Source organism: Phragmites australis, chromosome 21 (assembly GCF_958298935.1).
Source record: "Phragmites australis chromosome 21, lpPhrAust1.1, whole genome shotgun sequence".
NCBI classification, from domain to species: domain Eukaryota; kingdom Viridiplantae; phylum Streptophyta; class Magnoliopsida; order Poales; family Poaceae; genus Phragmites; species Phragmites australis.
In genome coordinates this window covers 10251294-10323382 of record NC_084941.1, presented here as the reverse complement: position 1 = coordinate 10323382, position 72089 = coordinate 10251294, and the positions used below count along the sequence as shown (strand labels likewise).

The following is a 72089-nucleotide window of genomic DNA, read 5'->3' as shown; positions in this document are numbered from 1 at the left end:
AATCTACCAACCAGCAGTGATAGCATAACATCACTGCCGGCTGGTTAGATGAGCCGGCAGTGATGCCCCTCTTCCCCACCTTCTCCAAGCTCGAGCTAACAGACAGTTCGATCAGAACTTTCACTCCCCCTCACAAACTCTCACATGGCAACACCCACTTCATTCCTTCTTTCCCTTTGATTCTCCCACCACTCAATCTCATTTTTTTGTCAAGAAGGTCTAGATGAGCTCTCTCTAGCTATCCAAACAAAATCTCTTCTTTCCTCTCCATTTGCTCATTTGCCTTTTCTTTATTTTTTGGGCAACTGAACTCTGAATTTTTCCCAAACAGCAAGCAAGCTTCTAGGAGCCTCTTGAGCTCAAGTAAGTTAAAAATCCCCAAGTTAAATCCTTTATTTAGCATTTTAACTCAAAATGTTACCTTTAAAACCAAAGTTGATCTTATCCCTTATTTTAATTTTTAATGAATTAGAAAATTTCGCCATGATATTGATGAGGACATCACTCCCTCGGATACATACAATGATCCTCCATTGAATTTTCAAGGTCCAATCACAAGGGCTCGCGCACGACAATTAAATTTAGAGGTGAGCTCGTTCCTAAGCAACTCTTTATATAATTTTGAGAATAGATTACTACCTAATGATTATGTGTTGCTTAGGAATCATGGAGAGGACAAGTAGACACATAGAGGAAGGCTTGGAGGCGTGGAGGAGCAGCTAGGACGTCCAACAACAGCAGGAGGTCCAGTCCAACTCGAGTCCGAATCAGCCTCGACCTCCAGGACCAGCGAGCAGTAAAACGGACGCCCAGGACGCATCTGGACTCCGTTTTCGACGATTCACATATGGTTGGAAAGATAATTTTATAAGGAAACCAATGGCGTTGGTTTGAGGTCCAAATTCCTTCTGAGTCAACGGGAAACGTCGAAACAATTCAGCATCCAGAATCTGTCCCAGTGCTGCGTCACCGTTTTTGGTCCGTTGGGCCATGTATCGTGTTGGAGTCCATTAGGGACGCGTCCAGGGGTCCTTGGCCAACCCTAATCCTTTATATACAGTAGCCACCGCCCTAATTAGGGTTGGGTTTTGCTTAGATTATTCTGTCAAGAACAGTTTCGCCGTTTCGTCGGTTTGTGAGACCCCAACTCGTGAGATTAATCATTCATCTACAATTTGGTTGCATTCTTCCTTGTTCTTGCTTGTGTTCTTCGATTCGCAGGCAAGGATTTTAGCCTTCTTGGCGAGGTCAACCGTGCAACGCCGGTTGATAACCAGAGGAGACGTGGTGCTGCGATTGCGGGGTTTCGGATCGTGTTGTTCGGAAGCCGGATCGACTTGTGTCTCGTTTCCACCAAATCGAGAGTTACCAGAACCTTTCGGAAGATCGGGAACCCTTGTTCATATTAAGTGGTATTCAGAGCTTCAGGTATACCGTCTGGTTCATATCTACCCTTAGTTTCGAGTGTTTTCGCCTTCGTTCCATAGTCCACTGCCATATCGTTTTTTTTCCTGTCCTACAACCCTTCCGCGCCTTTAGCTTTTGCATATTTCAGTTTCAGAGTTCGTCGTGTTGAGTTTGTGTCCTGGTCAAGGTCTTGTTGCTGGTTAGGTCGTGTTAGAGTCCAGTTCGTGTGTTTTTCCCCACCGTTTCCATCAAACTCTAGCCTCCGTCGCATATTTTCCCCACTTTCTTCCCGTTTTGTCCTCTAATTCGGAGTCGTTTCTTAAATCGGGCATAACTTTCGCGTACGAACTCCGTTTTCAGAAAAGTCACAGAGTTTTTCGCATCAAAACGGCGTTTCGGATCCGTTCGTCCCCGCCTTGTCGGGTTCGGCGAAATCAGAATTCCCGAATTCGCCTCCGAAGTTTGAGTTTTCAATTTCCAAATATTTTTCTCATTTTCTGGCTGAACTTCAGAAAATTCTACAGGCCACGTCTTTCACTTGTTTAAGCTCAAATTTTCTGTGGTTCCCTCTTGTGTGCTCCTAAGTGAAAAAAAATATCAAAAAAATAAAAAGAAAAAGTCGAATTTTCCCAAAAAAACAACGACAGCCCAAAAAAATAGAAAAAAGAGAGGGGCAAAAGAGGAACAATATCTAGAGGAGCACATAGAGAAGGGCAAAGTGAGTTGTGTTAGCGTGTGCTGTTTAGTTCTTTGTTTCTGTTGCTCTTGCTATCCATCATACTTGTTTCTCCACCTTGTTTATCACACATACTTGGTACTTGCAACACTTTAGGCCAGCAACGAGAACAAGTACTTGGGACTATAATTCAGCATTACTATCTGTTTCTGATTTGTGTTCCACATATACATATTTGTTCTCTTTGTGTGCCTTCCAAGCTCCACAGATTCTTCTGGACAGCACTGGTTTGCATCCCTGCAATCGCTCGCACGCCTTCCAGGTATCCTTTGCTTTGCTGGTAAGAACCCTGGTAAGAGCTTGGTAAGGTGTCTACCTTTGCTGATCTTGATTGAGAGGCACCACTCCACCTTTGTAGTATGATTATTAGGGATAACCTTCACTGTTTGTTGTTGTGTTTTTTTCCACAATGTCAGTTGAAGGAGATAAAACGCCAAAGGACTTCAAGGAGTGTGTCAGCCAAGAGCAGCTACAAGCTGTTGTAGACAATGCTCAGAAGGAGATGAAGGAGACAGTCATCAAGGCTGTCACTGAAGCGATAATTGAGATGAAACTCGCAAACGCGGTTGAGCGGGTGGACAAACGGTTATCTGAGCTCACCGACAGGGTAAATACGTTAGAAAACCGTCCTGTGCACAACGAAGATGTGAATGGAAGCAACACCGGTGATGAGTTGTATGATGACGATGTTAATGTTGATCCAGCGGCGACATTGCAAAACAGATTACGGCGTCGTCTTCGCACTAACACCACAGGTATGGGTGGCGTTCCACATCACCACCACCATCGAGGTATGTATAATCGAGCTCCTGAAGATCCTTATGCTAAGGTTAAATTTAATATACCTTCTTTTTCGGGACATTATGATGCTGAGGGATATCTTAATTGGGAGATGACAGTAGAGCAAAAATTTAGTGCCCACCAAGTACCTGAACAACATAGAGTTAGACAAGCCACTAGTGAGTTTAAAGATTTTGCTATTATTTGGTGGACTGGTTTAGCTGCAGATGGTGACACACCTCGTACATGGGAAGAGCTTAAGGTTGCTATGCGTGATAGATTTGTTCCCCCATCTTATCATAGAGACCTGCGTAAGAAATTGATGCGCTTAGAACAGGGAGATAAATCTGTGCAGGATTATTATGGTGAGCTTCAAAAGGGCTTGATGCGTTGTGGCATAGTAGAGGGAAACGAAGATTCTATTTGTCGATTTTATTCGGGTTTGAGACGTGAAATCCAGGATATTATTGATTATAAAGAATTTAACAATGTCAACCAGTTGTTTCAGTTTGCTATGCTTGCAGAGAAGGAGTTGCAGGGGCGTGAGCAGCAGGGCAAATACAAGGCCAGCACCACATACACGCCGCACACAGGACCATCCTTTGGGCTGTCCAAACCATCCACTTATAGGGCTCCCTCACCAGCGAGCAAGCAACAAGCAGCTACGGCACCAAATCCGGTCACTACACGACCTTCAGGCTCAGGTAAAAATTCTGTTTTGCAGGGACCTTCTAAGAGTGCTTCCTCTGTTGCATCAATGGGACGCACCTCTGGCATTCAGTGCCGTCGCTGCCATGGATTCGGTCATGTGCAGAAGGATTGCCCAAGTCAGCGGGCATATATTGCAACGGAAGATGGGTACATCAGCGCCTCTGACATTGAGGAAGAAGAAGAAGAAGAACCAGTTGTTGAGGAGAGCAACGAAATCTTGGGCAGTGATGACACAGCGACCTATAGGAGCATCATTGTGCAGCGGGCGCTCAGCACAAAGGTACAACAACCAGAGAAGCTGCAACGCCATAACTTGTTCCAGATTTTCTTCGTCATCCAAAATCGGCGAGCACGTGTCATCATCGATGGAGGTAGTTGTAATAATTTGGTGAGTTCAGATTTGGTCAAGAAGCTTGGCTTGACCACACGCCAACACCTCCATCCATATAACCTTCAGTGGTTTAATGATGCTGGAAAAGCTAAGGTAACACAAACTTGCAGAGTTTCTTTTTCCATTGGTTCCTATGCTGATTATGTTGACTGTGATGTGGTACCTATGGAAGCTTGCTCACTTTTATTGGGTCGACCTTGGGAATTTGATAATGATGCTATACACCATGGTAGAAGTAATACATATACTTTTATGCATAAAGGAAAGAAAATTACTTTGGTTCCTATGACCCCTGCTGAAATTGTACAAGCTGATAAAGAACGAGTTGCTAATTTGCGTGATACTAAATCTGAAAATCAGCAAGTTGCTAATTCTCTTTACCCACCTAAAAAGGATAAGTCTGCACCTAGTTCTAAGGTAGAGGGCATAAAATTGAAGGGTGGTGTTATGCTTGCACTAAAAAGTGACCTTGCTGAAATTTCTAATAATGATATTTGCTACACCTTGGTTTGCAAACGAGTTTTGTATTCGCTTGATGATGTTATTAGTTCGATACCTCCTGCTGCCACTAACCTTTTGCAGGAGTATGAGGATGTTTTCCCAACTGAGATACCCCCGGGACTGCCACCTATGAGAGGGATAGAGCATCAAATCGATTTGATCCCGGGAGCAACATTGCCAAATCGTGCTGCGTATCGAGCCAATCCCGAGGAGACTAAGGAAATTCAGCGGTAAGTCCAAGAGCTTTTGGACCGCGGGTATGTACGTGAGAGCCTTAGTTCTTGTGCTGTTCCTGTGATTTTGGTTCCTAAGAAAGATGGTACTTGGCGTATGTGTGTTGATTGTAGAGTCATCAATAACATTACTATTCGATATCGCCATCCTATTCCTAGACTTGATGATATGCTTGATGAGTTGTGTGGCTCTGTAATTTTTACAAAGATCGACTTGCGTAGTGGTTACCACCAAATTAGAATGAAACTTGGAGATGAATGGAAAACAGCTTTCAAAACTAAATTCGGATTATATGAGTGGTTAGTAATGCCTTTTGGTTTAACTAATGCACCTAGCACTTTCATGAGTTTGATGAATGAGGTTTTAAGAGCTTTTATTGGACGATTTGTGGTGGTTTAATTTGATGATATATTGATTTATAGCAAGTCTTTGGATGAACATATGGATCACTTACGTGCTGTTTTTAATGCTTTACGTGATGCACGTTTATTTGGTAACCTTGAGAAGTGCATCTTTTGCACGGATCGAGTCTCTTTTCTTGGCTATGTTATTACTCCACAGGGAATTGAGGTGGATGAGATGAAAATTGAAGCCATAAAGAGTTGGCCGGTGCCCCAAACCATCAAACAGGTGAGAAGTTTTCTTGGACTTGCAGGTTTTTATCGTCGTTTCGTGAAGGATTTCAGCGCCATTGCTGCCCCCTTACACGAGTTGACAAAGAAAGGTGTGGTGTTCCATTGGGGTAAGGCACAAGAGGAGTCCTTTGACACTTTGAAGGACAAGCTTACGCACGCGCCATTGCTGCAACTTCCAAATTTTGGTAAGACCTTTGAGCTAGAATGTGATGCTAGTGGAGTTGGCATTGGAGGTGTTTTGTTGCAAGAAGGTAAGCCCGTTGCATACTTTAGCGAAAAATTGCATGGCCCTGTTCTTAATTACTCTACGTATGATAAGGAATTGTATGCACTTGTACGTTCTTTAGAGACGTGGCGTCATTATTTGTGATCTAAAGAATTTGTTATACATTCAGATCATGAATCGCTTAAGTATCTTCGTTCTCAACATAATCTGAATCGTAGACATGCTAAGTGGGTTGAATTTATTGAATCTTTTCCTTATGTTATCAAACACAAGAAAGGGAAGGATAATATAATTGCTGATGCTTTGTCTAGACGATATGCTTTGTTGTCCCAACTTGATTATAGAATTTTTGGACTTGACTCAATAAAAGAACAATATGTGCTTGATCTTGATTTTAAAGATGTATTGCTGAACTGTAAAGAGGGACGTACGTGGAACAAGTTTGTGATCAATGATGGATTTGTGTTTAGAGCTAACCGTCTATGCATTCCAGTTGGTTCCGTTCGTCTTTTGTTGTTACAGGAAGCACATGGAGGAGGATTGATGGGACATTTTGGTGCTAAGAAGACGGAGGATATGTTGGCCACACATTTCTTTTGGCCAAAGATGAGGAGAGATGTTGAGCGGTTCGTGGCACGCTGTACCACATGTCAAAAGGCTAAGTCTCGCTTGAATCCACATGGTTTGTATATGCCTCTTCCTGTTCCTTCTATTCCTTGGGCAGATATTTCGATGGACTTTGTTTTGGGATTGCCTAGGACTAAGAGGGGGAGGGATAGCATTTTTGTTGTTGTGGATCGTTTTTTTAAGATGGCACATTTTATACCTTGTCATAAAAGTGATGATGCCGTTTATATTGCTGACCTCTTTTTCAAAGAGATTGTTCGCTTGCATGGTATGCCTTCTACTATTGTTTCAGATCGCGACGCTAAATTTTTGAGTCACTTTTGGCGCACTCTATGGAATAAGTTGGGTACAAAACTATTGTTTTCTACTACTTGCCACCCACAAACTGATGGCCAAACGGAGGTAGTGAACCGCACTTTGGGTACCATGTTGAGAGCTATTTTGAAGAAAAATTTGAAGATGTGGGAAGAATGTTTGCCCCACGTGGAGTTTGCTTATAATCGGGCAACATATTCTACCACCAAGGTAAGTCCTTTTCAGGTAGTGTATGGTTTTACCCCTCGCACTCCTATTGATCTTTTGCCTTTACCTACCACTGAAAGAACACATAGTGATGCTAGTGCACGTGCTGATTTTATTCATAAGTTGCATGAAACAACTAAAATAAATATCGAAAAGATGAATGAAAAGTATAGAATTGCTGGTAGTGAAGGTAGGAAAGAAGTCAAACTTGAACCGGGTGATTTAGTGTGGTTACATTTAAGAAAATAGATAGGTTTCCAGAGCTGCGTAAGTCTAAATTAATGCCAAAAGCTGCTGGTCCTTATAAGATAATTGAGAAAATAAATGATAATGCATATAAACTTGAGTTGCCACCAGAGTTCGGGGTTAGTCCTTCTTTTAACATTGCAGATTTGAAACCTTACTTGGGAGCCGATGATGAGCTTGAGTCGAGGATGATGAGGACATCACTCCCTCGGATACATACAATGATCCTCCATTGAATTTTCAAGGTCCAATCACAAGGGCTCGCGCACGACAATTAAATTTAGAGGTTAGCTCGTTCCTAAGCAACTCTTTATATAATTTTGAGAATAGATTACTACCTAATGATTATGTGTTGCTTAGGAATTATGGAGAGGACAAGGAGATACATAGAGGAAGGCTTGGAGGCGTGGAGGAGCAGCTAGGACGTCCAACAACAGCAGGAGGTCCAGTCCAACTCGAGTCCGAATCAGCCTCGACCTCCAGGACCAGCGAGCAGTAAAACGGATGCCCAGGACGCATCCGGACTCCGTTTTCGACGATTCACATATGGTTGGAAAGATAATTTCATAAGGAAACCAATGGAGTTAGTTTGAGGTCCAAATTCCTTCTGAGTCAACGGGAAACGTCGAAACAAGTCAGCGTCCAGAATCTGTCCCGGTGCTGCGTCACCGTTTTTGGTCCGTTGGGCCATGTATCGTGTTGGAGTCCATTATGGACGCATCCAGGGGTCCTTGGCCGACCCTAATCCTTTATATACAGTAGCCGCTGCCCTAATTAGGGTTGGGTTTTGCTTAGATTATTCTGTCAAGAACAGTTTCGCCGTTTCATCGGTTTGTGAGACCCCAACTCGTGAGATTAATCATTCATCTGCAATTTGGTTGCATTCTTCCTTGTTTTTGCTTGTGTTCTTCGATTCGCAGGCAAGGATTTTAGCCTTCTTGGCGAGGTCAACCGTGCAACGCCGGTTGATAACCAGAGGAGACGTGGTGCTGCGATTGCGGGGTTTCGGATCGTGTTGTTCGGAAGCCGGATCGACTTGTGTCTCGTTTCCACCAAATCGAGAGTTACCAGAACCTTTCGGAAGATCGGGAACCCTTGTTCATATTAGATATTTAGGTATGTAGCAAGATCCAATTGTATTTTTGATATTTTATTTAATTAGTAAGCTCCAACATAGAAACTTTATGTATGAGTGTATTTATTTTTCATGTTTTCTTAATGAGTCATAGATAAGGGGTTGAATAATAAAGAAAATTTCTATGGATGGTACCAACAAATATTCATCAGAAGCGGACGTGAAAGTATGCAAAAGACGCCTCCTCCAACCCAGGCCAATTGCTGGTGGGAGATGACAAGATAATTTATTTGTTGGTGATCATAAAATCTTCTAGATGTTATGAATTTGGATTTACAATAATGATATAATTGTAGATGGACAGAAGATGAATATACGATGCGAGCTGTGTAAGCACAGAGTACAAGAACAACGTGGATTATTTTCTGATACAAGCCACGTCGCACAAGTAAAATACACAGTCTTAATACATATGTTGTCCATACATCGATTGCGAGAATAAGAAGCAGTTTTCCACCACCCAGCAGATACACTCCCACTTGATACCAAGAGACTTTATGCATGGCTATACTCGTTAGACCGAGCACGGTGAAGCTGAGATCGTACAGGAAGGGCAATATATTGATAGAGAAGATGAAGACTTGTGCACCGATATGCCAGCTGACGAATACATCGATATACCACCTGCTGAAGATACGTTAGTCGATGATGATCTAGAGGAGATGTTGGCTGACGCCAACACCGACGGTAATGATCTGGAGTAGATATTGCGTGATAGGGAGGGGAACTTCACTAATGAAAGAGAGTTTCAAAAGTTCCAGCGTATGGTAGAGGACTCTAAAATATCGTTGTTCCCGAGCTGCAAGAAGGAGCACATAAAGTTGCATACCATTCTTTCACCGCTACAATTGAAGGCAAGCAATGGGTGGTCTGATACAAGCTTCACAGAGTTGTTACAGTTCTTGTAGAAATTGCTTCTAAAGGAAAATGTGCTGCCAAAAAATACATACTAGGCCAAGAAGGTTGTGTGCCCATTGGGATTGGAAGTGCAGAAAATACATGCATATCCAAACGATTGCATGCTGTATCACGGAGAGTATGCAAACTTGGAAGCATGTCTCGTCGATGGTGCATCAAAGTACAAGCGTGACCGTGATGATATCGATGGTGAAGGAAGAATAAAAGGCCTCCCAACAAGGTGATATGGTATTTTCCTATAGTCCCCCGTTTAGAGCATTTATTCGCGAACAAAATGCATACTGAACTGATGCAGTTACACGCCGAGGAGCGTAAGGATAATGGAATGCTGAGACACCCCACTGACTCTACGCAGTGGAGAAACATCGATATGAAATATAAGGAGCCGTTTGCAGAAGATGTGAGGAATATAATATTTGGGTTGAGTACGGAAGGAATGAATCCATTCGGCAACATGAGCAGTAATCATAGCACTTGGCATGTGACTCCATGTATCTACAACATACCTACTTAGTTGTGTATGAATCGGAAGTACATTATGATATCAGTGCTGATACAAGGGCCGAGGCAACCTAGCAACGATATTAATATCTACCTGAAACTATTAATGGAACATCTTTTAATATTGTGGAACGATGGTGTGCAGGTATGAGATGCATATAAACGAGAGAACTTCACCCTACACGCAATACTGTTCATAACAATTTAGGATTGGCCAGCTCTTGGCAACCTATCAGGGCAAACTGTCAAAGGCTACTGTGCATGCGTGCATTGTTTGGATGAAACGGAGAGCTTGTGGTTGAAGAATAGATAAAAAATAGTATACCTAGGTCATCGTAAATTTCTTCTCAAGGATCACCCATACCACAACAACATGAGAGTTTTTGATGGGAAAGTTGAGACTCGTATGTAACATGGTAAAGAGACTTAGGGTTATCCTTGGAAAGGGATATGGGAGTACACCGGTTCCGAAATCTAATCTTAGAGCTCCTATGTTTAAAAATAAATATATTTTTTATGACTTAGCTTATTAGCCAGATTTGGTGGTTCGACATGCAATCGATGTTATGCACATTGAGAAGAACGTGTGTGATAACTTGATTGATACGTTATAGACATACCTGGCAAAACAAAGAATACACTCCAAACATGGAAGGACCTAAAATGTTTAAAACTCAGACATGATCTACACCCCAAAGATATAAAAGAAGGTGACAAATATCTTAGTCTTGCTACCTACAGTTTGAGCAAGGCGGAGAAAATTGCAATGTTCAAGTGCTTGCATAGAATCAAAGTTTCATCCGGTTACTCCGTCAACATAAAGAGACTAGTAAACATAAAAGATTTGAAATTATCTGGCATGAATCTCATTATTGTCATGTGATGATGACACATATGATTACAATTGCAATTAGAGGTATTCTGCCGTCGAATGCCCGAAACCCAATCATAAAGTTGTGTTCATTCTTCAGCGCGATATCACAGAAGGCCATCGATCCGACCGAGCTAGAAAATCTGCATGAAGACATGGTCGAGACTCTATCCCAGCTTAAGGTGTTGTTCTCTCTATCATTTTTTTTTGTATCATGGTGTATCTCATTGTTCACATTGTGAAAGAGATGCGGATTCTTGGCCCCATGTTTATGCATCAGATGTACTCTTTCGAGAGGTTCATGAGAATTATGAAGAAATATGTTTGTAACCAAAATCGGATGGAAGGCTGCATGGCTGAGGGCTGGGGAACTGAGGAGGTCATTGATTTTTGCGTTGACTACATGAATCTCAAATCGATTGGTGTATATGTATCTCACCATGAGGGGAGGCTACAGGGGAAAGGGACGATAAGTGCAAACTCATTCCGCACTAACGACCCCGTTTTGTTCACGCAAGCACATTTTACATTTTTGCAACAATCAATTATAGTAATATGTCGAGGAACACCAGAAGATGCTATGCACCAGAAACCCAGAGAAGTCCGATGTTTGGATCGCGCGAGAGCACCGAGATCATTTTGGTGCCTGGTTACGTAGACAGGTGATGTATAAGTAGATAGAGTGTGCTCAATTGACTATGTTGGCTCACGGACTGTAACCTACAATCCTCACATTCCAAGGATAAATAGCTATACATTTTATACGAGAGCTCAGGATAATAAGAGCGCCAACTAAAATAGCGGTATCCGTATAAATACCTAGGACTGTAATGGAAGTAGGGAGACCTACTACGGATTTGTAGAGAAGATCTGGGAGCTCGACTATAGAGCTTTAAAGGTTCCTTTTTTCTAGTGCCAATAGGTCAGACTCCTAGGGGTGTGAAGATCGATAAGTACGTATGACTATAGTGGACCAAAATCTCATTGGATACAGAGAAGAACGATTCGTACTTGCGAATGATGTTATGCAAATCTTCTATGCAAAGGACCCGGACCCGGCTAACAAAGAGGAGCGCCACGTGGTTCCTCAAGGAAAAAGAATGATTGTCGGAGTGGAGAATATTATTGACGAGGAAGACTATAATCAATTCTATGCATGACCTCCTTTCGGAGAGGACATCGACCTAGGTCCCATGGTAGACACTGATGAACCTCCCTATGTATGGCGTTATCACAATGAAGGGTGAATCGTTAAGACAAAGTAGCTAAATTGTATTAATTACTATGTATAAATTTATTTTAGATACAATTATACCTCACTTTTCTTACGTTAGCTTCAATTTGTAGTTTATGGTGGAAGATGTCTTTATTATTGAGCATATTGATTTTTGATTTTAAATAATAAATTAGCAATAGCTCAAGCTAGCGCTATTGCTATGTATTACTATTTTTTATTTTTAATGAATTACCTATAGTTATGAGCATATTTATTTTCAATTTTGAATGATTTAAAATATTTATCAATGAAATTAAGATATATAGTAAGCTCCAATTATATTTTGTAATTAATTAGCAAGCCATAATATAGAAACTTAGGTTTGAAGATTTTTATTTTAATTTTTTATTGAATTAGAAAATTGAACCATGAAATTTAGGTATATACAAAACTTAATTTTGGTATATAGCAAGTTCAAATTTAAATAAATATGTATTAGGATTTTAGGTAAACAGAATGTTAATAGTATAAACTTAATCGAAATTGCTTGAGTAGCGTAGCGTTTTGTTCAATGTTACTTGATGTAGGTCGTGGGTTTGAGTCTCGGCACGCGTGTGAGAAGCTAAAACAAATTTTTTACACCCCCGCAACACCAGCAGTGAAAGAGGTTTCACTATCTGTCACGTCCCAAATTCCATAATCGCATAATTAAGCATAATTATGCTTCTTAAGCATTATGTTTAATTTTGTGTAATTTTGTTTTATAACTCTAGCGCAATTCGTTTCATGTCAATCGGATGAGAGAATCGAATTCGGGAGCGAAAAGAATGAATTTTACAGTCAATGCGGACTTTTTCCTTAGCATGTGAGACCCACCAGCTGGCCGGCTCCACACCTCACTCTCTCTCCCTCACTCGGCTGCCAACTCCACAGCAGCCCCACCTCACTCCCGTGCCTCTCCCGTGCAAGCCAAGGGAGCCCCTCCCTCTCTCACTCTCTCAAGCCCCTCTCCCTTTCTCCCTCAAATCCGTGCTCTAGGAGCCGAATCGAGGTATGCATGTGGTACCATTGCGATCACAAGCTCACAAGCATTCCATTCCTCCAATTTGTTTGCTCATTCCCGAAGGATTTGAGCCTATTTGGATGTCTTTTGGTGTTAGGGTTGAAAAGTGAAGAACGCCGGAATTCTTCGATTTCCCACCGTTTCCTTCATCACCCGGCGGCCACTAACCTTCACAAGTGTCGTGGGTAAGTCTCTTAGGCTCCCCATAGCAGGAATTCGTGATTCGATTGGTCGATTTTGCAAAAGAGTGAAATTCATGAGTTTTTGTGAGTTTAACCCTAAATTGAGGAATTGGATGAATTTAAGTTAGGAATGGAGTTTCTAGGTTGTTAAATGAGTTCTAGAACCCTTGAACTAGCTCAAACATGTTCCCTTTTGGTTTGGAGAAGATTGCAATTCATTCCGGGCATTTTTCCCCTCAAAACAGTCCAGTTCTGGAGTTTCCCCGGAGTCTCCGGTGAGCCCCAGCCGAAAATAACAGAGAGGGTGCTGCCGGAGAGTCTTCCGGAGTCTCCGGTACCCCGGAGTATCCAGTCTTCACCGGAGTATCCAGGTGCACTGTTCATCAGTCTTTGCTGAAACTTGTAAAATTCATAATTAATTCATACGAACTCCAAAAATCATGAAACCAATTTTGTTGGTTTCAAAATAAACTACTCTATCTATTAAAAATATCCCCAGTAATTAAATGTCGAATTAAAAGTTTGAGGCTAATTAATTAGGCTTAAGCTTCATTAATTCACCATTAATTCTTTACAGATCCAAAATGGATGAAACCAATTTTGCTAGTCTTTTTGTGACTTGTTCTAGTTAGGAAAAATATTTTCCTACATTTTAAAGTATATTTTCATGGCATTTCATTATTTGCACCTTGTGGCTTATATTATTGCATTTCATTTATGCTTATCATTGCACACGTTATGTTTCTTAGAACACGCCGATCCATCGATCCCGGAGACCGAGGTCGATCCCGAGGTGCTACACCTTTGTGAACCAGTGTATCAAGGCAAGCAACCTATTATGTTTGCATATTGCACCCGTTTAATCGAATTGAATGAAGTCTAAAATTGATAAATTATACTTGTGTATGTTTGCATGTTTAGTGAGTCATTGTCGGGTATAAATGGGTAGATCCTATGTTGAATTGCATATCCTCTACCTTGATATGTTGTTTATCCATACCCTTGTCGCCTTGAATATGTTGTTGTCTAGATTACAAATTAATCGAAATGCTTAGCAATGCATAGGTCTTTCGGTAGAAGTCGAGCGGTGAATGATTTCATCATTCGCGAGCATAGGCGTTATTTACTTTTGTTATGATCACAATGTTGGAGATTGGTTGATGATGGTTGTATGAGTGGTGAGTATGAGACGAGATGTGGGCGGTGCTAGGATGGTGTTTTGTCCTGCTCAGATGTGGAGTTCCCCTGGGTAGGCCGGTAGAGGAAGACCGGACACCGTAGACCGCTTGCTTCGTTTAAGGTCGATCGTTGGGGTAGTTGGCTTTAGCACTTACCTTACTCACCACATGCCGATCTAATGGTAAGGCGAGCCGAATACCTTCGCAGTTGTGGCTTTGTGGGTGTGGACATCGACGGTGTGAGCGGGCGGGCTTGCAAGCGGTACTAGTTTGCTCCGGGAGTAGTTCTAGTATCGCTGCGCTGAGCGATGCATGCCCCCACACGGTTGGGGCTGGTTGGGAAAGGTTGACACGGGTACCCCCTTGTGTGCACTTTAGCGGGTGGCACAAGCCGTATGGTCCCCGAGTTGTGTGGGTCCAGGAGTATCCCCCTGCAGGGTGTATAAACAGTTCGAACTGCCGCGCTCTCGGTCATGAGCATGCTATTATTTCATTTGCACCCGGTCGTAGAGTTTCGATTGTGATTGAGGTTGGATTATGAATAATGATCCGCCTGATGATTAATTTGAATACTGTTTGGACGGATCCTCACACTATCGGTGAACATATTGGGCCAGCAGTGAAACTACTTTCACTACGAGTGGACTTATTGGATCGGCAGTGAAAGTAGTTTCACTGCTGGTAGTCCTCTTGAGCCGGCAGTAAATGTACCATTTCACTAATTAGCAAGCCCGAATATAGAAACTTAGGTATAAACATATTTATTTTATTTTTTATTGAATTAGAAAATTGAACCAGGGAATTTAGATATATATAGAACTTAATTTTGGTATATAGCAAGTTTAAATTTAAATAAAATATGTATTAGGATTTTAGGTAAACATAATGTTAATAAATATAGATAGTATAAACTTAATCCAAATCACTTGAGTTGCGTAGTGCTCGGTCTTACTTGGTGCAAGTCATGGGTTCGAGTCTCTACGCGCGCGTGAAACTAAAATAAATATTTTGCACCCCACGACACCAACAATGAAAGGGGTTTCACTGTCGGTAGATATATTGGGCCGGCAGTGAAACTACTTTCACTACCGACGGACTTATTGGGCCGGCAGTGAAGATACTATTTCACTAATTAGCAAGCCCCAATATAGAACTTAGATATGAACATATTTATTTTAATTTTTATTGAATTAGAAAATTGAACTAGAAAATTTAGTATATACAAAACTTAATTTTGGTATATAGCAAGTTAAAATTTAAATAAATATGTATTAGAATTTTAGGTAAACATAATGTTAATAATAAATATAGTACAAATTTAATCAAAATTACTTGAGTAGCGCAGCGGTTTGTTCGGTCTTACTTGGTGCAGGTTGTGGGTTCGAGTCGTTGCGCGCGTGTGAAGCTAAAACAAATTTTTTGCAACCCGTGGCACTAGCAGTGAAATGAGCTTCACTGCCGATGAACATATTTGGTGGGCAATGAAATTACTTTCACTACTGGTGTACTTATTGGACCTACAGTGAAAGTAGTTTCACTGCCCGTAGTCCTCTTGAGCCGGCAGTAAAAATATCATTTCACTAATTAGCAAGCCTTAATGTAGAAACTTAGATACGAACATATTTATTTTAATTTTTTATTGAATTAGAAAATTGATCCAGGAAATTTAGGTATATACAAAATTTAATTTTGGTATATAGCAAGTTCAAATTTGAATAAATATGTATTATGATTTTAGATCAACAGAATGTTAATAAATAAAGATAGTACAAACTTAATCAAAATCACTTGAGTAGCGTAGCGGTTTGTTCGGTCTTACTTGGTGCAGGTTGTAGGTTCAAGTCTCTACGCGTGCGAAGCTAAAATAAATTTTTTGCACCCCGTGGCACCTGTAGTGAAATGGATTTCACTGCTGGTGGACATATTAGGCCAGCAATGAAACTACTTGCACTGCATGGGGACTTATTGGATCGGCAGTGAAAGTAGTTTCACTGCCGAGAGTCCTTTTAAGTCGGCAGTGAAAGTATCATTTCACTACCGGTAGTCATATTGAGCCGGCAGTGAAAGTCCTCCCTTATAAAATGGCTCGACGCCCTACGCCCTTTGACACTTTGAAAAAATTTCCTCTTCCCTGTGCCCTCCGTCGAAACGCCTCCCGAAGCCATGTAGCCCACGCCACTGGAGGACCATGAGACCACACCGATGAGCCCGTGCCCGCAGTCCCTGTCCTCCTCGACGCCGTCATCCTCCTCCCCGTCGCCATCACCGTCCTCCTCTCCAGCGCCATTCCCGTCCTCCTCGCACCCAGCCCGCGCACCCCACCGCCCAAACCCTTGCCGTCTTGTAGGTACCGACCATTCTGAACCTCACACTAACCTTGTTACCTCACCTCCCTGTCTCCTAGCTATTATAATGGAGGCAAGTGGCATATAATCCTTAATTGAAATTCAAACATTAATTTTTTTATCAATTCTTTAAAAAAGTTTGTATTTATGTTATGTAGTAGTATTGAGTCTTTTTTTTTTTGCTGGCCTAGTTATCAAGGTCAAATTGGTACTTGCCTTGAGATTGTACACTTGCAGTGGAGTAAATATGGGTGCATAGTTCACTGTTGCTGAGCTTGTGAAGGTGTTCTTCTCATTACATAACCGTTCACCATCTTATAATCTTTTAAATATGGGAAGCATGTTGCGGCAAAGGGTTGCAGGTGTTTTCTGGGGTTGGCCAAGGGGTATGTAAGAAACTAGTTGAATAAAAGGTTATCTCACTAAACAGATATGGTGCTCATATCTCGTATAGTCATGTAGGGATCTCATTACGAATACTCTTTACAAAAGTAGCGAATGACACTAGATAGGTAAGTGAACTTGAGGTTGTTCCTTTACTGCAGTGGGAGATGTGAATGAAGTTGCAAAGTTTAATTTGATGATCTGCATAACATGTACAAATCATGATCCTTTTAGTGAAAGGTAGATGAAGAAATGAGTGATAGAAGCAGCAAATATTGTCTTATAATTATCATATTCTTTGGCATTAGTGTGAACTCTATTTCAAAATATGCACAATAATCTGCAAAAATTTGTGATGGTAAAGAAAGCAAAAGTGGAAAAGTTGCATGCTTATATGACAAGCTATATGTACCAAGATGAATTTACGTGTTGATGAATCATTAATGGTGCTAGATAGGTCTTAGATGTATCTAATGATAGTTTTCATTAATGCTTAATAACTTGGTAATAATATAGTTAGAATTCTAATTGCATAAGATGCACAGAATAATTTGTAGCAAGTATGATCCAGCATAGTGATAAAGTTAGGCTCATTAATTGGGAGTTTGTATTCATGTTTGTTTAGCAAGTTAAACACCTAGGAATGTTCTTATCATGGCGATTACTGTGTAATAACACTTTGATGCCAATTCGAGCTGAGAAGATTGGGCCATGTATAAGGGCGATTATGATCCTACTGCTGGAGCCTATTCTGTAGATTTTTGTTACCTTCTGTTATTTGTTGTTAGATGAGCAAATGATGAAAGGAGATAATTATCTCCATAATCTGATGCAAACACTGCTAGATTTCTAGATTTTACATTAATATTGAATTGTTATACACCGTTTTCAAGTCTCTCTATGGAGAAGCAAATATTTCTTTTGAAATACAATAACATAGTGGCGATGATGATATGGCTCGAGGCCGTATTTTTTTATTACTTCTAGAACTTTAGTACTGATTAGCTGTTCAAAAGGAAGGGCATCTAGCTCGTTTTGAGAGAAGCTGCTCTCTGAACTAGTAAGAGTGGCACATAAATACTGACTTGAGAAGAATGCTTTCTCTCTGAACAGGTAATCAGTACTAAAGTCCTAATAAGGCTATTTGCTAGAGCCATTGTGCCTAATAGTTTTTTGCAAGAATATTCTTTGGTGTTAGTGTGGTTTGTAGTATATTATTTTTGCATATTCTCTCAAATTTAGGATTTTTATAACATGATATGTTGTTCATCGTGGTCAGCAAAGTGGAGTGTTCTCCAGTTGAGAGGAATGTCATGCACAAGTTAATGGATTCAAAAGAGTATGTTACAAAGGATACAAAGTCCAAAAATGAAGCTGTTGCGACATACAACAGTCAAGTTATCCAAGCCGAGCTAAAATTGGTTAACTTTGAAAATAAGAAGAAGTGTGATTTCACGTGTAAAGATATCATAATCCTATTTCTGATTGTAATCATCATTATTTTGCTATGTAAGATGATATGACTTGTAAGATCAATGTGTCAATTATCAGTACCTTTATGCATATTTTACTATATAAGATGTGACTTTTTTTGTTAAATGTGGTCATAACATACTCATTTACAATATTATATGTGTATGCATTCTATATATCGACTCCTTCATGGTTATCTCACTCTTGCGACAACCTCCCTCTCTCCATCATCAGCTTTATCTCTATATCCCTCATTTCTCTGCTCTTTATATGTAGAATACTCAACTGCTCATCGTCATCGTATGCAGAACTCCCAGGAAGGGATGGCATCACCAACCGCCAATCCAGCCTAGGTGCTAGAAGGAGATGTAGTACCGTTGTCAAACATTGAAGAAGGTAGCCCGAGCCACTACCTCAACCTAGACCAAACAGACGTCCGTGGAGGCGATGAGGTAATTCATAAGTAGATAAATGCATCTGTTCTACATATTATCGTATAGGTTCCTAATAGTTTTTTCACTTATACGTAGATGCTTAATGCTCCGGAGGGTCACGACAATGAGCAATCCCAGGAGTGGCATCGTGTCTGAGATCCTTCAAAGATGCCTACGGGACGATTTGTGATCATGGAGATCTCACCAGCAGGGGAACTAACTCCACCGGAGAGAGTTTTGGGGCCATACAAGTGAGTCTGTGGGATTAATGTCATGTGCCCATTAGCTATAGATAGTGGACTAGCGAACGAGGTGACCCGCATGTGGTTCCTGATTCGATCAAAAATGACATCTTATGGCCTAAGATATTAGAGAAGTTAGACTTCCCTGAAGAGATAGATACGGAAGTAGTTAAGTGTAAGACACTAATCATCATGGGACTTTTATTTAAGAACAAGAAGGGGACATTGAACAGAACATATAGGGATGAGCTCACCTTGGCCTTGAGAAACAAGGAGCATGGTGGTCGCATACAAGGCGTTAGGGACAGGGTTGGAAATATGGATTCCCAGGTGATGTCAACAATTATAAGAGTTGAAAGAGATCCCAAGCAGAGCAAGATGCAGAACGGGAGGCAGAACAAGCTAGGATGATGAAAATGCTTGAACAAGCGCTAAAAAAGGAGAGGGAATATGCAGAAGAAGAAAATAGCACAAGCAGTACGACAAGCCCTCATGCGTGAACGGGGTGCTATTATGAGCGAACAGGAATGGTTGGCAGCGTCTTCTAATGTTGCACGCTCCAGTCCCAGTGGTTATCGGAGTAGCTATCCGTCCATGGGAGTTCCAGGAGCTGACTCCATCACTTATGTTGTGGACCTCATCACAGCACGGACACCGTGTGAACTACACATTGGTGCTAGAAACATTACCATCAAGGTGTTTTTCGGCGTGGCTTATCCCCATGGCTCCCATGAATATTTGCACAGACGTCCGATACCAGAGGGCTACATCATGGTCGAAGAAGATGAGGCACTTAACCAGTACCATCATGTTGAGCTGGACTACCCCGCAGAGGAGGGAGCAAACACTATAGGAGAGAACAAGCACACATTCATCACGTAGGAGAAGGTCTACATAGTATTTCCACCAGGGACAGCTCCCGAGAATCTCTACTCTCCACTACACCCTGAGTCACCCTCACCTCAAAGATATCCATTTCCTTAGCCATCTCCCAAAAGAAGTCCACCTCCTCAGCCATCACCTTGAAGAAGTCTGTCGCTCAAGAAGCCAACCATCAGCTCAGAAAATAAGATCAAGTTCTACAACATCCAAGCAAATGATATCATCTAAGAAGTCAGTGGCATTTAAGAAGTTGGAAAAACCCAAGGATGTCTATTCACTCACTGATGAGGAAACCAAAAAGATTGAGGATGCTAGTGTCACGTCTCATTTTCATCCTCTATCACCTCCATCGAAGCCTGTTATGCCTGAAGATGCCTTGAAATTTTCATGAAAATGACCAAAGTTAAACAGACGAGGGTGGCTTCAAGTAAGTCGCCAACTGACTATGAATGCATCAGCAAGAAGCAGGCTAAGAGTAAACTAGGCCCAATCATTAAGGATGCTCCAGGCATTGCGGACTTCCTAGACGATTCAAGAATAACAACAGAGGAACTAGCACGACTTACTATGGGAATGGATATATCAAAGTTGGATGTTACATGGCAATTTGAATTGAGCAAACCTTTGGTCAAACAAGATATATAAAGAAACCTTATAACTCAAATGCGTTGATTACATCAGTGCTACTTGGAGCAGTCCATACAATGTTTTTAGGCATTCCCGTAAGATACATGGATGAATATTTCTTCAACGGGGACAACTTCTTCTGGTTGGAATTTTTGCACTTGTATGAACTGTACAAGGAAAATGCCCTCGATGTGGCTATAGTCAAAGCATGGACTCTGTAAGTGACTTATGCATATAATTCATGTTATATGATCATGTACCTTAAAATTGCATAGCTAACTTCTCTCTTTCGTAGGATGGAGATCCAAGCATACGAACAAGACTTAGATATAAAAGTAGGATTCATCGATCCTGGGCTTGTGAACTAGAAACTTGTAACGAGTAATTCAGATTTCATCGTGGACTACTTACAGAAGTGTCTGCTTCACTACCAATACAAGAAAAAAATTCATACTCTTATCCTACAACTATAAGTATGCGTCCTCATTTTATGGGAAACTCAATTCGGCTACTAATTTACTATGGTGACATATTCTGTAGTTTTCATTGGATCATCTTTGTCATCGACACATACTTGAGCAAGATCATTATCTTGGAGTCACAAAAGAGAGATAAGACGACTTATTAACACCTCATCGACATGCTAAACAGGTTAATTCGATCATTTAATCTTCTTGATGATTGCATTTAAGTTTAATTGGTATTCATATTCACGTACAGGGTATACACAAAATACCGCAAAAAAAGTGTTATCTACTTTCCATTCAGGAAACAGTATGATGTAAAAACCGACTTTTTGGTACACAATCTATATTCATATCTTGCATTTTCTACTAAATAAAAAGATACAATTCATTCCACTAACGAATCATTTTCTCTTGAAGTGTATGAGGCAGCCACCCGGCAACAATCTCTGCGCGTTTTATGTTCTTATTTTCATGCACACATTCAGCCCAGATGGAGACACTGTTAGGTTGAATGATCTTGATGTATGAAATAACATATAAATACCTTCTTTTCAATTTCTACACGTGCTCAAAGACTAATTATTTTGATTCTTCAAACGCAACACTCCAAACTACGTACAAGTGTGTTACAACATGCAAAAATACATGCCCTTCAAGAACAGATGGTCGGGTTCTTCTTGGAACATGTTACCAACCCAAACAGTGAGTTTCATGAACCGATCATGCCATCCACGCGTGAGAGACCTTCAGATGAAATTGTATCTTCTAGTAGAGAGTATGCAACAAGGAGAAAGGCTACCAAGGGGCTTGACAACGTATTATATTTCGTCAATTGATACAATATTAATGAATGATATTAATTTCTATTTATTAATGAATGATATGAATTATTATGTATGACGCAAAGTTGGTATTGTCATATGACTCTTCGACAAAATGACCTTCCAACGATGACAAAGGAGGAGTAAGAAGCAGCTTCCCATAAGCGTGTACAGGAGGAGGAGAATGAGAGGCTAGCTCGTTAGCTGTGTATTGCGAAGGAACAAGAAGCAGCATCCCGTAAGCGTGCCCAGGAAGAGGAGGACAAGAGGGTGTTGTTAGTGCGAAGACGCAGTCCTCATCATGTGAGAGGTAGAGAGATACTTGACTAGCTCAACTCGACCGACTTTTCAGGGGGTGACCTGTGAGAACTATTTTGTATATATGTGTGTTTGTCAATACCTGACTTATAATATATGTTTATTACTATGTATTAATGAATGTGTTTTTATTATTGATTTACAATAAATATATGTATCATTGTATGCATGTATTGAGAGAGAGACGGAGAGATCAAGGAGAGAGATGGAGTATAAAGAGGACAGAGAGAGGGAGGATCGAGGAGGGAGGAGAGGGAAAATACTATCGGTTGAAACCTTCAGCCAGCAGTGATGTCTTGGGTATCACTATCGGTCAAATCCTTCAGCCAAGTGATAACCCCCTTCACTGCCAGTCCACCAAGCCAGTAGTGATAGTCCTCGACTATTATTGTTTGGAGCCAGAAGTGAAGGGGGGTTCTGTAGTAGTGGTCGCGCCTAGCCTGCCTTCCTTTGAGGTGTCACCACCTCCAGCTTGCCACACCTGGTGCACGGTGATGAAAGCAACAAACTGGTGATGGGTGGCGACGATGGGCAGGATCCGACAACTGCAAGCGTCCAAGCGGCCATGGGTGTCACGACGATGCCCTCTCCCTCTCTCTCTCCCTCTCCCAGTGCTCTGCGCGTGATTGGGCATTTCAGTGCTGTGGTGGTGGCCTTCGTGCCTCGCGTTTCTATGTGCAGGGCGTCGCGGTGGCGCAATCCACTGTGGTGAGCACGGCAAGGTCCTAGGCGCCACAGTGACGGGATCCAGGAGCGGCACAGCAAGGTTCGATGGCGGCACGGCGGGAACGATTTCTTTTCTTTTTTTCTAAAAAAGGCTTTATTGTTGGTTCTAAAAACTAGTAATGATGTCAACCTAACTTTAACTACCCGCAATCCACTACCGGTTCTAAAACTGACAGTGATGAGGGGTTTAAAACTGACAGTGATAGATGGAGATGGTTATGCAGTAGTGCTAAGTTGTATTACCGTAACTTTTCTATGGCGTCACAATATGTAGCTAGGACCGAATGTGTTCTCTCCCACATGTAGTATGTTATCTCCCCATCCAACAACAAGCAAACACATGTAGGACAAGAAGATGCATGGATGGATCCAAATTAATTCCTCGCAAGTCGTTCATAAAGATTTACATGATAAATCATGGCATATATAACAACAAATTGAAGCCCTAATCAACTAAGGCCAATACAATCATCATATAAAGGCCTGCAAATAATCAATGGCGCTGCTCGATCCTTAATTAAACCATGTAGTGTAATTAACTAATAAGAGATCGAGACGCTTGCAGCACGTACGTACGCTCCTGGTAATCGATCGATGAGAAGCTAAATTAACTTTGGTCCGGGAACTTGTACGAGGCCTCGTCGATGAGCGACACCTTGGGCACGTCGACGGGGAACTCGTCGAGCTCCGGCGTCCACGGGTTGCCGTCCTCGCCGCCATCGACCGTCCTAAGCGCCTTCCACACCGCGCTGTTGCACTTGAAGCCGGACCCGAACGCGATCTGCCACACGCGGTCCCCCTTCCGGATCCTCCCCTTGGCCTCGCAGTAGGCGAGCTCGTACCACAGCGAGCTGCTGGAGGTGTTGCCGAACCTGTAGAGCGTCATCCTCGACGGCTCCATGTGCCAGGCGCTGAGCTTGAGGCTCCGCTCCAACTCGTCCAGCACGCCCCGGCCGCCCGCGTGGATGCAGAAGTGCTCGAAGGCCAGCTTGAAGTCGGGCAGGTAGGCGCGGACCTTGGCGCGGAAGACGCGGTTCAGCACGACGGTGGCGAGGAACCGGAGCTGCTCCGACATGGGCAGCGCGAGGGGCCCCAGCGTGGTGATGTTGGTGCGGAGGGCCTCGCCGGCGACCACCATGAGCTCCTTGGAGAGCGAGACGCCCACGCAGCCGGTGTCGTCCTCCTCCTGCGTGACGCAGGAGAAGCTCTGGTCGTGCGCGCCGCGGTGGGTGCGCACGGTGTGGATAAGCTGGTACTTGGCGCGCCCCCGGTCGGCGGTGCGGTTGGAGAGGAGGATGGCGGCGCCGCCGACGCGGAAGAGCGTGTTGGTGACCAGCATGGGGCGGTTGTTGCCCATGTACGCGTTGAGGGTGATGTTCTCCGTGCTCACCACCAGCGCGTACGTGTCCGGGTGCACCTGCGTGCATGCCGACCAAAAGCATATGCATGTGATCACGCGTATCAACGAAAATTTAATTTTTAATCCTCCATCTGCAGTATACTTAATTCTGGAGGCTAATTAAGCATTATTCATTAAGCATTTAGGGCAGGCCTAAAGGTTCCAAGATATTTGGTGACGAATTAAAACTGAAATGTATCAATAACTTATACGTATCATATATATGGACCATGCCCTAATGCCCATGAAGGAGAAGTCCGGAGGTAGCGTAGTACTCCATTGGTAAATCATCAATGTGTTCTTTCACCTGCACTGCAAATACAGCTAGGTTGGTCCTAGGTACATGCATGCATATGCATGTGTGAGAACCTTACATTTCGCTACCATGATCATATGTAGGAGTACTATACTAGCTAGTACTGTACGATACACTCAGCCGCCGTAGATTTCTATTGACCGCTCTGCGCAGCTCAGCTATCGGCAGTAGAGTCTGCAGAGTGCAGTCTCTGCACACATCAAGGGGGCCTGTCTGTTGTCATATTGATTACTACCACTGCATGCAGAGTTGTTGGTCATTTAGCAGATAGACAGATGCATGCATGCACTGGACGAGATTTAAATTTAACCGAGGTAAAAAAGAGAGTAAAAAAAAAAAGAACTCTGAATCTACAAGAGAAGCTAGCTATCAGTGCAGCAACTGAACCAAGCATGCATGCAAGGTACTGTACGTTATTGCTGTCGCTGCGACGACAATCATGGGGAGCAGTGACGGACACAGATGGACTGGTAGCAGGCTCGTATCCTTCTTCCTCTTCCTCCTTCTCCCTCCTATCTCTACTTCCACCGCCCCCCCCCCCCCCCCCGAAGATCTGCGGGCAATGGCAGCTGAAGTTCCATTTCCAGGCTTCACGTGCTTCCGTTTTGACCAGGGCCGCCGCTACTGCTGTTGGTTCATACTGCAGATCAGCAGCTGCTGCTTGCATGTTTTGTTGCAGCTGTAGCCGGCAGGGCCGGGTAAATACCCTTACAACTTCAACCCAACCCGAGCTAATCGCTCTGCTGGGTTATATAGGTCAGCTAGGGCCATGTTCTTCGTTAGATAGATGTAATCACCAGGGCACTAAATTCTTATCCTGCTAAACGGGTGAATCTGTAATAGTACATGAGCAGGGCTGTAAAAACGCAATACGCCCTCCGTTCCAATTCCAAAGATGTACTCCGTTCACAGAGGCACAGATATGTAGTATTACAGTTTTTCTAGTAATTCTTTCGTTCGAGAATGCTTGACGTCGTCCTAAGAAGCGTGCGGTCAAATTAAACCCTCTGGCTTTGACTACTGATTTAAGAGGAAGTATTTGGATTGGTCATATGTTTATTGTCACTTTCATATAAAAGGCAGCGGAAAAAGTTGCATTTCGAAAACCATGTCGATGCCCGAAACGTTATGCAGTTACGAAATGCGAGAGTATCCCACACTTTATGATCAATGAATCGACATTTAGAATCAAGTCGTGGCACTACATATATAACAATGAGGAAATTTACAGTGCACCGAGCTATTCTACTTCTATGGAAATAAGCAGGAACGTTATTACTTGCTAGCTGTCTAAGGGCAAATTCTGCAAGGTGCATGCAAGGCTCATGAGCCTGTCTATTGAAGTCCACAGCAACGGGCCTACACGCATTGCAGCTCTTGTCTGCGTGATCGATCGATCTCATGTTATTGGCATGCATGATCGTTATCAGCTACCCTATTTAATCATGGATTCAAGGATAGTGGAGGACCGGACAGATCAGTCCGATTCCTTAACGCTGTTGCACGTTGTGCTGTGCCGTGTACTTCAGAAATGAATTGTTAAACTTTATGTGCTGTCATGTCAACGAAAGTAGGAAGATAAGTGAGACTAAAAATACGTGTTTTGGGGGAAAAAGTAATTAAAATGGGTACGTGTCAAACGTGTGCAGGCATGAATATATTATTCATGTGCGCGGGTGTATAATGTTATTCTAAGCATCCTGGAATTACTGAACGGTAAAAATGGGATTTAATACACTTTGTCTGAATAATTAAACGTCTTGAAATTTTGGTGCCGCCAAATACTCCCTCCGATTGGCCTCCTCTCTATTCTCCAAATATAAATCGTTCTAGAATTTCAAGTATTTATTCCTGTTTTATCTTTCTTTAATTTCTTCATTAAAATAAGAAAGATGACACAGCATTAAATGCACACTTCATATAGGAATAATTAAGGATACCATGGATGTTTTACCTAACTCTTTAATTTATTTCTTATGGCCAACTCTAAAACCATCTATATTTGCAACTGTCGTAGCGAATAAGGAATAATAGCGCCAGCGCAAATGCATTACTCCATTATTTCTGCAACACAACATGCCCTCGTGTATTCCATATCACAATTATTGCCTCGGTTTTCGTGAGCGAATGCATGAATAATCGATGGTACGTATAATAGCACCATTAAGATTTTACTAAGGAGGTGTCAGATTGTGTCTGGCCGGGGGTGTAGGTACGTACCTGCAGCAGTCGCTTGGCGAGGTCGATGGCGATGATGCCGGAGCTGCACCCCATGCCGCTGAGGTTGTGGCTGACGACGTCGTGTCGCATGCCGTAGCGGTTAACGATGAGCGAGGTGAAGGACGGCGTCGGGCTGAGCAGGCTGGAGTTGAAGATGAGCACGCCGACGTCCCCCGGCGTCACGCCGGTCCTGCGGAGCACGTCGTCGACGACGCCGAAGATGACAGCGTGGGACTCCTCCAGCGCCGTGCGGAGGCACATGTCAACGGGGACGGTGATGAGCGACGTGGGGAAGTGCGTCTTCTCCCCCAGGCCCGACCGCTCCAGCATCCGCTTCTGGAACGCCATGCTCTCGTCGCTGAACCGCCCACACCGCCCGAAGTGCGCGATCGTCTTGGCGCGGGACGCCTCGTGCGCCGGGCCCGCCCGGTACCCGGACAGGTCGACCAGGTACACGGGTCGCGGCCGCGACACGGCGTACGCCCACGCCGCCACCGCCGCCGCCCACGCCGCCACCGCCACAGCCGGCGCGCTGACGCTCTCGCCGACGCCCAACTCCCTCAGGAGACCTTGGGACAGCCGCGGCGCCACGACGACGACGAGCGCCGCTGCGGCGACGAGGTGCGGGAGGTGGCCGATGACCCGGCGGCACACCGTCTTGGCTCGAACCATTGCTGCTGGCAGCATCACGCAAGGAGCTAGGCTAGGTAAACCAACACGTACTCGCTAGCTGCTACCACCTCTAGCTAGCTAGCCAGCTGCTCCAATGGCGATCGATCGATGGAGGAGTGTGAGCAGTGGCGAGTGCGGATTTATAGGGTTCGAGAGCCGTGTGTAGGAGGGAGGAGACGATCGATCGAGCTTAATGCCGAGCAGCAACAAGTAGGTGACGGGGGAGGTCAGTGCCAAATTTCCACCGCATTAACTGCGGCATGCATGCATATGCAGTAGCAGCTCCATGGCATGCATGCACAGTAGTATACAGGTATTGAGAGGAAGAGGACGGAGGAACCGAGTAGGTGGCGGTGAATTGATTGTTCAGTGGAAAGTAGGGCCGGGTTGGGATTCAATTCTTGTCCTTCCTTGGGTCAGAAATGTACGTCTTTTTTTTCTTTTTTCTAACAGGTACTGCATTACTGCGAATTTAGATTTTGAAATTTGGTATGTTTGTTTACAGATACATTTATGTTTGTTTACCAGTAACGAAAACTAGTCCGTATTTTCAAGTACATACTTTAGGTTTAATTTATAGTTGATCCAATTATAATTAAAATATATATTATTTTCTAAGATATATATGCTATTTTCTAATATGTATATATTATTTATTAAGATATATATTTTTAAGTGAAGTATATTTTTTTTAAATGTATATACTCGCTCTGGTCTTAAATATTTATCGTTTTGTCAAGATCTGATTAAATTTTTAAAACTTTGATAGATCATAGCTTCTAAAGTATTTAATTTAAAAATATAAAAATCACACACGTAGCTTTGTCTTAAAATATACTTTTATAATATTATATTTTTATTAGATATTATAATTTTATTTTAATAAAAAATAATGATCAAATTTGCATATCGAAAACCGTGCAGAGTAGAAAATATGATGTATTTTTGACCGGACCGAGTCCTATTTTTTAAGATGTACTGCATGCGTCCATGTTAACTTGCAATAATGTGAGGTGTTGGATGGGATTCGTACGGGCCAGATTTACGCGTACGTGGACATTGCATTGATGTATGTCCGTCGAAAGCTCCGCTGCAGGTAGTCTTGTTCAATCTTCAGGCTGCTGTTTCTTTCACCTTTCACAGACTATAATGAAATGGATCGAGTACAGTACTAGCTGCGTGGCACATGCGCTAACCCAGGCCTTCAATTGCATTGCAGACTTTGTGTGTGTGTGATCCAGTGAGACCCCCCCCCCCCCCTCTCTCTCTCTCTCTCTGTGTTTGGACATGTTTAAGGTGATGGCCGAAGACGAAGTGCTCGTTGAGGACCCGTCTGGAACATAAGAATTTCATAGTTACGAATCAGTTCAATTCTCGGCAGGATCTGATCCTGTATAGGTATATATGCATGGGAGAAATGAAAATGCCAGCATTTCGGAATCTGTTACGGTTGGTTGGAGTCTGTTACGCGCAGGGGCCGAGCCAGACATGGGCCAACCTGGGCTCCGAACCCCTTTACGGTGCAATATTTTCTCAAGGGTGAAGAGGTTAGGACACGCTGGTGAGCTCCGCACACGTCCTCCGCCGGATCCTTGCTACCGGTGGTGGCCTCCCCGCCGAGCTCGAGCTCTCTGATCTCTTCTTCTTCCCAGTTGAGTTCTACTATAACAACAGACAGTAGCTCTGCCGCTATTGCTGAAGCAGCTCCTGCAGCACCCCGCTATTCCAACCGGTCCGAGGAACCTTGCCACGACTCTCTACATCTACTCCGAGCCTCAATCCACTCCTTTCCGCAGATTGACCCAAACTGCACCGTCTTCTTTCTCAAGTATGATAGCCACACAATACTACATTACGCTTTCAAATTCGCCGAACCGTTGAACCATCCCTTGATTCATCGCATCCATAACCGTTGAACCAACTTGGTCACACATCTCTTTAACGCCTCCTCCTTTCGCATTCGTCACTGGACAGTACCTTCTTTTCCATTTCCCTGCTGCCGGTCTCCGGGCACCATCCTGCTACAGTACATTTGGTTCGCGTCTTGAACCTGGCTCCGCCTCGCAGTACGCACCTTCGATCGCACGTACGTCTTCTCTTGGTGCTTGCTGATACACGTACGCCATACGTACGTGCGCATGTACAAGTGAATATAATGAAGAAGCGAGTGTGCCATGTGCTTGGCAACAATGACCCTGGCAAGTCACAGTAGCCTGCACTGCACAGACGAAGCCCTGTCGGTGCTACTGCTCTCTGGAGACATGACTTGATAAGAAGAAAATAAATGTGTGTGTGGGTCAGTCGCCACCACCGGGGGCCGATCGAGAGGGAATTTCGTAGGATTCCTGCCGGCCGGATTTGTATTGATTCATTCACATTTCACGCGGGATTGCTGCGTTCCAAGAATGGTGCTCCGGTACAAAGCATATATCGAGGTAGTAGTGTACTCATGTAACAGCAACAAACTAATACTTCAAAAATATCATTACATCTGTTTTCTTATCTCTACTACTTAAAAAGTTAGCAATGCATTCGTTCTCCTGCTACAGTTGGACGACCGCCCGCTCCTCGCCCGTCCGATCGCGTCCCCTCGCCCGCACGAACACTACCGGAATCCCCATGTTTGCCGAGTGTGCCTGACTTTGCCGAGTGCATTTTATCGCGCACTCGGCAAACCACCCCATGTGCCGAGTGCCGAAATAAAGCACTCGGCAAACAAGTAGACAATCGGCAAAGTCAGGCACTTGGCAAACTCGAGAAAATAAGCTCGGCAAAGTCAGGCACTCGGTGAAAACCGCGCCACGTGTCCCTCTTCCGTCCCTTGCCGAGTGTCGTCTAACGGACACTCGGCAAACATTTTTATTTTGTTTTTCTCTTTTATTTTCTTTATTTTCTTTTTGTTTTCTTTTCTTTTCTTTCCCCCTCTCTTTTCATGTTAAAATTTGGTATTTTTCTGGGTCCATTTGCTATTTTTAATTCATTAAGTGTATTTCTAGGTTTTTAATGGATATAAGTCAAATTTGTACTGCAAGTGCATGAAATAATGGAAAAAAATGGGTAGAAAAATCATATTCATATTGTTGAGTCTACTTTTAGGCATTTCCCAAGAAATGAAAAGAAGTTTGTAACATCTGGATGGCAACACACGACCACCAACATGTAGCTTATTGGATTTTTAATTCTAAAAAAAGCAAACGAAGTCTGAAAAACATGAGACTTGCCATGGTGTCATGATATAATACGTAGAGATCGTGGTAAAAATTTGAGAAGGTTTCGCAAAAGTTGTCACGTACGATGCTTAGAAACCGAAGCATCTCCGAAGAAGAATTGTGGTTTCGAGACGGAGCGGATCAAGTTTGAAGCTGAAGTGACGATTGAATCATCATTTGACCTTGAAACTTTTTCTACACTCAACATACAACATAGCATATTCCATGTTAAAATTTGGCATTTTTCTGGGTCTGTTTGCTATTTTTAATTCATTAAGTGTATTTTTAGGCTTTTAACGGATATAAGTCAAATTTGTACTGCAAGCGCATGAAATAATGAAAAAAAATGGGTAGAAAAATCATATTCATATTGTTGAGTCTACTTTTAGGCCTTTTCCAAGAAATAGAAAAATTTTGAAACATCTGGGTGGCAACACACGACCACCAACATGTAGCTTATTGGATTTTTAATTCTAAAAAAAGCAAACGAAGTCTGAAAAACATGAGACTTGCCATGGTGTCATGATATGATACGTAGAGGCTGTGGTAAAAATTTGAGAAGATTTCGCAAAAGTTGTCTCGTACGATGCTTAGAAACCGAAGCATCTCCGAGGAGGAATCGTGGTTTCGAGACGGAACGGATCAGGTTTGAAGCCGAAGTGACGGTTGAATTATCGTTTGACCTTTAAATTTTTTCTACACTCAACATACAACATAGCATATTCCATGTTAAAATTTGGCATTTTTGGGGTCCGTTTGCTATTTTTAATTCATTAAGTGCATTTTTAGGCTTTTAATGGATATAAGTCAAATTTGTACTGCAAGTGCATGAAATAATGGAAAAAAATGGGTAGAAAAATCATATTCATATTGTTGAGTCTACTTTTAGGCCTTTCCCAATAAATGAAAAGAAATTTGTAACATCTGGGTGGCAACACACGACCACCAACTATAATAGCCAATTGTATAGTACTGCAGATAATAAATACAGGATTAATATAAAACCCAAGGGGTTTTATGGAAATAGCCAATTATAATAGCTATTTTCGGCCAGCGGGCCGAAACAACCTGGGCTTGAGCCTTATTGGCCTTTTGGTCCAAGCCCACATCGGGCTCCCCCTCATCCCTTTGCCATATAAAGAGGATGGCCCGCTGCAAACCCTAACCGCCCCTTGCTTTTGCAGCCGCCGCCGCCCTTTGCTATGGCCGCGGGTGTTGCGGCGCCGTGTGCCGCAGGGCGCCGGAGTGCGCTCCAAACCGAGGAGCCGAGCCGCCGTGCGCCGAGTCGCTGGAGGACACCGGAGGGCGCCGCCGCAGATCCAAGCCGAGGAGATGCCGAACCGCCGGCGGTGAAGTGAGGCGAGTGGCGGAGGGTGGGCGCCGGGCAGTGTGGTGGCGGCCGTGGCGTATTTGTGCGTGGGTGGTGGCCTGCGAGCTTCCGGGCAGTTGTGCGGTGGTGGCCTGCGAGCCTTCAGGTTGTTCGTCGGCGCCAGAGGGGAGGTGCCGCGCCAGAGGGGAGGTGCGCGCGTCGTCACCAGTCCAGCTCGGGCCTGCCGCTGGAGGCTCGGGTACGGCGGGAGGGAGCTCGCCAGCGCCGCCGAGTCGGCACGCGGCAGCACCGCAGCTTCCGTGAGGGCGGCTCGTGGCGGGGGAGGCGCTTAGCCCTCCAGGAAGCCCCCGTGCGCATCTCTCCATCTCCCAGATGTCAATCCAGGCTGGGTCATCGGTGGCGGTGGGTGGAGGGCAAGGCGGCGGGATTTTGCCGCCCCGCCAAAACGCCAAAACGAAGCGCGCCTGCCAAAACGCGGGCCGCCAAAATCTCCTGCGTAGTGTTTTTTTTAATATAACTGTGCGAGTTTGCCGAGTGTATTCCTTCGACACTCGGCAAACCCCCGATACGTCCTGCTGCCGTTTAGTCGCTTTTTTTTGCCGAGTGTCGGATTTGACTCTCGGCAAAGAGTTTGCCGAGTGCGCGATAGAAAACACTCGGCAAACAGCTGTTTACCGGCACTGTGTATGCCGACCACTGTTTGCCGAGTGTTACACTCGGCAAACCCTTTGCCGAGTGTTTTTAAGCCTTTGCAAAGTAACGAAATCCGGTAGTGGAAGCATCGCCCGTCCAACAGATGAGATCCCTCCCGGCAATCACATGTCGCCCTTCCCCACCACGCCCGCCGCACCCCCCTCCCGTGCCCTTCCAAACAGCAGAGGATCCCTCGCCGCCGCCACTCCGCGTACACCCTCCCGTGCCCGTCCCTCGCCACCGTCACTACGTGCACACCCTCTCGTGCCCATCCCTCACCGCCGCCACTCCGCGCGCCCTTCCCCCACACTCGTCGTGCCGCCACTCCGCACGCCCTTCCCTCACGCTCGTCGTGCCACCACCCCTAGATCGCACGCCTCTACTCAGATCCACCCCCAACCCTCTACTCCCCGTGCGCCGCCACCACCCTCTCCTCCTCAATCGCACGTCGTCGTCGTCGCTGGGCCTGCCCCATGTCGCCGGTTCCATGAGCCGTTACCAGATCCGCCCCCCATCGATTTGTACCGAGTCAGATCTGCTACCTCCTCCACCACCGCGCTGCTCCCTCAACCACGTCGCTGCCGCCAGGCCAACGCACGCCCTCCAGTGCTCCGGGACGCCTCCGCCAGGCCCACGCTCTCCTAGACTGCGACGCCGCCATCAGGCCAACTCCCTCCCAGGTCGGGACGTCGCCGCCATACCGACATGCCGCTGCCAGGCCAGGAAGCTGTCGTCAGGGTTAGGGCTCAAAACACCGTCGTCGGAGACATGGCTCGGGATGCTGTCGTGGACGCCACCGTCAGGTGCGTTCCTCGTTTTCTACTCCTGATTGAACATGGAGCATGCGTGTTCCTCGTTTTCGCACAGCATCCGGTGGCGACCACCCTGGCCCGGCCTCCCCGTCTCCTCGTGCTCACGACGGTAGCAAGTGGCGTGCGGTTGGACCCAGCCACGATCGACCTCGCGCTCGTGGAGGGCGGATCTGGCAACAATGGGCCTTAGAGTTCGTGAGTCCATCTTTCTCGACCATGGTCGACATCAGCCCTGGCCTCCTTTCACTCTCGTTTGCCGTGAATGCAACCTCCTCTCCAGACGTTCTACATGGTATGTGACTCTGGAAGATTGCTTGATTGCCTGTTGTGCTATTGATTTAATCTCGACAATGAAGATAGGTTTTTGATGGTAGATTGCTTGAGAAATCTCTAAGATTTAGAGACATCTGGCTTTGTCTCGTACATGCTGGCTAGAGAAATCTCTGAGATTTAGAGGCATTTGGTTCTATGCATAGAGTGGTATGGTAATCATATGGAGTGTGCTTTCAGATATAATCATAACCTCTGTGGCTAGACTTTGTTCCTACTTCTGTCACAGTTGAGTTCATGCAGAATACTGCACACGAATAGCTCTTTTGCTTGTATCAACCAAACTTATCAATGAGTACTCCTTTTCAGTTCAGTGTATTGTTTCTTATGTCTCCTTTTCAGTTTAGCTTATTGTTTAGCGTAAAATGAGTGGGTATTCTCCTATTTATGTATGTAAAATGAAATAGTTATTGTAAATAGTAACAAGATCTTCAACCAATGCTTGATCAACAAAATAGTGGTGTATGGGCATAAGTCTTCAGCCAATATAAATAGTAACAATATCTTCGTCCTCTGGGTATGGGCATAAGTTTTTAGGGGAAAGAAGTGGTATAATTCCATTGATATCTATTAGTTTTCATTTTGTTAGGTTTTCAAAAAGTTAATTTTCATTAGGTGTCGACCCTCTAAATAAGGAGGGGAATTTCAATCTCTGGAAACAAGTGAAATGTCTTTAGTTCAGCATATTGTTTAGCATAAAATGAGTGGGTATTCTCCTATTTATGTATGTAAAATGAAATAATTCTTGTAAATAGTAACAAGATCTTCAGCCAATGCTTGTTGAAGAAAATAGTGGCGTATGGGCATAAGTCTTCAGCCAATGTAAATAGTAACAATACCTTCGTCCTCTGGGTATGGGCAAAAGTTTTTAGGGGAAAGAAGTGGTATAATTCCATTGATATCTATTAGTTTTCATTTTGTTAGGTTTTCAAAAAGTTAATTTCTATTAGGTGTCGATCCTCTAAAGAAGGAGGGGAATTTCAATCTCTGGAAACAAGTGAAATGTCTTTATTCCCTTCCTATTTTTCTACTATCCCTATTCTGCCTGGCTTGGGCCCGTATCAGGAAGGCAACTTTAAATCACCAAATACATGTTATTTTAAAATTTACAGGCATACTTCATGTTTCCATGAGAAAAGGCAATATCTTTGAGATGACAGAGTACTATATTCTTGTTTGGAATTATATTGTTTGTCTTGCAGGTTCTGATGTCATTCCTTTGATGTACTCACCATTTTATTTCTTGCAGGCAGGTGCACTGATGTTAGCTGATAATGGAGTTTGTTGCATGATGAATTCGATAAGATGGACATTAAGGATCAGGTAGTTTTTCAATACCGCTGTTGCCTTCACCTTTTTTTTCTCACTAATATGAAAGCTTCAGGAGTGCTAATTTTGTCCACCTATTGTAGGTCACTATACATGAAGCAATGGAGCAGCAAACCATTAGCATAACAAAAGCAGGAATACAGGCAACTTTGAATGCACGAACTTCGATTTTAGCAGCGGCAAACCATATGGTGACAAACATGTGCTTGCTTTCAGCTCTTGCCATAGCCTTGCTGGTGGTGACCCTCTACATACTGGGTGTTGTTGCATCCTTCGCTGTCTTCTACATCAAAGAGTTCGCAGAGCCCAGGACCGGCCACCGCTCGTTGGGACCGTGTTCTGGATGCTCAAGAAATTCGACAGGCTCTTCGATGAGCATGTGAAGTATGCTCTTGCCCATCGCACCAGCAGGCTGCTCTTTCCTGGGCACAGTGAGATCTTGACCTCTGATCCAGCCGTCATCGAGCATGTCCTCAAGACCAGCTTCAGTAAATACAGTAAGTTTGTTTTCCATGGTGATCATGCTTGTCCCTCCTCTCTGCTAATATATAGTTCAGTCTTTCTGTCCGTCTGTTGTGTAAATCTTGCAAGATTTATGCAAAGGAGGATCAAAACTTGAGTATTCTATTAAATATTGACTGCATGCTACAATATTTTATGATCTAATTTAGATATAGTGTGCTTTCATGAAAGTAATATGAAGCAAAGTATAAAAAATATTTTAGTGCCATGTTCAGTTGACATACAAGCAAAGGGGGTAAATTGAAAAACTTCGGAAAATTTGAGTTTGTAACAGAAAATTTGAGTTTGTCCATATTTTTACGGTGCTGGAACCTAATTCACAGGGGGACTTCAAGACTCAAATCATGGAGGATCTCTTTGGAGATGGGATTTTTGTAACAGATGGGGAGAAGTGGCGGCACCAGAGGAAGTTAGCGAGCCACGAGTTCTCAACCAAAGTGCTTCGTGACTTCAGCAGTGTTGTGTTCTGACCAAACGCTGCAAAACTGGCAAAGAATATCTCATCTACAGCGGCCAATAGAGTTACCATATACATGCATGTGTCATCATTTTGTATTTTATATAATGTCAGAGTTTCTAAGTAGTGTAGTGGGGTATAATCTTCAGTTTTGATGTGCTTTTGATATAAACTTCAGCTTTCATATAATGCGAAGAGGAAGCGCACGCACTGTCATGGATATTTGTATTCCCATTGCAACGTATGGGCACTCAACTATGATCTGAGAAAGGTACTATATGGTTTTCGATCTGGACCCTAAAAACACTTAAAGTGCTAGCTTTTTCGTGCAAAAATAGTTTTTCACATAATTGTGCCGTACTTAACTTCCTCGTGTAGGGTTTTTCTTAGCGAAGTGATAAGTGATTGATGAGCTGCGATATGCCGCTTTATCTTTCAAGTTTCAACACATTACCTACGAGTGAGCTCGTTGATGAGGTCAATTGATCCAAGAATGACCCATTGAAACACAACAGCCATATTATTTTTGTACAGAGAGGTTCTGTGTTTGTTAGAGAAGGACATCTTGTTTTAACGCATGTTCGCAAAAGAATATGATGTTCGCACGTTGAAAAGATATTTTAATTCTATACATTGTATTAATTTGCATTGCTGATAATTGCAATCGTCATATTGGTTCAAAACTTCGGATAACAAATAAAATCATCAAAGTCCTTTCATTGGACAACATATCCATATACTAGGCAAACCTTTATAAGCCCATCAACGCTTTCTTCCACTCATATTCCACGTCTGACAACAATATTTGCATTCCCGTCACAACGCACGAGCACTCAGTTAATAATACTTCAAAAATATCATTACATCTGTTTTCTTACATGCATACTACAACCTGATTTCGTTACATGTTGTCCTAGCAAATTAAAATAATCACAAACTACAAGGGTAGAATATTTATACTTTTAATTTCACCCTCTAATAAATTAGGAATTCTTAGCTAGACCGGAATATAATGCGGATGGATGGGTGAATGAATGAGTAGGAGAGGAAGAGGACAACCCGACCGATCCTTATCACGGGGTGGAATTACTCCTCCTTTTCGACCACCTCCGCCTAACAGCTTTCCACTTTCCACTGCGTCACCACATGCACGCAAATTAATCTGCCGCTGCTGGACCACCATCAGGTACCTGGTGTGCATGTACATACACCGATGTAGAGTAGAGGTAACCAAGCCGGTCCTAAGATTTTGGTTACCTAGAGTGAAACTAAAAATAGGTCCTTGTTTTATTGAAATATTAAAAAATTAATTAATATATAAATTGTAATGATAATATTTAGTGCATAAAAAATAATGCTCATTTCAAACATTTTCTAAGATCATCTTAAATATTTCCTCCTAACATTTTTAGATACGAAGTTATTGATGATGGTATCAACATCAATCTTATTAAGTAATTTCTTCTCAATGTATACAGTTGTCAAACTATTTAATCTTTTTTTAGACATTATAAACCTCATATAGTTGTTCAATAATTTTAACTTTCAAAAGTTTCTTTTAACTAATGCCACAGTCACATGTACATTAAATAAGATTCGATAAATAATAAAAATATTATGATAACAATCTGCTTCTTTAACATACTAATAAATCTCTATAGAAAAAAATATTGGTATATGTGATAAAGGCCAAAGTCCAAAGCTCATACATGATCCTGCATATAGGGATCGGGGCGGCCGCCTCATTTGCTCCCTCCCGAGCTGACCATGGAGATAACTCATCCAGGGTGCGTAAGAAATCAACGACGAAGCCGACAAGTTCCATGCTGCATGCAGCCATGAATGTGCGAGTGAGGAATGAAGATTGCAATGACGCTCCTCACAGGAGCGCTCCCCATGCTGCCTCCCTTCGCCACCACCCCACCATCACCCCCTCCACTGAAGCGCCTCGGGTTATCCTCGGTGTTTAAAACCATTATTATACTAGTCCCTGGATCAGTCGCTGGTAAATAAAAGTCTTACACAGGTAATATCAATGCCATACAACTCGAGGCGCGGTGAGCATAATCCACCAACCTAATAAAATATATAACACTAAGCCCAAGTACATTATTATAAGGGTCCACGATAACAGAGTGCACAGCAGAGGCAGCATGGAGAACACACCACTCCACAGGCAACTCAGGTGCGGACGCGACCAAGCCAACTCATCTTCCTCACCATCTGCCTCGGTGAAGTCCGGATCGTCCTTTGAAACTACAAGTAAGGGTGAGTACAAGAGTACTCAACAATTCTCAACCCTTGCCCTACGGCAGGGGTACGAATACATGCTTAAGAGGATTACAAGGATAAGCTGTAAGGTTGAATTTTACAGAAAGCTAAGTTGTACACATGCATGGTTCATTTTATATAAAGCGGTTTATGAAAACGACATCAGTAATAAAATATGATTGTCCAAGTTATATTGTTGTTGGACACCGCGTCCATGGCACACGGCCGGACCTATATTCCAAAACAGGGCATACCTTACCCACTCACTCACAAGGAGAACACACGCAACCCAGCTAGTTGCTGCGACCGAACCATAGTTTGTCCATGACCGAGGATATGGCTATTCGAATAGTTTTACCTCTGCAGAGTTGTACACTTTACCCACAAGCTGAGTTCGACAACATTCCATCGCCGTGGAAGCACGACTCAACAAAGCCATTACCCACCACAGCATCATCATACTAACCGCCTACGGGTGCTAACCAGAGGTTCATGACCTTTAGCCAGGCCTCCAACCGGGTCGCCAAGCCTGCACCGTCTGCACCTGCTCCATGGTTCCCCACTGCACACGTGCCTCCAGACGATAGTAGACTAGCTGGGGGGATTTAGACTAAGCTCTGCCCATACAGGGTTGAGTGGTTGTACTATATAGACTAGGTAGGATGTCACATCAACTCGGTCCTTAAACGAGCCAAGGCAAGCATCTCCTTATGGAGCCTGCCACACGGGTAGCACTCCTCCCGAAGCCTGTCTCACTGACAGCGCTCTGACTCCCTAGGCATTCCCGAAGGAATCCTGATTTGCATCAGCTCTAACCCTAACTTAGGAATTAACCTTATCACCCGACCATAACCCACACAACACCAACACCAAGTTTTACACCTTTGAAAAGCTAGATATGATTAAACATGAAGTAACAGTAAAGATTATCATTCCTAAGTGTACTAGTACAAGATAATTACCTAGGCATAAGTACTTTAGCTACGGCGAGATCCTAGGTTTATCGAGATTAAGCATACAGGATAATACAAATGGCTGGCTAAGACTACATTAGGATATAACTAGATCAACAGTTTAAAATATGCCAACTAGTAACACTGCATGCATTATATCGGAGTAAAACGGTTGCTACGGGTTGTGTGGATAAAACTAGGTTCAATATGGTCAAAGGAAAATGGATTGAGACTTGCCTTTGTTGAAGTCCTCAAGGGGGTCCTGCTTGAACTCCTGGGTTCCCGGCACCTCCTCCTTCTCCTCAACAAACTCTTCGACGTCTAGTCGCAACAAACAAACAAGACAACACACAATAAATACAATTTTTTTTTGAAATAAATATAAAAATGGCATGAATGGATAGATCTTGAATTTAGAAGAATCTCGGTGGAAGAATAGTCAAAATCGAAGTTGAAACGAAGGATTTATGGGCTTTGGAAGTTAATCGGTGGAATAAAAGAAGAAGGGGGAATATTCCACTGAATTTCGGTTTTTTGGAAAAGGTGAAAGAGTATTGTGCATGGCGGGCTGTATATGTCGGATTAAGTGAGAGAGAGAGGGGTGATGGGAGGGAACGGCGGGGAGGATTGTGTGAGCCTACAAAGGTTGGCGGCTTAATACTCACAAATTCTGCCATCTTATTTGGGAGTCCTTGCAGTTGCTGACGGGGCTGATTTAGTCCTTCAGCTAAGGCTGCTAGTAAGCGGGTTTGTTGGGCCATAACTGCCACTAAATCATTGATTGGAGGATTTGGCAGACTTTGACTTTGTTGATTTGCACCCTGATTTTTTGATTCACTTTCATCATGTTTTCATCTTCTGTTCTACGGTTGCCTTGCTGCTGGCTTCCGTTGGTCCTTCTGGGTGCCATCTGTTTAAGGAAAGAGGAGGAAGCATAAGATGAGAGCAGATATTAAGGTTTCTCTTTTTTTTTTAGGAAGAGCAAGGCGGCAAGCCTTGCTAGCACACAAGGGAAAACACACTCAAGGGCAACAACACACAACAAACTTTATTACTACGAGGGAAGGGTTACAACACTTCGTAGGACTACACGTGACTACTTCATGATACATAGGGGGGTACAAGCGCGACACAACTACGATCGGACAGTGATGCTTCGTTCCCTTGCTTCTGGAGCCTCTAGTCTTCTTCGGGGCCGGTGACGTTTTCACTCTCTATGGAGAGAGAGTCTTCTGGTGGGGTGAGGGGAGTGTACTCTTCATCTTTTGCTGTGCTGGGGGACTTCTGAGTCAGTGGTAGGGGTTCTTCTTCTTCTTCCATGGCTTCACGAGGTGTGCGTGGCGGCGGTGCTGGGACATTTTCTGAGAACTTCCTCTTGAGGCTTCCCATGGGGCAGACTACGATTCCTTCGAGCATTGGGCATCCTTCTTGGCCAAGAAGGTGGAGGACCATGCTTCTGGCATGACCAGTGAGGTAGGCCTCACTGATCAGGTTGTTGTGGCGGTCCTCAGCGGCCTTTGCCGCCTCTTCGGCTATAACGATGCGGCTCTTGGCTTCTACGGTTTGGACTTTTGCTTTTGCGAGCTGAACGCGCAGGGATCTCACACAGGTTTTGCCTTCTTGAGCTCGGCGGATGCACTTCCTTAACTCGGATGCTTGCTGGTCATATAGTTCGTCCAGGGCCAGCAGATAGCGAGTCATGGCCACCACAGCCGGGTCACTTTCCCACATACCCAGATCCTCCAAGGTCTTCATCTAGGACATCCAGGTGGGGCAATTTTTCTCCATTGGGGGAAAGAACCTCAGGGAAGTGCGTCTGACGGGCCTCTCATACATCTGGCAGAGGTAACGCAGGGCCTTGCGGGAAACAGCTTGATAGGTGTCCGCGAACCAGAATCCCATGGTGGACACACTCCAAGGCTTTTTGTTGGGGTAGGCATCGCTTGCTCCTATGTGGACGGTGAATTCACAACGCTCGGTGTCGTACTCTTTATATTCCCGGCCTACGTACTCCGGCTGCTCCATGATTCCTAGTCGGGTCATGGCAGCGTACAACACTTTGGGAAAATCGGGAGTGTCCAAGTAGTACTCGGTTACGCATCCTAGCTCTTCCATCTGCAGAGAGAGGGAGGGGGGGTCAGCGTTGGCTAAAGAGCTTCTCAAAGGAAGCGAAGGGGAAAGGGAACTTTTGTAACATAGTTTTTACAAAAATAACACGTCCATGCCTACGGTCTCGTCCTACAGCCAAGTATGGCTCTGATACCACCTAAAGCACCTTGGGTTATCCCCGGCGCTTAAAACCATTACTATACAAGTCCCTGGATCAGTCGCTGGTAAATAAAAGTCTTACAATAGGTAATATCAATGCCATACAACTCGAGGGGCGGTGAGCATTATCCACCAACCTAATAAAACATACAACACTAAGCCCAAGTGCATTATTATAAGGGTCCACGACAACAGAGTGCACAGCAGAGGCAGCATGAAGAACACGCCACTCCACAGGCAACTCAGGTGCGGACGCGACCAAGCCTACCCGTCTTCCTCACCGTTTGCCTCGGTGAGGTCCGGACCGTCCTCTGAAAGTGCAAATAAGGGTGAGTACAAGAGTACTCAACAACTCTCAACCCTTGCCATACGGCAGGGGTACGAATACATGCTTAAGAGGATGACAAGGATAAGCTGTAATGTTGAATTTTGCAGAAAGCTAAGTTGTACACATGCATGGTTCATTTTATATAAAGCGGTTTATGAAAACGACATTAGTAATAAAATATGGTTGTCCAAGTTTTGTTGTTGCTGGACACCCCATCCACGGCAACCCACAGCACACGGTCAGACCAATATTCCAAAACAGGGCATACCTTGCCCACTCACTCACAAGGAGAACACACGCAACCCAGCTAGTTGCTGCGATCGAACCATAGTTCGTCCAAGACAGAGGACATGGCTATTCGAATAGTTTTACGTCTGCAGAGTTGTACACTTTACCCACAAGCTGAGTTCGACAACATTCCACCGGCATGGAAGCGCGACTCAACAAAGCCATTACCCACCACAGCATCATCACACTAACCGCCTACGGGTGCTAACCAAAGGTTCATGACCTTTAGCCAGGCCTCCAACCGGGTCGCCAAGTCTGCACCGCCTGCACCTGCTCCTTGGTTCCCCGCTGCACACCTGCCTCCAGACGATAGTAGACTAGCTGGTAGGATTTAGACTAAGCCCTGCCCATATAGGGTTGAGTGGTTGTACTGTATAGACAAGGTAGGATGTCACATCAACTTGGTCTTTAAACGAGCCAAGGCAAGCATCTCCTCATGAAGCCTGCCACACGGGAAGCATTCCTCCCGAAGCCTGTCTCACTGATAGCGCTCCGACTCCCTAGGCATTCCCGAAGGAACCCTGATTTGCCTCAGCTCTAACCCAACTTAGGAATTAACCTTATCACCCAACCATAACCTACACAACACCAACACCAAGTTTTACACCTTTGAAAAGCTAGATATAATTAAGCATGAAGTAACAGTAAAGATTATCATTCCTACTTGTACTAGTACAAGATAATAGCCTAGGCATAAGTACTTTAGCTATGGTGAGGTCCTAGGTTTACCATGATTAAGCATACAGGATAATACAAATGGCTGGATAGACTACATTAGGTTATAACTAGATCAACAGTTTAAAATATGACAACTTGTAAGACTGCATGCATTATATCGGAGTAAAACCACTGCTACGGGTTGTGTGGATAAAACTAGGTTTAAAATAGTCAAAGGGAAATAGATTGAGACTTTCCTTCGTTGAAGTCCTCGAGGGGGTCCTACTCGAACTCTTGGGTTCCTGGCATCTCCTCCTTCTCCTCAACGACCTCTCTGGCGTCTAGTCGCGACAAACAAACAAGAAAACACACAATAAATACAAAAAAATTGAAATAAATATAAAAATGGTATGAATGGATAGAGCTTGAATTTAGAAGAATATCGGTGGAAGAATCATCAAAATCGGAGTTGAAACGGAGGATTTATGGGCTTTGGAAGTTAATCGGTGGAATAAAAGAAGAAGGGGGAATATTCTCGGAATATTCCACTGAATTTTGGTTTTCTGGAAAAGGTGAAAGAGTACTGTGGATGGCAGGCTATATATGGTGTTGGGCCGGCCTTTCGGCCAAGCCAGCCCACATCGGCCCGACAGGGAAGCTAACGGCCGGGCTAACGGCGTTAGCCGGCCGGGCCTGCCTGTCAGATTAAGTGAGTGAGAGAGAGAGAGAGAGAGAGAGAGAGAGAGAGAGAGAGAGAGAGAGGGGTGACGGGAGGGAACGGTGGGGAGGCGACGTCGTGGCCGGTTTGGCCGGCCGACTTGGAGATGGCGGCGCGGAAGGCCCACGGCGGTGGCTCGGTGAAAGACGGCCGGAATGGCCTTCCCGCCCGTATCTCACGACGGCGAGCACACTGGGAGAGAGAGGAGATGGTGGGGAATCCATTTTTGCGAAAATTCGGGCGAGGGAGGGAGCGGAATTGGCTAGCCGTGAGCCTCCATTGATGGGTATGCCGAGCTCGTCGGGATTATTGGTGGAGGAGATCGACTGGGGGGGAGCTCGGCTCGGTGGAGAGAGAGGGCAATGAGAGTGGGAGAGAGAGATGGGAAGGGAGCGGAACTTGCCTCGGCGAGCACGGTGGAAGGCGGTGAGGAGTAGAGGGCGCTCGACCAAGCTTTTGTAGGCGGGAGCTTGCCGGCAATGGCACAATGGCAAGGACGACGTGGCACGCTCGACGTCTGATGTGCTAAAAGCTGCCACAGGCGAGAGAACAACACGACGGCCGTGCGAGCTTTCGCACGCATGTACTGGGTGGGTGACGAGAGGTAGGAGAAGGGGGGGGGGCGAGCGGTCGACACTGCGGTGTCCGGCGGTCGGCTTTCCCGGGCACGGTCGCTGTTCTTACCGCGGGAGGTGATAGCTAGGGTAGAGGTAGGGCAAGTGGACGGCACGGCGGCGTGGGCACGCGCACCGTGCGGCAGTGGGGAGTACAGCGAGGTATAGCCGCCGTGGAGCTCCACGCGCACGCGCGTACTGGCTCGGTCACGGTGCAGCGCGAGGAATGAGAAGGGGGCATGCACGGGCTGGGCTGACACAGCACGGGAGGAAAGAAGGGAGAGGGGAGGTGGGCCGGGGAAGGAGGGAAGTGTTCGGCCTAGGGGAAAAGGAATAACCGGGCCGGGTGGATGGGTGGGCTAGCTGGTGGGAGGGAGAGGAAGGGAAGTTGGGCTGGACCAATAGAAGGGAGAAGATTTTGATATTTTGGAAAAAGGATTTGGAATGATTTTGAATTGTTTTGAAAGGTTTTGTTTGAACAATTTGAATTTGAGTTTTGGCCAAAAATTGGGATGTTACATCCACCACCACACCTTCCACCCAAGCCCCTCCGCCACCCCAGCATTATTCAATAAACCCCATCACTCCTCACCCCTCAACCCGAAGCCCCCCTTCATCGACATCGGCCTCTCCAGATCTGGGATACACCACCACCTCCACCCAAGATCTGCCCTGATGGGCTTCGAGGATGACCTTGTGGTCCCTGCCTCTCCGTATGACTCCCCCGTACCTTCTTACACTAACATTCTTAGGTCGCGTACCCCTCCCCCTTCAATCACGGGCACCCATCACATGCTTTCGTGCCCCTAGATCTAAGGACACCCAGCTCAATCACCGCCAACCATCGCTTGTGCGTGAGCATAGGGTAGCATTTGCCACCTCTACTGAGGGTCATGGCAATAGGGGTAATCATCCCTCGCGCTCTACCCCCTGCCGTCGATAACATCGTCTTTATACCTTGGCTGATTTCTTAAGTGGGTTGTTGCTGTGCACGCGACACATTCATGATGACCACATCTTGCAAGAGCAGAAGAGCTTTCAAGCTAGGAGGTGGCGTGCTCCAGGGCCTAGCATCGCCCATGCCAAGGAAACTCGTCACCATGTCCTTGTCCACCGATCAAATCGGCCTGCTCTCAAGATGCGTGAAGCCTCCCTAATATTGGCTAGACCCAAATCAAAGGCCGCTATTGGTGGCAAAATCTCAACATGTCTAGCCAGAGTGCCCCTTCCTCTTTAAAGCTCAAGACCCCGTCCAAGGCACAGAGTTGACTGTCTACAAGAGCAAGGGTACAAGTTGTCTACCAGTTCAGGGACCTGATCAGAGGATGCTATGCCATTTGCCATGATCCAATCATGTGTTTCCAGTGTCGTCACTCAAGACACCGCAAGAAGCACTGCAAGTCGTCCCCCCTACGGTCCGAGGTCACCACCATCTCCAATCCTTGCTCCTCTTACCCTCCACCATGATTTGGCGAGGAAGGCCAATTTCTGGGATCCACGGATTGGAACTTTCATTCCATAATATGGAAAGTCTAGGCCACTCTGAAAACCAAATTCTTCGCTTGGCTAGTAGTCCAGAATAGGTTATGAACCTCAGATAGACTTGCAAAAAGGGGATGGTCGCACACCCCTCTATGCACACTCTGCAGAAAGGAGCCCGAGACCTGCTATCAATTGTTTGTCGTCTGCAGATTCACAAAGCATGTCTGGTCACTCCTCACAGATTGACTCGCGTAGCTTTCTATAATGTCGACTTCTTTACCGCGAACCACTTCAACCCACTAATGGTGGTCCTCAATAGCTAACAACCAAAACTTACAAAAATGGGATTGAGATCTCTGATTGGCATGTTGGGAGATATGGAAATAACATAACGCCAGAATTTTCAGGAAAGTAGAACAACCAGCACTATCTATTGTGCAGAAGATCAGGGATGAGGCTAGAATTTAGGCCTTTGTAAGTGCGTCGTGTCTGCGCCACCTAATTAGGAGACAATAATCCCTTAACTACTACAGAACACCACATATGTAACGTCCCATCAATGCGGGTTCAACAGTAACTAATACTGTTGATGTATCAGTACCAGTTCTTAAACTCCCGCTCGTGAACAACCACTGAGGAATTAAGAACTGGTACTGATAAACACTATCAGTGCCGGTTCGTGACTGGAACCGACACTGATACATCAGTGCCGGTTCCATATACCAGTCGGCACTAATGGGGTGCTACAATATAAAGCTCACTTCTCCCCCAAGCGCGACCAGAGCCGCTGCAAGCCCACCAGAATAGCACCGATCACCATTTTTGCGGCACCAATAGTGTCAATCAGTGCCGATACCATATACCAATCGGCACTAGTTGGGCGCTACAATATAAAGCTCACTTTCTCCCCCAAGCGCAACCATCGCGATCAGAGCCGCTGCAAGCCCATTTTTGCCATCTCTACGGTTGGAGGATTCAAGATTTGAAGGAGTCAACTGCTCTAAGATTAATAAGATGATCTATATTTATTTTCTAGATATATTTACTTGGTAGATTGCTCTAGGGTTGATGGTTGGTGCTTGTTCTATGATTATGGATTTAGAGAAGCAATTGAGATCTAATTTAGAAAAAGTTTGCAACTTTATCATTGTTAGATGTATAGAGATGATCTACATTTGATTCATAGTTGGATTTAGTTGCTATATTGCTCTAGATTTGAATTCAAGTGGTTGTTCCTTGATGTTGAATTTTGGAATGAGCAAGAGGTCCAATATGATATAAATTAAAGATCGTTATTTTGTCATTGTAGATGATTTAAGAAGTAGATTAATGGTCACATGTAAATAGATGTGGGTACGTACATTAAAATCTATGGATAATTGCAAATTTGCTACTACTTTAACCGTTATTGCCATTAAAAAATTGTAAAAATACCACTAGAACTATCGTTCGAGTGGCATGCTTGCAAGAATAAAAAATTAGGGATGTATTTGCAAATGCCCTTAAAATCTAGCTCTAATTTTCTAGTATGTGGTTTGCGAATAATACAGTGGATTTCCTCTGTTCATTAATCAATGTAGTGAATTTAACATAATTGACAGAATACTATGTTGTAGGGATGACACGTCCACCCACGGGTCGCAATCGGACACGACAGTCTTTGGAAGACGGGTCCCCTGACCCGACCCAAGTACTAGAAGGAGATGAGCCCTCAAATAAGGACCAATCAGGATGCAAGGTAACTCAATGAATTGGTTCTAAATTTTAAAATATTTAATGATTGTAAGTTGAATGTGTTTAATTATAATGATTTACAGATGGACCGGTTGTTGATGCACATGGATCGAGGGCCTGAGTTCTTTGTAGGCATTGAGGATTTTCTAAGGGCTACCGCACTGTACAACAAGTCAAAAAGGAAGCATGTCGATCACTATATATGTTGTCCATGTGTCGACTACAAGAACGAGAAGCGGTTTTCAAACATAGAGCAGATCCGTGCACAATTGATTTGCAGGGGTTTCAAAGCTGGCTATACCTGTTGGACTGAGCATGGTGAACTTGAAGATGTTGTACGTGAAGGGTAACCAATAGTCGAAGAAGACATAAGCAACGATATGATGGCTAACAAAAACTTCAATATATCGACATTTGAAGATACTTTTGTCAAGAATGATGGAGGGGACACTTTTATTGGCAACAATGAAGACATCTTAGAGAAAATGTGATACGTGTTGCCCGATCTTCCGAAGGTAATATGAAAAGTCGATTGGTGGAGTTTCGACGTTGATGATCCAAAGGCTCTGACCAGAATAGATCAAGAACCCTCGCAACCACTACAGCACTACTCCGTAGTTATCAACCGTGCCAAGACGTGGTTTACCTCGTCAAGAAGGCTTTTCTTGCAAGCAAATCGAGAACACAAGCAAGAAGATGCGATCTGAATATTGCTCATTACTAATGAAGCACTTATGTTGGGGTTCAACAAACCAATAAATGGAGAAACTATCTAAAACAGAATAATCTAAGCTAAATCCAAGACTAAACTATGACGGCTACTATGCATATATAGGGGGGGACATGAGGAGGTCAACCTAGGGTTGTGCAACCATGGGAAGAGGCATGCATAACCTGGACTCTGACCCCGACACGATTACAAGATCCAATAGGGTCCAAAACGGTGATATAACACATTATTCCTTCAACTCTGACTAATCTATAAGGAATCTAAGGTTGAGACTAGATCCATTGAAAAGGTCTCGTGAATACCTTTCTAATGAATCCAAGAATGCCTCAATTAGACTTCGTATGCGAGAGTTATGCCCGTTTATTGATGTGTTTTCCTGGCACTCGACCACGACCATGACTTCAACCACAACCACAACTAGAGCTCAGCCTCGAGTCCGAGTAGACTTGGCCTTCGAGGGGTGATGTTCGGGTAAGGTTGTGGTACTTCTCCCACATTCCTGGTGATTTTATTGTTACGCACATGCTCTTTTAATTGGACCTTGTATGATTTGAAGAATATTAATAGTATTGATCATATCTGAAGGAGTCATGGGATCATCAAAATATTGTGTGATCGGGAGGGAGACTTTACCAGTGAAAGACAACATCAAAAGTTCTAGCGCATGGTAGAGGACTAAACACCAGTTTACTCAAATTGTAAAGATGAGCATAGCAAGTTGCATATGGTGCTGACACTGATGCAATTGAAGGCTAGCAATGGTTGGGCCAATAAGGACTTCAATGAATTGTTAGAATTCTTGAGGGAATTGCTTTCAAGGGGGAATATGTTACCCAAAAATACGTACCATACCAAGTAGGTTGTCTACCCGTTGGGATTAGAAGTAGAGAAAATACATGCATGTGGAAACGACTGCATGTTGTTTCATGGTGAGGATGCAGACTTGGAAGCATGTCGCATTTGCAATGCACCACGGTACAAGCACAACGTTGATGATATCGAGAGCGATGGCATGGGGGTGAAGAGAAAGAAGAAAAGATCCCCCGTTAAGGTGGTTTGGTATTTCCCTATAATCCCCTATCTGAAGCGATTGTTTGCTAATAGAACGAATGCCGAGTTGATGCGATGGCATGCCGAACAGTGCAAGAAAGATGGAATACTTATACACTTTGCTAATGGCATGCAATGGAGGAAATTCAATTCAAAATAAAAGGAATTCAGAGATGTAGTGAGGAATATAAGGTTCGGGTTGAGTACAGATGGGATGATTTATTTCGGCAATACGAGAAGTACTCATAGCACTTGGTCCGTGACTCTCTGTATCTACAACCTTCCACCTTAGATGTGCATAAAGCGAAAGTACATTATGATGCCTTTGTTGATTAATGAGCCGATTCAACCAGATAAAGATATCGATGTGTATCTCAAACTATTGGTTCAAGATCTTCTTGTATTGTGGAAAGATGTCATACAGGTATGGGATGAGTACAGAAGTGAGAATTTCACCCTACGCGCAATGTTGTTCATAACGATCTTATATTGGCCTGCTCTTGGTAACCTATCAAGGTAGACTATAATAGGGTACAATGGATGTGTTCAATGCTTGGAGGAAATTGGGGGGGGGGGTGGCTGACGAACAATCGAAAAATGATCTTCATGGGACACCGTAGGTTCCTTCGTCTAGATCACCTATATCGCAAGAATAAAAGAGCTTTTGATAGGACAGTGGAGCATCATCAAGCTCCGAAGATCTGCACTAAGAATTTGAGTTCATCTCAGAAGTCGGCTTCATCCCAGAAGCAAAGGGCACCTAAGAAGGTGGCAGCACCAGAGAAGTTGCCTTATGAACAAACACTAGAGGAAATCAGAGCGACAGTGGACGCCAGTATCAAGAAATTCTTTCAAAAGCCAGAGCTTGAGAAGAAAATACCAATTCGTGCAGAAATATAAAAGTTCTTCTTAAAGATGACCAAACCTGTTGATTGTAAGAGTAAATCATACTACGTGTGTATCAAAAACAAGAAATACTTGAAGGAGTCTCCTATTGAATAGATACGACGAGAACATAACTTAGAAAGATTTCTTGAAGATGCTAAAATGACAAAAGAGTAATTTCTAAATGAGCCTCTGACACCAAAAGCAGCCAAGAGATGGCAATTTAAGTTAGATGAACTCTTGGTCATACCAAACGTGTGGGACAAACTGACATATAAACTTCGGAAATTCCATACGTGGTATATGAAAGAGTCATAAGATGGTAGAGAAATGTTCAAGGCCAGATACAAGGACCGAGATTTCCTCCATTTATATATTATTTGAGGAAATGTATCGACTGTACCAGTAAGATGGCCTCAATGTGTTTATCTTGAGTTGTTGGACTCTGTAAGTGTCGTATACGTATAATTCATAGTAAACATTCATGTACCACTGGATTAAATGTCTTAATTTATTTCTTATATAGAATGGATGTCCAAAGATACAGGACGGAGGGCATCAACCATGTGGGATTCATCGACCCATATCATATAAACCCAATAATGATGCAATCCGATCTAAAAGGAACCGAGGACTATGCATTGAAGTATATTCTGGAGCTACAATTGAAGAAATACATACTTTTTTCCTACCACTTTGGGTATGTATTTTCCTCCATGCATGTTCTACTCTTTTTGAGCAATACATAGTTAGAAATTAGGACCAACTAACCTATGGTGACATATGAGCAGTTATCACTGGATCCTCGTTGTCATCTAGCTAGATGCTAGCAAGATCGTTATCTTCGACTCATAAAATAATTCAAAACAAACCTACCAACCCGTCATTGACTTGCTATAAAGGTAAAACCTGATCATTTCATTATTGCTCTTGTAATATTTGATTTGATTGAATCTAAGTTTACTTACGGTAATAATCACCCAAATGCAGAGTGTACCTATGATACATTAAGAAGAGTGTTAGACACCGACTATTTGCGAAAGAATGGATTATCTAACACGACTTCCCTTGTAGGAAGCAGGGTCCGGACAATAATTTATTTATGGATTCAACGGAGACGCATCATACCAAGTGATCGATGCTGAGGTATGCGACATACATCTTGATGATTAATTTTCAGGTGCAACACGTGTTCATAAGGATTGATTTCTTCAATTCATAAAATTACAGCTCATCGTGACGTCAAGAACAACTTATCAGGTTTATCAATGACCAAGTTATCAGTCCAACCGACGAGTTCCATAAATTTAGCTCCTCTATCTCGTTACCTTCATCCAATAAGAAAAATCAGAGTTCAGAACCTTCGATTAGCAAGAAACCTTAAACTCTTTTTTATTGTTGTAATGAAACCTCACATGTATACAATGTATATATATTGTGACGAGACTGGATGATTTAGAAATGAAATTTATATGTGCTTGTGTATATATGCCGCGATAAAATTTGACGTCTCGTAAATTAAATTTATATGTGCGTGTCTATAAATATACCGTATACTATTGCTAGCAACAACCAAAATTTGAAAATACCACAATATTGACAGTAACTGCCACATTTTAAAAAGGGCGGGAAATACCTATAGTGCCGGTTAGTAAAAACCAACCAACACTGATATGCATACTATTAGCACCGGTTCGATCCGTAAACCGGCACTGATAATAATTTTCAGTACCGGTTCCATACCTGGTACTAATAGTCTATGACTATCAATCCCGAGTAATCAGTGTTGGTTCAAAATACACCACTGCTGATGATTTTAAATCGACATTGATGAGAGTATCTGCTGTAATACTTGTGTTGCCCGGCTATGGCTGAATTTTTCCTTTTCTTTTATTTTTTTATTATCATTGTACCCATCAGGCTTTCTAATTTTTTAATATAATAGATAACTCTTCTACCGATTTACTTAAAACAAAGAAATTAATGGCGAAATTCTTGTGCCAAAGAGGTAGCTAGGACTCGTCGCCGGTGGGCTTTAACTCTGCTCTGCAAGTTGCGAGGGGCCATCGTCGCATTATTTGTGAATTCGGTATGTACGTGTACAATCAACAGATCTTTAATTCGGTGCTGATCAGGACCAATCCAAGTCGAGATGACACCATATGTTTGCATGCTTAGCACACTGACATGTTTCCGTGGTCTATCTCTATCCCAGCGTGGAACAGACTAGCTAGCTAGATAGATATACCCTGCTTTGATTTCCAGCATTCATGCGTCTACCCGTACGACCTGCATGATTTCGTGGGGGGATATATGTATGTATGCATATATATATATATATATATATATATATATATATATATATATATATATATATATATATATATATATATGTGGTCACAACAGAAATATAATATAATGTGAATACATTTTTTTGGTCCCGGTTAAACCAGCCAAAGGATGTGTTGTTAGAGACTTAGAGTGAAAATGAGTATACATATATACCACGTATGCATGTATATATGGCAAGACTCTACTTAGGGATACTCTCTTCGTTTCACAATATTTGTTTATGATCTTGAGAATATTTATCTTAAATTATTTTCCTATTGCAATAACAAGGATGCTTTATAATATATTTTACTGCTATACTCTTGAGTGCATACATATATTTACTTCAACGCTGATGAGTTACTTGTTCTCATCCTTATATTGATTAGAGATAGTATGGTCATTTCAATATATTTTTTCACTCAATTTTAGTATTTTTTATTTGTGGATGTGAATAAATATTATAAAACGGAGGAAGTAGTAAAGATACCTACGCTTCCTCCCGTACCTCTACTAGACTGTGGTCCGGATCACCTATTCTGTACTTATGTCCTGAGGCTCGAGCAATACCGTACGTCCCCCCGGGAGAGGCGATGGAATCTCTTAGCTAGGGCCGAGATGCTAAGTTGCTAACCCAATCATTTTGTTATTTGTTGCTACTGATCATCCCTGCCAAATCGTCGTCCTTCCTCTCATTGTCGACTAGTTATCAGGCGTCAACTAGCCGCTTCATGTAATCCAATGTGGCATTAAGGCAGTGTTTAATTAGACTTACTAGTGTTGGACGGGTGGTCCTATCCAACTTTTTGCGCTGGCCTGCTGTTTGGGTCGCCAACGAGGCTGGATAGACTCATCCAATATATTTAGGAAAAATACACAAACCCCCCATAAGTCACTCCATTTTTGAGATCTCCCCATAAGCCATTTTGTTGCAAAAAACCCCCCAACAGTAATTTAGATTTGCAAAAACCCTCAGCAATTGTTTAATGCAGAAAATAGGTTTTCTTTAATATAAAAAATATGTAAATTCTTTAATAATTTAGATAAAGGTTTTAAAAATGATTTTTTTGGTGAAATAAATAAAATGAAATATTTTGAATTCTATTAATCTTATATATATGTTTTTCAATGATAAAATAAATGTTTTAATTATGTCCCTTAGAGGAATAAGGATATAATTTTATTTATTATTTGTATTCATAAATAACAACAAATCAATGGAGACTGATGCTAAATCTTGCCAAACTCTCTGCATCTACAGAAGAGAGGTTGGGCGCTGGAATGCGGCCAAGTGCCATACCAATGGGTAGGCCGGCCGGACAAATTAGAGAAGATTCCCTTTATACCATTGCAACTTATACGTTTGCCTTATGTGTTATCTAAAATTAAAAACATAGGAAACCTAGAAAAATTAAAAATTCCCTTTATTTTCTAATTATTTACCATTTTTTCATAATTAAAAATATAGAAAACCTATTAAAACATTATTCTAGATTTTCTAAATTTTTCTCATAATTAAAATATTTATTTTATCATTGAAAAACATATATATATATATATATATAAGATTAATAGAATTAAAAACATTTCATTTTATTTATTTCACCAAAGGAATCATTTTTAAAACCTTTATCTAAATTATTAAAGAATTTACATATTTTTTATATTAAAGAAAATCTATTTTCTGGATTAAACAATTGCTGAGGGGTTTTTGCAAATCTAAATTACTGTTGGGGGAGGGGGTTGCAACAAAATGGTTTATAGGGGATCTTAAAAATAGAGTGACTTATGGGGGGTTGTGCATTTTTCCCAATATATTTACTTCGAATTCTATACGAGCTCATCTCGAAAAAAGAGTCGGACTACGCCATCCAGTCCGTGCTCGCCAGTGATGTGTACTGTGTTCCCATGTTTTTTATTTAAATCTCAATTTTATCTAGAATTATAAAAGTGGTCTAAAATTTCTAAATAATTTTTATGAGTAAAACAGAGCTCAATAGCAACCCATTTTTATTAGTCTGATCGAAAAAGTCTGAGCTAATATTTAATTAAAATTCTCTAAATAAACCTATTTTTTAACTTCTAGTAATTTTTAATATCTCAAATAAAGTCCAAAAATAAAAAATCACTAATATTATTCTCATGTGATGTGCTAATTTATAAAAATATTTCTAACCCTAAGTTATTTGCTGAAAAATTGAGTTCCTTTGTAATACTCTATTTATATGTATTTTTATTATTTTATGTGATTTTTTAATTTAATTTGAATTGAAACATACTCAGCCCATCCAATCTATCCAACTAAATAAAAAATTTTCTCATTCTATCCACTTTAATCCCACCAACTAAATAAAAAATTTATTCATAATAATCCTATCCTATCAAGCCTCATTCTTCAACCAAACGCACCTAAAAGGTAGCCAGAGGTCCTGAGTGGATCTACAGCACCGCAATAATATAAGTGTTTCGGTTGGACATTTAAAAATCTAAAAGTGCTTATTGGTCTTGAAAATACTTTTACAATATTTCAATCTGACAAGCTCAAAGCTAGATCCACACACGAAGGCGTTAGGTAATCCGATTGTCGGGATGCAAATATCCGCGCTACTATTTGCAAATATACATTGCTGGATGTCTGGTGCTACGTTCCTTTCCATTCCTTTTTGCGGTCGGATCGATCCTCCTGTCTCTGCCGGGTGTGCTGGCACCCATGCTCCAGCTAGCTACCACAACAGCGAAAGCTGAGGCAGGAGCTGCTGGAATCTGCGCCTCACTGTCATGTCTCTCCTTGGCCACATTTGGGTCTGCAACAATTATTCCAATAATACATATCCGATTTGTCTATGGACCAATATGCAAGCATATGTTTCATGCTGGTTTGAGTAATAGCTCATCTGTGGACTGTTTATGCATAAGCAGATTCCTGTTCAATGAGGATTTTTAAATTTTATTGTTGTCTACAGTAATTTCAAAAATAATACCCAACATCACATAATTACAAAAATAATACCTATTCGCGTCACAGTCCAGAAAAAGGGTTTTCGCACTATAAAACGTGAAAATAGTAATTTTTGTAGAATCAAGACGTGAAAACTAATTTTCGTAGAACCAAGAAGTAAAAACTAAAATTTTTAATCTTTTTTCTTAATTTTCACGGTACCAGGACATGGAGACTATTTTTTAATATTTTTTCTACAGTAATCTATGTAGTAAATCTATTTTAAAAGGATTCATCTCAATACCTCATGTAGGTTTTAAAATAAAAAACTTTAAAGAGGCCTACTTTTAGAACTTACAGTAATTTTTAACGCCTCAAAAAATTACAAAAAATCTAGTAAAATTCACTAATATAGTGTAATAATTTTTAAAATAATTTCCAACCCTAGAATATTTGGTGAAAAAATAAGTTTCTTTGTAATTCTCTATTTATACGTATTTTTATCATTTCATATGATATGCTCTTTTTAATTCAATTTGAATTCAAACAACTTCAATAATGCATGAATTCACCTAAACTCTTATGGAATATATATAAATATAAATATGCACAATTTAGGGTGTGACATAAAATAAAAAATATAACGGCAATCAGACAAGTAACTGTACAAAATTAGATGTCTCTAAGATACCCCTCATATTCCTTTTCTTCTCCTCCCTTGTTTTTTTTGACCTGTCATACCCCTGTGCCAAAGACAAGTACCTGTAATTTTGGCTCATGCAATTTTGACGCCAAAGACAAGTTCCTGTAATTTTGACCAAAGACAAGTTACTTGGGGTATCTCAAAAATTTCATGAACTTGTCTTTGTACCAAAATTACATGCGCCAAAATTATAGGTACTTGTCTTTGGCGCAAGGATGTGACAGGTCAAAGAAAGCTAGGGAGAAGAAAAAAGAAGGAAGATGAGAGGTATCTCAGAGACATGTAATTTTATGTAGATACTTGTTAGATTGCCGATATTTCTTTTTTTATTTGATGTCACACCCTACATTGTGCATATTTATATTTATATGCATTCCATAAGAGTTTAGATGAATTTGTGCATGCTTGAATTTGTTTGAATTTAAATTGAATTAAAAAGAGAATATCATATAAAATTATAAAAATACATATAAATAGAGCATTGTAAAGGAATTTACTTTTTCACCAAATAACCTAGGGTTTAAAATAATTTTAGAAATTATTACGCCATATGAGAAAAATATTAGTGAATTTTTCTAGATTTTTAGAAGTTTTTAGGCCTTCAAAATTACTAGAATTTCTAAAAGTAGCCTTTATGGAGTCTTGTATTCTAAAACCGACACAGGGTATTGAGGTAAATCCTTTTAAAATAGATTCATCATGAATTATAGGAACTATAGAAAAAGTTTCATAAATTTTGAAGCATGACAACCACACTGTCCGAATAACGAAATATGGAACGAGAAAAATTCAGAAAATGGGCAAGCACTGTTCATCCGAGTTTTTTTCCTGAGGCATTGACTACTCCGGTAACTGTACCAAAATATTAAAAAAATAGTTTTTGCGTCCTGTACCACGAAAATTTAGAAAAAATTTAAAAATTAGTTTTCGTGTCCTGATCCCGCGAAAATTAGTTTTCACGCGCTAAGGACGCGAAAATTAGTTTTTGCACGCTAAGAATGCGAAAACTCCTTTTTCACATATTGAGGACGCGAAACTCCTTTTTCACATATTGAGGACGCGAAACTCCTTTTTTGCAGTATCAGGACACAAATAGGTAATATTTTTGTAATTTTCATTATTTGCGTATTATTTTTGAAATTACTGTAGACAACAATAATATTTAAAAAACTCCCTATTCTATGATAGTGATAATATATATATGTTAATATGGGCCATTGGATCAATTATTAATGACGTCATGCTGCAGTTGCAGAGAAGGACACCTGAGATGAGGGCAGATATGCTTTGTTGGGCTAGCTCCTTCCTTTTTGCCGTGAATATTCAAGTGTGGATATAATTTATGTCAATTCTTGTTCTCTGTTGATAACGATAACACGGACGTTTGTCTGAAGAAAATTATCGGTCGGAAGACCCAGTTATATAGGCTTGTGTAAATAGAAGGATTTCATGATCTATGATCGCTTGGGTACTTGAAAACATGGACATAGACTAACACATGCATGTGCATGCTAATGCCAGCTAACCGATACGCCTCTAATTAGAAAAATTTCTAATCAGGTAAACTAACCCATATTAAGATTCCACGCGCAGAGCGCATCTACGTGGAGCGCAAGAGGCAATCCCTAGGCCAAGCCCATAACACCAGGATCATCGCATCACCGATATAAAGAACTTACAACATATCATGGCTGATTCAACAACTCATCACCCTCGCATGGCAGCCACGCCGGAGCATTAGCGACTTGGCCAAAGGCCATGCCGTATCCCTCCTCTATACTATGATAATGCCTCTCTCCTCCCCAGACCAAAAAGCAAATCAATACAAATATAGAAATCAAGCTGAATCATCTAGATAAGCAAATAAGAAAAAAAAAGAGAGGCAATTTGATGCAAACAAAAAAAAGCAAATCAATATACAAATCTATAGAAAGCAAAATGATGAACCCGAAAAAAGCAAATCAGATAAAAATCAGAGGCAAGTTGATGAATTGATGAAAAAAGAAATCACAATCACAAAGCAAGAGCAAAATTTAACAACTCAAAAAGCAAATTGGTTTGAACTTTAGAGAGGAGCACTGACAAACAGATACAGACCAATCGAGGTCTCAAAAATCTCATAGTAGCACTACTATAGAACTTGCCATAAATGACAATCCATCACTGTCGGTTCACCAAAAACTAACATTGATATAGTTATCACAGTCGGTTCGTAAAAGAAGTAATATCACTATCGGGTTTTAATAAAAATTGGTACTAATGATTACGTATCAATACTGGTTTTTAATACTAATCGGTAGTGATGAGTTATCCAAACCCAAAAATCCATTCCAATCGAATTTTGGCTCGTAACTTCACATTCGGCTCTCTCTCTCTCTCTCTCTCTCCCCCCCCCCCCCTTATCTCTTCATGTTCGGCTCTCTCACTTCCTTATCCCCTCGCCTCCGCCTCTCTCGCTCACTGCCTTCACCTCTTTCGCACTATACCATCTCCCCGCACCACCAGCCCTACTCCTCTCCCCCCATTGTAGCCCATCCCCAACTGCGATGGAGCGCGCCAATGGCCCTGCTCCTCTCCCCCCTCTATCGTAGCCCATTCCCCCCACCGCTAGCCAACTCCCCTCGCCCCTCTCCTCGCGAGATCCACGGCGAGATCAGGCGGGGATCCAACCATGGATTTTGTTAGGGCGGCGAGTGTGAGAAGGAGGCAAAGGTGAGCGACGGGCGCACGTGAGGAGGCGGTGGAGGGGAGTGGCATTCTACCCGTTGTTTAGCTAGGTCCTCGACGACGCCGCACCGGGGTCGAGTGTCGTCGTGTGTGTTGTGGCGGTGGCCTTTGTGCCATTGTGTTTTCTTGTGCAGGGTGGAGCAAGGTCGAGCTATGACACAACAACAACGGAGGAGCGCCAGCGGTGGCGGCAGCAGAGCAAAATCGATTTTGAGCCAGTTTGTTTCCTGTTTTGCTCCTTAGAGCATCTATCACTGTCGGTTCTAGACCCGGCAGTTGTAGATACCGATTTTCACTGCGAGTAAGGACCGTCGGTTCCAAAACCGACAGTGATAGGGTTTTGGAATCGGCAGTGGTCACCCTTTTTGTGGTAGTGCAGTAGCGTCACCTCGCCCCTCAAATCCTGATAGCTCCATCTATCCTCTCCATACTTGCAAATAAATCACACAGTTTGAAATAGCAAATCTATATAATTTGGGCATTGCTGCAATACGAGATTGAGACACATGGAGCCGCCGGTGCCTAGATCTATCAGCCCACTCTAGCCCCTTTAGTAGGCCAGGCAGCCCTGTTGGCACCCTAGCTTGCAACAGTAGCTTCATGTGGTCGCCCCCACGCTCACCGCGTAGGCCTGCATGGCACGCCATGTTGCCGCGACACGCTCGGCATCCACAACATAAACTTGTCATACACCATGGCACACACGATTGCCCACAAGCTGATTCGGCTTGGAGGAGCTCATTGAGCATGTGTGACCCTGCCAACGTGTCACGGAGGAGCCCTTCGAGTGCGTGTGACCCAGCCGACTTGTGCCTTGCTAGAGGTGAGGGCAAAGAGAGAAGGCCAGCGAGATCGATTTGGGGGCGGAGAGATGTAGGTGAGGGCAGAGAGAGGACCAGTGTGCTTGATTTGGGGGTGGAGAAAAGGAGAGCAGAGAAAATGGATATTGAGGCTGCTGCAAGCAGGACCCTGGAAGAGATAAGGCATGTGTGGGGCCCATGACGACGGGGAGTGCATGTGAATCGGGTGAGAACAAGGCAGGTATTGAAACTTCCACGAATATGTTCATGTCGCCGGATGCGTAGCGAACGGAGGATGGCGTGCGTCAGAAGTACGGTCGAAAATAAGTCTTTACCTAAAAACATAAGAACAGTGGGGTTATCACGATAAAATCCTTTAATTTCCCATAAATGTTTTACAATAATTTTGCATGAATATAGTTCACATCCACCCGTGAAAATTGCTTTACACTCAAGACTTAATCAACGTCCAATCCCAGCTTCGGACTAGACATCCTGGAGAGAGAGAGAGAGAGAGAGAGAGAGATACACCGGTCCACTTGTGGCTAACAAAATTAATTTTGAGAATCTGGGCCTAGTTTCAGGAACTATTGAGTAGTATTCAAGAGCAGAAACACAATTATGGACGAACTGATATACCCATCAATAATTCAACACCAGGACATGTGCATTGTTGGACTCCTTCCCTTCTGCTGTGTGAATATTCAAGTGTAGATATAATTTATATCATTTTTTGTTCTCTGTTGATACCGATAACACGGACGTTTGGTCCAAAGAAAATTATTGGTCGAGGTCGGGTTATACATTCTTATGAAAATAGGACATAGGTACTTAAAAACATAAGAACAGAGGGCATCGTGATAAAATCCTAAAATATCATGTAAAGATTTTGCAGTAATTTTGCAAGAAATAGTTCCCACCCACACATGAAAAATACTTGTAGAAATTCTACACTCAAGGCTTATCGATGCCAAATCCCGGTTTTGGACCAAACAACTTGGATATACTAGGTAAGCATGTATGTGGAATCGACATGTGTATAGTCAAAGAGAAATGTCAAATAATTCAATATGTTAAACATATACATGTGTCAAGCACAAGAAAAAAATCTCACCAACTAAAACCATCATTTAAATGGTTTCCATTGCATTATACAACATTGATATTTCATAAATAATAGCCTATTTCGGTTACAACCCTAGATTACTTGAGAAGCAAAAGAGTTAAAAAAAAACTGAGGATGCATCATATAATCCTTTTTGTTCCAAGCAGTAGCATTGATGCTAGTAATCCAGTCTATCCTGGGAAACAAACACTATGGCGGCATTTGGATAGAGGGTGGCAAAGGGTTTGGGAAATCAGATGGGTTATGAAGAGGTAGGTTTGGGATAGAGATACGAGGTTCTTTTCCTATACCAATGTTTGGCATGCACTGTGATAAAGATTGGGTATAAAATTTTAGTTGACTATAATTCCCTTCATCATAACACAAAACAATGTTACACAGCTCTCATAGCAGCATGACTTCTCGTGCTAATACGACAAAACAAAACTTAGTATGTTCATCAATCTGCTTGTGCCGGCATGTACATAAAAAAAGTATTGGCAAAGCTTGCTTTCAAACATCTGTTCATGAAAGCATACCATATACAAAAACTCTATAACTATACATAATCATTTACAACAAAATTTACACTTAGTCTTCTAAGTGACCACATGTCACCTCCATTACTAACAGTACACATCATAACAAAATATCAGGTTCCATCCATGCTTTGCCACTGACCTTCGATGTCATGGTTTATTACCAAATACTATACATAATAGGCTACTAGAGCTGTATATACACCATTTATTTACCACAATGAAGCACCTGATGAACAAACTCAGGTTTGAAGTCACCAGGAGTGGTAAAGAATAGGTTAAGCATTGCTACATCCTGACCAATTTTAAACGCTTCCTTCGCAATTTGACCTCGGCTAAATTCAATGAATTTAGTAAGCACAGGTAACAACATTCCTCCTTTCATCAATCTGCTTTTGAACCTCAAGTTCTTGGGTAAATGCAAACCGGATGGTGATGCCTTGTTGGGCAGTGTCACCAACTGTTGGATAGCTGCTAACACCATGTTCATTATACTGAATGTAAATCTCTAGATAGTTGTTTTGACTTGCGAAATTCATCATTTTAGAAACAGATCTGTCATATGTGAGCTGGTCTATACCACCTTCAATACTACGACCAGGATTAACATAGAACAGAGTGTCGCCATTCTTGAAGCCTGCATTTTTTGCCGGTTGCACAACATGAAAGTAGGACATTACATCCTTCTCAATATTTCAAAAAAGGGAGACTTCACCTCCATCATAAATTAGTGCATCTTCCTTTGAAAAAGAACCCCCATGGTACATCAAGATATTAACACACCCTGGAGCCATTGCCTCGTTTGAATATGAGCGAGTGTTAGTAATACAGAATAATGGTTACATCAGTTGAGACAAATTCCTAAATCTAAGTAGTATCCTACCTACATGTACATAAAGATGGTTCATCTTGCCCTGAAAATGCAACATGTATATTCATCTACTGTCTAATGTCAGTCGATGTCAAACATGTAAACACACAAGTGACATAATCTATCTATTGTGCACTGATGCATGGACCAAAAGAATGCATGTATATCAAGTTAAAAGGTATCATGGTAGACCATATTAAGTATGTGAGGTGGAGAACTTGTTAATTATACAACATAATCTAAAAGAAATGGAACACACGACCTATTTTCCCCCAAATCCTATACACAAAAGCTTTAGATTTGTGCAAGTAGCAAGAAACAATTTTAGTTCGAGGAGAAATATAAACGATTTAGACAGAAGCATGCAGCAACCAGTCGTGAGTTGTGAACAAATAAGTCAGCACAAATTAGCATGCGAACGACCTCCAGCAAGAAGAAAAGAGGAATTGAGACCTGTTCGGACCGGCCGGCGGCCGTGGTGACGGAGCTTGGTCTACTTGTCGCAGCCTGTCGGAAATCTGAGCGATGGAGCAGGAGGGCTGGGAGAGGTCGCGTGTGATCTGAGTGAGGGAGCGGGAGCGGTGACTGGTTTGGTCTCTCCGAACTGACGACAACTGCAATGGAGAGCACGGTATATCCAGGATACCTTGAGGGAAAAATCATAATTTCACGTGTATTTTCAATTGCATCCCGCCCAAACCCGCCCTGGCCGATGGGTTTTAAACGGTGGGAAATGGGGTTCTCATATCCCATTCCTTAACCCCCTCTATTTCCTTATCCCTTCATCCAAACAAAGAATTACATTCATCCCACCTTCTATTTCCCTTTCCCAACCCCCATTTCCATATATCCAAACACCACCTAAGAAAATGGCGAGAAGCTGAAATGAAGCTCAAGAAAAACAAAATGATTTCCTTACAGTGAACAATGGCGGCCAAAGAATATAGGTGAGCTTTCATGAACCTAGTCAAGATCACGATTAGACCGCCGTCCTCGGGACAGGAGTTTGCTGCCTGAGGTGGCCCTTGGAAAATGTAGGCGAGAGAGGACAATGACAGTTTAATGTCAGCATGGATTCGAGTCGGCTGGTAAGTCGGCGATACAAAGGAGGTGCAGTAACTGGAGGCTAGCTGAGGACGCGATGCCAAAGGGACGCGACAGATTTTTTTCAGGACGTGGGCGTGCATGGAGATCGAAGCGCGTAGAGAACATAGAGGAGATCATGGCCGGCAGGGTGATGAGGAGGAGAGGTAGAAGCGTGTAGACAAAAGTAGAGAATGGGGTTTCCAATTTGATTGGACTAAATATAGTAAGAGTTCGGTGATTTTTTGGGGAACACATGTATAATATGGACCATTTGATCAAAGAGATGGGTAGTTGAGATCACAAGTTCCTATCAAGTTAATTACTAGTGCTTTTTATATCAGTATAGATATAGATATGTCGACTCATGACTAACAGCTAAATTGATTTCGAGAATGTGGCGCTAGTTTGGGCTGCCGTCGACTATTCAAGTGCCGATACACCCTTACACCCTTTCAAAAAAAAAAATGCCGATACACAAATATGGACCAACCGATCTATCCATCAATAATACCACTACTGTTGCAGTCCCCTCTTTCCTCTTTAAACATCCATGCATGCATTGTCGATTACCAGCTGGAATACCATTCTAGAAGATCTTCTCTCCCTGATCTATCATCGGCGGCGCGCGCGCGTCAACCGGCTGGACGGCCGGCCATCTCTTACCGGCGCGGCGGCCCTAGCTAGCTTGCGCTGGTGACGGGGGGACCGGCCGGCCGGCCAGCATTGATAACTGTAAAAGCATGTGCCGTGCCGAACTATCGAGGAGGAAATGCGCGCGGCAGTAATTGCCATGCATGCACCCACGAGTTGCTGTCCCGCCGGCCGGCCATTGACGACGACGACGACTTGTGGTCTCCACTCTCTTCTGGCTGCCAGAATTGATTCACAACTGCGTGCAGAACTGCAGATGGACGAGACGACTTTCCTGCACGGCTGCGCGGTGCGCAGGAGCAGGATGCTCTCATTATTTTTTAAAAGCTAGTTCAACAATTTGAAACAACCATTTTAACATTTTTCTAATCCTACTTTTGTTTCATTGATTTATGATTTTGTGTCTTTTATATAAATTAACATTTAAAAAAAACGGATTCAAAAAAATGGATCTCACTTTGTCGCGTTAATTCCAAACAACACCATGATTCAAACAGATTCAAAAAAAGGACTAACTGTTTGAGAGAAAATGCATTTAAAAATACAAACTAAATTCCACACGTCCAACCACACAATGACACGTGTCACGTCTTACTGTACACACCAGCCAGCCGCGTGAATCACAACCATTCGTCCTCTCGCGCACAAATCTTAAAACGCTTTATGTGGAAGTATATGGATTCTGCAAAAGAACTTCTTGGGGATTTGAAGAAGCTAGTAAGACCTTTCCGGCCCAGCCAGTACATACAGCAGGCCTTTGTTTCACAGGCCGAATTCATACCTTTTGATTTATATGCATAATTAAGAAAATGTGGAGGCAAGCACGGCTTATTTTAGAACAAGCACGTTTGCTTTGGGCCTTTTCCCAACAGGTAGCATAGGCACATTGTCGTCCATCTTCTTTTTCAGAACGGGGTATCTCCAAATTTCATTACCACTGAGCAATGAAATTATAGATTGTTCAAACAAACGGATCAAAACATTTACTAACAAATGAGGCAAACACTAAGATAAGGTGTCCAAGCTCGCAGGCGCAGCACCGAAGGCTACTTACAGACAAAAGCCAGCAAATATACCGCCATAACATTTCACCGACAACCTACCCTTAAAGTACCTAACGAAACACAGATTGATCGCAACCCATGGCAAGCATTTACAGGCATCAAAGCCCCAGAAAAGGCAACAGACGGCGACAGAGACTCCTCTTGCGATCTTCAGCCCATCGGGGCAAAACCTTCTAGTTGATCTCGACGATTGCTCCCACTTGCGCAAATTCATCAATTTGTACCCTTGCGATCCTAGCAACATCCTCGTTCTGCTTCTTGGGGTGGAGGGTGAGTGTTGTCTCCTCTGTCTCCTGCAGTGTCTTCACCTCGGCCACTAGAACATCCTTGTGCTGCTCATCCAGGAGACCTACCCAATATTGCAGAAAGGAACAGGCACAACAAATAATCTCAGTAGGAGATTGGACACATTTTTTTTTTGTCAAAAACAACTTTATTCCTTATTGTCCACACAGCCCAAATAATTACGGCTAAGCCTATCATATAATAAATTTCCCCACCAGGGAGGAAGTATTTGGCCCAAAGGAAATACTACTCAGTGTTTTTTTGGCCGGCAATTAGCCCCAATTACCAACCCAACTAAACTCCATATATATTTAACCATGGTGCAAGTAAAGAATAAGTGGATAATGCTCTCAGGTTCACAGGAAAACATGCACTTGGGGTCCCCTTTCCACTTCCTCCTAACAAGATTATCCTTGGTAAGTATAGCATTTTGTTGTAAGAGCCACATGAAAGCTTTGATCTTCAAAGGGATTTTGGCTTTCCAGATGGCATCATGGTGCAAACCACTCCGTGTTCTACATAAGTGATTATACATTGAATTCATATAATACTTTCTGAGTTCCCCCATTGCCAAATAGGTTGGTCTTTCTCATGAGATAAAACACAAGTCATTATGACATCTCTCAATCTTCTCTGTTGTATTTGGAGGTCTTAATTAAGCCATCTTCTGTATGAAAAATTCTATTGTTTTGAGGCAGCATAAGCAACCCTCATGTTTTTGTCATTACAAATCTCGAAGAGGTCCTTAAATTTTTCATTGAAAGAAACCTCACCACACCTAGCATCCCACCAAAAGTCAGTCTTGGTACCATTCCCAATTCTTGTTTTTCTGTCAGCCGAATAGAAGTTTTTTACCTTTAGAAGGTCATTCCACATAGGGGAATATTTTGCATTAGACTTAATCTGGGCAACACAACTTCTTTTGATGTATTTTTTTCTCAACAATCTGCTGCCAAATACCTTCTTCATTCTCAAGTTTTCACCACCATTTGCACAACAAACTAACATTTAGTTTTTTAAGGTTATGTATCCCCAGACCCCCCCCCTTTTGGAGGGTACACACTTTATCTCATTTGACTAGATGATACATTTTTCTAGTTTTACCCCCCTGCCAGAAGAATTTCTTCCTAATTTTATCCATTTTTGCATGAATAGTTTTAGGAAGTAAATACATGGACATGTGATAAATGGGCACACTGCTCAAACTTGAGTTAACCAAAGTAGTTCTACCCCCCAAGGTAAGAGAACTGCCTTGCCATCCATCTAGTCTTTTAATTAATTTCTCATGCAAAGGTGACCAATGCTTCACAAGAAGCCTACTACTAGACACAGGAACCCCAAGGTATTTAGGCCAATCCCTAATGGCACAATTAAACATTTCAACATAAAAATGCTTCTTCCCTTCCTCTTGGTCTATCATGAGTATTTCACTTTTTTTAAAGTTAATTTTGAGGCCAGACATAGTTTAAAGGAGCAGTTTCAGATTGATTGCCATTTCCTCACTGTCTTTCATGAGCATAATGGTGTCATATGCATACTGCAGAATGGCAACCCTGTTTTTGATGTAATCCGGTATCAGACCTTTAATGAGTTGATTATGCTTGGCCATAGCTATCATATTAGCAAAGGTATTGGTAGCAATGTTGAAAAGAAACGGGGACAAAGAGTTCCCTTGCCTGACACCCTTCTTGCTTTTAAAATAGGGCCCAACATTTCTATTTACTTTCACACTGAGGGTGCCTCAAGTTACTACTGCTTTCATCCAACGGCACCATTTCTCATTAAACCTCCTTTGTTCAAGGCACTTGAAAAGGAAGTCCTAATTGATCTTATCGTAGGCCTTCTGAAAATCAAGTTTCAATACCAGACCATTCTTCTTTTCTATTCTAGTATCATGCAGGATTTCATGGAGGCACATTATCCCCTCCATTATGTTTATATCTTTTATGAAAGCATTTTGACATCGATCTATCAACCTATGCATGTATTTTTAGAATCTCAAGGTCAGCACCTTAGTAAAGGTCTTATAGCTGACATTTAAGAGACATATAGGAATGTATTGTTGAATTTTGTTAGCCTCTTTCAGCTTGGGCAGAAGAGTAATAGTCCCATAATTCAATCTACAAATGTCTAACTATGGTTATAGAAGTCATGGAACATTCTCAGGACATCCCATTCAATGTTAAAAGAACTCGATAGGCCAATGATCAGGACCTAGGGCTGTGTTCCTTTCCATTGAGAAAACAACAATTTTGACTTTCTCAACTATGAAAGGTGAGGTTAAAGCAGTATTTTCAGCCTCGGTTAATTTTTCATCCACACCCCATCAGTTGTCATCTAATTGGAATAAAGGTTTATTCCTAGGACCAAACAATTGTTTGTAATAGTCAGTGGCATGAAGGAGAGGATTTTCATCACCTTCAATAACCCTATCATCTTGCTGGAGGTAGAATATAGTATTCTTCCTTTTTTTCCATTTACAATTCTATGGAAAAATTCAGTGTTGTTGTCCCCTTTTAAAAGTCACTTACAGTTGGATCTTTTGTTCCAGTAAATTTCCTCAAGATTTTCCAACATATGCATCAGCTCACATTGGATCTCCCCTTTTCTTCTAAGTTGAGTCTCATTTAACATATCATCTTCCTCAAGATTTTCAAGATCAAGGAGCTCATCATTAAGGTATTTCTTCTTCTTCCTAGTTTCCCCTCTGATATTGTTTCCCCATCCCTTTAAGAACCTCTTAATTCTTTTTTCTTTTATTAACCATACATCCATGCGAATCAGCCATCACCGGTTTAGCCCAGATTTTAGAGATTTTAGGCTTGAACTCAGGGTGAGAGAGCAACATAGTTCAAAACATAGAGGTTTTGGGTGTTTGTCAAGCTCTTCACTAGTGTTCAACACAAGAGGATTATGGTCAGAAGTATATCCGAGGATCTTCTTAAGAGTTGATACGAGAAACATTTGTTCCCAACCTCTACTCATCAGGACTTTGTCCAGCTTTTTCAAAGTTGGGTTCACTTTGTTATTGCTCTAGGTATATTTGCCACTGGACATGAAAAGGTCTCTGAGTTCATAAGCATTTATGATGGAGTTAAACATATCAATACATCTGTTCTCATGATAAGTTTCATTCTTTTCAGAGCTGAATCTAAGAATATTAAAGCCCCCCCCCCCCCCACAAAAAAATAATAGAGGATGCTTGCTAGCATGACAAATGTTTGATAGTTCAAGAAGGAACTATTCTTTATCTTCCTCCTGGGTAGGCCTATAAACATTTACCATTGTCCATTTTATTTTCAATTTTTTTTTATCAAATACATCAGCTAGGATGTAAAATTTTCTAGAAGAAAAGGAGACCACATTGATCATGTCCAAGTTTACCCCACACAATATACCACCTGACTTGCTAGAGGAGGGTAGCCAGTGCCAAGCATATGATTTACTAGCATCAATTTTTTTAAAGAATTTGTCTCCCAAGTTTTTCCTTATAGTCTCCTATAGCCCAATGATATTAGCTTTTGATCTTGCATCAAATCCCTCAAGAAAGTGCCCATTTCTTTTTTTGAGACACCACTAAAATTCCAAAAAATTCCTATCATTATTTATACTTAAGTTTGTTAACTGGCCTTTTCCTAAGATTCCTCATAGAGTAAATCTTGGGGGTTTCTCCTTCAAAGGTGATCTCACCATCCAGAGGTTGGCTTTTCACTTTACCGGCACACTGTCTTGCCTTTTGGTTATTCAAGCCTTTTTTTGTTTTTTCTTCTTTTTTCTTAATGAAACAATTTGGAAGTCCTCTTTTTCAGAGTCATTAGATTCTAGATTAAAGGCTACCTGCTCCTCAAAGGGGAGAGTGGTTTGTTTGTTTTGATCATTAGCATTTGTGTCTTGCTCCTTAATTTCATTTCTGACCTTCAAGTTGTGTCTTGCCACCTCCAAATCCTTAATAACATCAAATTTATGCATGTCATTCACAGAGATAGCTATACCCATTCCCCTGGATCTAGAAGCCAAATCCAAATTATCAAGAACAGCAAAGGAATTCGCAATATTTAAGGATGTACCTTCGAGATTTTTCTTCTTGGTTAAGTGGGTGGCTTTATCAACAATCTCCATGTTAATATTCTGTTAACTCTGGAGTCTTTCACTCTACCTAACAGGTCTCTTCACTTGGTCTTGATCATCACCTTTGTCCTGAACCTTTTTAGCTCTTGTTGACTGGTTTTGTTCTTCCTGGGAGCGCTCAATCACCAGTTTGACCATACACTCACTCTGGGGTTGTTTCTTTTGCTCAACTTCTTCCTGGCTGAGTCCCATAGCAGTAACTTCAGACTCGGTATTCTGAGAAACCACCGTGTATTTGTCATCAGAACTGTCATTGAGCACAGAGGGCTCAAGCATTTCCTTGGTTTCAACAGAATTCTCTTCACTAACTCGAGTGATTTTTTCTTCCTCCACTTTGCCACTGATAATGTCTCTTTTGGCTTCAACAGCGGCCAAAAGGTCTAATTTTGATTTAGTCCAGTTAGAACCATACTCATTAATAACAGTAATCCCTGAGGATGGGATCTGCACAACACATAGCTTTTTGTTTTCATCACTTTCCAATTGTTCGATGGACTGGTCAATTATCAAAGAATCTTCACCTGGAGCTATGATATCACCGATTAACAACCCCTCATCACTCTCCTCTTCTTCACTTGGAGTGTTATCAATAGCTTTCCCTTTACCAGAATCCATTTCATGTGTGGGAGATGGGCACATGGTACTATAGACTTTATGAGCGTCACCATAAGTTTTCTCACTGGAGCATTAGAGCCCCCCCCCCTATCTGAGTGGAGTTTGCATTGCTTTCGGTTTCTTCCCACTGTCTAGCAGATTTGGCATTCTTATGTGAAGGGTGTTTAGATTGGTCTCTATTGACCCTAACCCATTTATTACCTGCAGCATTACTTGCACCTTCCTAGGTGACTTCTCTTTGAAAGAAAAATTCATATAAGTGGAAGTCAAGCACACCTACAACCACAATTTGAACCTTATTCACAGCTTTGCAAGCAATTTTGATTCTTACATACTCAAATTTTGCAAGATTTTTTTTCCACCTCGATTGACAGGCCAACCAAAGAGGCAACATAGCAAATTGTGCTTTCATCTCTTCTGTCAAAGGAATGCCCTTAATTCTAAACCAGGCCACCTCGAGAGGACCTTTAGACCCAACAGAAGAGTTCCATTGGCTCTCTTTGATAATCGTTGTTGGAACTATTCTCGTTCTCATTTGCAAGAAGTGAAATAATTCTTCAACTTTTTTTTTCAATTGGGAATCTCAACTGAAATTGAGTCTCATTCAGTTTCTTAGCATACCACCTCCAGGTAGAACTGGGTCCTGCAAGAGTTCTAAATTTAGCTTCAATCTGTCTAGCAGTCACCAGATCCAACTTAACAATAATCATGGCACAGTAGGCCATGTCCCTGCCCTTCTTGTCATTTGATCTAGCAGGGATCAAATAAAAGCCAAGGACAGGAGCAGCTGAGCCACAAAAAGGGGCAACAAGTCCTAGGGATTTCTTAGAGGGAAATCCTGCAATCTGGACTGGCCCCCAGCATCGATCTGCTCTTGGTTGTTGTTACCTTATTCCCCTTCTTGATTCATATTTCCCTTAACCTCCTGTGGTTCGTGGCTCAGTTCTTTACCTTTTGAAGTCTCCCCTTGCTGGGGTTGAGCATTCGCGGATTGCTCCTAGTCTTCTTTGAGTTTTCCTTGCTGTGGCTCCTCCTTCTTCCATTGACCCCACTATTCTTAGTCATTCTGAGGGCGACCATTGAACCTTACATTTCTGCCTCTCCCAAAACCACCACAGCCACCATTTTGACCCGATCCCTGGCCAAAGCATCCCGTACTGAAGCCTCCCCGACTAGTATCGGGGCCCCCACGGCAGGGGGCGAATCTCTCTAGCCTAGACATGGAAGTTCCCTCTCAAGACGAGTCCCTCGCCACCTGAACGAAAGATCTGCAGTCACCCCCCCCCAAGGTCGACCACTCGAATCACTGCGTTGAGCCACGAAGGGAAACGGTAGACAGCTTGGGCTTGCTAGATTTGGGTTCCAAATCATGGACCACAACCTTGCACACCCCGAGCTCAATGCTGCGCCTCCAAAGGTGCTCTAGCTTAAGGTCCCAGTCAGATCTAGGGTTTGGAGGAGAGGGAGATGCGGGAGGCAGAGAGAAAGAGGAGAGAGGGGCAAGTGAAGGAAAAGAGAGTGCCTCCGTGATACTAGATGTGAGACGGGCATATACCCCTACCGTGCGTCGCTCGCCAGGACCCTTTGGAGGTTGCCATGGACTGACCTCGGGGTCCTACATGCGGGAGTGTGATAGCTGTTGCGAGCTGGCGACCCACCTCGTCGTTTTGAGGATGTCCTCCGTAGATGAACTCGTGCCCGTCGGTGGACGGCTCACCGACGACCAGTAAGAAGAGGTCATCACCATCTAGGGAGCACTTGTCACCATGCCCACACATCCTCTCCCTCTCTCCGTGCTTTATTTTTTCTTCGTTGGTGTTGTTATGTCATCCATCTTCTGATTGTCCTTTTCCCTTCTCGTTGATTTTACGGTGAGGTCTATCTATGATCCATCTTTGTTTTGTTTGTTTAGGTGCGCATCGTGGTTCTAGATTCAGTTTATTGTGTTTCGTGCTTTTGTTGTCGCTTTTCATGTGTGTTCGTTTTGTCAGTAGACAAGCAAAGGTTAATGGCAGTGAACCTAGACCCTAGATTTGCAGTTATGGCTTGCCATACTTTCTTAGTCTTGTGTCTCTTATGTCATAGATGTTGTTTCAAAGTACATTTTAGCAACATTTTGATTAAATTGATTCCGGACTTAAGCATATGAAATAGAATATGCCAACAACATATATCATAAG

General features: G+C 42.7%; 1 protein-coding gene across 1 annotated transcript; it reads right to left on the bottom strand.

Moving 5' to 3' along the window:
* Nucleotides 1–23155: 23155 nt before the first annotated feature.
* On the bottom strand, nucleotides 23156–27688 carry LOC133903981 (probable 3-ketoacyl-CoA synthase 20). The gene is made up of 2 exons (XM_062345481.1): nucleotides 26735–27688; nucleotides 23156–24216 (listed from the first exon to the last, which is right to left on the bottom strand). Exons 1-2 carry the CDS (start codon nucleotides 27419–27421, stop codon nucleotides 23407–23409), a joined length of 1497 nt encoding a protein of 498 aa, XP_062201465.1. The 5' UTR covers nucleotides 27422–27688; the 3' UTR covers nucleotides 23156–23406.
* Between the last annotated feature and the right edge of the window lie 44401 nt (nucleotides 27689–72089).

Excerpts from the sequence above, each read along its gene's own strand:
- LOC133903981 (XM_062345481.1), bottom strand. The coding sequence starts at position 27,421 with ATGCTGCCAGCAGCAATGGTTCGAGCCAAGACGGTGTGCCGCCGGGTC. Across the intron at positions 24,217-26,734 it reads TCGCCAAGCGACTGCTGCAG|GTGCACCCGGACACGTACGC; the intron begins GTACGTACCTAC and ends GCATGCACGCAG.